This window comes from Pleuronectes platessa, chromosome 1 (assembly GCF_947347685.1).
Source record: "Pleuronectes platessa chromosome 1, fPlePla1.1, whole genome shotgun sequence".
NCBI lineage: Eukaryota > Metazoa > Chordata > Actinopteri > Pleuronectiformes > Pleuronectidae > Pleuronectes > Pleuronectes platessa.
This window is the reverse complement of record NC_070626.1, coordinates 31034718-31106806: the sequence shown is the minus strand read 5'-3', so window position 1 is coordinate 31106806 and position 72089 is coordinate 31034718. Positions and strand designations below refer to the sequence as shown.

At 41.4% G+C, this 72089-nt stretch overlaps 3 protein-coding genes across 3 annotated transcripts; 2 read left to right on the top strand and 1 right to left on the bottom strand.

Moving 5' to 3' along the window:
- The first annotated feature begins 28193 nt into the window (after positions 1–28193).
- On the top strand, positions 28194–41911 carry LOC128461327 (lymphocyte-specific protein 1). The gene is made up of 13 exons (XM_053446586.1): positions 28194–28457; positions 29041–29204; positions 29309–29576; positions 29831–29941; positions 30586–30609; positions 30772–30813; positions 31700–31731; positions 31949–32033; positions 32501–32638; positions 32745–32843; positions 33170–33253; positions 33777–33870; positions 41685–41911. The coding sequence occupies exons 1-13, from the start codon at positions 28194–28196 to the stop codon at positions 41708–41710; spliced, it is 1431 nt and encodes a 476-aa protein (XP_053302561.1). The 3' UTR covers positions 41711–41911.
- Positions 41912–51477: 9566 nt separating this feature from the next.
- LOC128460262 (troponin T, fast skeletal muscle isoforms) lies at positions 51478–60657 on the top strand. The gene is made up of 13 exons (XM_053445752.1): positions 51478–51487; positions 51787–51924; positions 55088–55105; positions 55320–55337; positions 56735–56753; positions 56858–56903; positions 57612–57728; positions 57836–57913; positions 58576–58689; positions 58803–58912; positions 59273–59363; positions 59968–60008; positions 60588–60657. The coding sequence occupies exons 1-13, from the start codon at positions 51478–51480 to the stop codon at positions 60622–60624; spliced, it is 837 nt and encodes a 278-aa protein (XP_053301727.1). The 3' UTR covers positions 60625–60657.
- Positions 60658–61971: 1314 nt separating this feature from the next.
- On the bottom strand, positions 61972–63564 carry LOC128442975 (myoblast determination protein 1 homolog). The gene is made up of 3 exons (XM_053425640.1): positions 63034–63564; positions 62432–62501; positions 61972–62165 (listed from the first exon to the last, which is right to left on the bottom strand). The coding sequence occupies exons 1-3, from the start codon at positions 63562–63564 to the stop codon at positions 61972–61974; spliced, it is 795 nt and encodes a 264-aa protein (XP_053281615.1).
- Positions 63565–72089: the final 8525 nt, after the last annotated feature.

Genomic DNA, 72089 nt, shown 5'->3' with positions numbered 1-72089 from the left:
ACGTTCCCATCTCACATTCTGGCCTCTCAGAATGTGAGATGGGAACGTGTCTGTCCGCCCATTGTTTTGCATCGGTGTGTTCTCACGTCACGTGACTCCCAAGCTCTCGTCTGCGGAGAGGAAAACATGGCGGAGATTCCTTGTTTTTTCAGATAAAAATATAATTTTGTAACTTAGTTTGGGCATAAAAATACATTCTGACACCATTTGTAGCGAGAAATGTGCTCTTTGCTTCAACAGTCTTCAGCCAGTTCGTGCTTATGAAATATATTTTAATAGTTATCACGAATGTTTTTATCGTTGCTATGAGGGTTGCTATGATGCTGCCATGCCGAAGACCAGGTCGTAACGTGCTGTTTAAATCACCGTCCCTGGTTGTGACGTTCAGTGATCGTGAATGTTAGAAACCCTAACCCTAACTTTATATAATATTAATATTTGAGGATAGATTACACCTCTAGTTCGAAGGAGAAGTCCGTGCGACTCTGTTCATAGCGAGGCGGGCCCGAGTGCGCATGCGCGAGCGGACCTGACTTGTGGCTGTCGTAAAAACAGTTTTTGTAAACATCCGGTCCATTTAACTCAGCGCTGCGTCATAAACACGGAGCGCTTGGAAGAACACGATGTTATCTTTCGCCTGTCAGCTAAGTATTTTATTGTTTTCAAAGATTGTTAGGATCTAGGTTTACAGTCCGAGTGCTGAGACAGCGGATGCGGAGTCCGTCGATACACACTATGGATGCTATTGATCAGCTAATATTCCGTTGTTTTGGTCCAGGCTGCGGCCCACGGTAGCCTGTGTTACCTGGGATGTGAATTAATGGTTGGTTAAACCAGTTCAAGACGCTTAGCTCGTCATTGAGGGATGCTACAATATAAATATAAACATGAACAGGTAATGTAATGGTATAAGGAAACTAACGGAAACCACGAATCAGCCCATAAAATAGTTTTACACGATACAGTGCAGGGTGTAGGGCCATCACTTTACATTCATTCTAAGTTTTGAGAGCTTCCCTATTTTGGTTTCTATTTAGTTTTAGTTTTTCTCAAATTAAGGATGGTTTATGATTTAACTTTGATTTATGAATGCTTTAGATTAACAAGGATTGTATTTGTCTAACATTACTCCACAATATCAGATCAATTTGGTTTAATGTATAGTATGCAATATGTCAATAATGTTTTCATGTTAGGGAGTTGCGATTCATTTTATAAAACAATTGCTATGTTCTGTTTTTTAATCAAGGAGGATCAAAGTGAAACTACAGGAGTTTCAGCAATGTCAACAACTTGGACCAAACAGTTTGTTTTGCTTGATGAGGAGCAGAAAGGGCAGACTGGAGAGAAAGAGAAGCCGAGTTGAGGCCACTCCACCATCCACATACATCGAGGAAGATGAGGGAGAGAAATTAAAGATTAAATAGGTTCTTTTAAGTTACATACCAGAAACACCATTTAAAATAATATACCAAATAGACATTTTTATTTAATCCCCAAAATACGCTGGGTGAAATACAAGTTAATATCACACTGAAAGAATTTTGATCAATCATGCTTCCCTGCTGTGATTGTTCAGCTGGGAAAACAACTTTTTCCACAGGAAGGCAAGTCAATTTGATTGGAAGGAATCATACATGCTTACATCAAATGTATGCAGTACTATCATTTAAGATTGCTTGTGCATTGAAATAATTACTTTTTGTCTTTGAATTTCAGGGTGATGCAATCATATACTTTTTCAGTGGACACTGCTGGTCTCGTTGAAAACCTTGTATGCTGTGGATTGGTTCATTAAATATGAGGATCTAAAGACGGCGGCTCTGGGAATGTCACAACAAGCTTTTGTTAGCATGCCTGAACATCGCACAAAAGTCTTAGGCCGGTGAGTATAAAATGGAAGTAATTACCCACTGCTTGCAATATGTTTCCCTATAGTGTTTGATATTTATGTCTTTTTCTAGCAGATTGTTAAGATATGCGGGGATACCATGCTAAATGCATTACTGGAATAGACCCATGCCAGATTTGAAGTTGAGGGGCTGTTTCAGGTGCAGCATTCAGTGCCCTGCGTGCAAACCCTACAAGCTGGCTTTTGCAGTGGATGGGATCTGTAAAATATATATGGCTTTAAGAGCCAACGCGCCTGTCGCCTGTCTCACGAAATACATGTGCAAAGTTTTCCTCTGTTATGTATACCGATGACCCCCATAGAACATAATGTTAGCAATATTTACACCTTTTAATTTATACTGTTTATTTCTGTCTACATGTGTGAATTTGCCTTCATTAGTGTCAGAAAAGATCTATGATGTATCGGTCAGGCAGCGGCAGCACGAGACTCCGCAAACTAGTCTGTAAGCAAAGTAGATGTGTAATGTTCTGTCATTTTAGTTTGTTGATATCAGTCTTTGTGTTTTCTGTTTCCTGTTTTATTTTGTAGTCTCTGCTCCTTTTGTGTTGTGTCTGTCTTAACTTCCTGTTGTTGATTGTCATCCCCAATCCTCATGTGTTTCACCTGTGTTTAATTGCCCCTGCCTTCCCTGTGTATTTAAGCCTCTGTGTTTCCTTTGTCCTCTGTCGGATCGTTTGTTCTTACTGGTTGTTCTTGTCGCTCCATGGTGGTGTTCTGTCCTGCGTTCCTGTCCTGATCTCCTGAGCCTTGTGTAAGCTTCCTCTGTGCTTTTGTTTAGTTAGAGTTTAGTTTAGTTTGTTCTTTTTACATTAAATACGCTTTTTGTTAAACATCTCTGCTCCTGGGTCCATCCCCTTCTCCACACCGTAACAGAACGATCCGACCAAAATATGGATTCAGCAGAGAGAAGTTTTTTATTTGGATTTTTTGGTGGAGGACCTGGGTTCACCGGGAACCCAGAACAAGGCAGAGACCTTTGAGGAGATCTCTGTTATTGAATTATGGCTAAAAGATCGCCCTTGGTTGAGTCATCTCGTCCCGTACCTCGTGGAGAGACTGAAAAAATACCTCAACCCTCCAGCCTCATCGACTAACCCGTTCGAGGGAACCCGCCTGGCCCGTGGTGGACCCCGCAGCCTACAGAGGAGGTCTGCAGTTGGTGGCCCCTCACTTCTATAGCCTGCTCACAGGCACCAGCCTTCAGCCCCATCTGCTGACCTGTACCTGGGGGGCTGTTGGGCTTGGGGAGGTCCCTGCAGTCTCCAAAAGGGTTCTGGTATGGGGGGATGGACGTTGGAGAGGGGGCATCCACAGCGGGAGCCTCGCTCTTCAAAAGCGTGCTCGGAAGCACCAGCCCCGACTGGGCCCCAGCCAGACCCAGTCCCTGCTCTGCGCCGGAGGTTCCCGCCTGACGTCTCTTGTTCTCCGATGTCAGTGGTCCTCACAGCAGCTTCGGCTCCAGTCCCTGCTCCGCGCCGGAGGTCCCCAGCTGACGTCTCATCCTCTGACGTCAGAGGTCCTCACAGCGGCGTCGGCTCCAGTCCCTGCTCCGTGCCGGAGGTCCCCAGCTGACGTCTCTCATCCTCCGACGTCAGAGGTCCTCACAGCGGCGTCGGCTCCAGTCCCTGCGCCGAGCCGGAGGTTCCCGTCTGACGTCTCTCGTTCTCCGACGTCAGTGGTCCTCACAGCAGCTTCGGCTCCAGTCCCTGCTCCGCGCCGGAGGTTCCAACCTGACGTCCCCTGTTTTTCCGCGTCAGAGGTACCCGCGGCACCTGCTCAGGTCCCTGCCCCGCGCCAGAGGCTTCCGGCTGGCGTCTCGCCTCTTCAGGCTTCGGAGGTCCTTGCTGCATCTGCTCCTGTCCCTGCCCCGCACTGGAGGCTCCTGGCTGACATCTCCTGTGTTCCGGCGTCGGAGGTCCTTGCGGTGCCAGCTCCTGTCCCACGCCGGAGGGTCCCGGCAGACGCCACTTTGGTTCCGGCGTCGGAGGTCCTCGCTGATCCAGCTCCAGTCCCTGCGCTGTCCTCCCGTGCCTCAGAACTCTGTCCCTGAGCGGCCACGGAGGGGGGAACCGGAGGAGGGCCTCCGGGACATGCCCTGGAGCTCCGGTGGACGACTCCGTGGCCGCTCAGGTGGCAGTGCATGTTTTGGGCCGTCTGGCATCCGGCCCTTGAAAGTGGGGTACTGTAATGTTCTGTCATTTTAGTTTGTTATTCAGTCTGTGTTTTCTGTTTCCTGTTTTATTTTGTGGTCTCTGCTCCTTTTGTGTTGTGTCTGTCTTAACTTCCTGTTGATTGTCATCCCCAATCCTCATGTGTTTCACCTGTGTTTAAATGCCCCTGCCTTCCCTGTGTATTTAAGCCTCTGTGTTTCCTTTGTCCTCTGTCGGATCGTTTGTTCTTACTGGTTGTTCTTGTCGCTCCATGGTGGTGTTCTGTCCTGCGTTCCTGTCCTGATCTCCTGAGCCTCGTGTAAACTTCCTCTGTGCTCTTGTTTAGTTTGTTCTTTTTACATTAAATACGCTTTTTGTTAAACATCTCTGCTCCTGGGTCCATCCCCTTATCCACACCGTAACAAGATGAAGGCGCCTGCCATAATTGTTAATTTTGTTTTGACAGACTGTGCAAAGGACCTTGAACATCATCACTCTACAGGAAGACACAGTCCAGTAAAGGGTGTCAGAAGTTCAGTAGTGGACGACAGGTACTGTGGAAAAAATGTGTGTCATTGCTGCACAATGTCCTTTGACTCTGTTTACACAAGATCAACACAAAAAGGTTTGCTTGTAAACTGATATTTGTATGAATAATGTTATTCTCCTCTTCACAAGGAACAAACAATCAAAATTACCTGCAGAAAGCCCTTGATGGACGCTTCCGCTGTATCGTCAGACTGGTGAGACGGCAAGATGCCAACTTTAATGCCAATTTCTTTGTGTAACATTCTGTGACCAAATGTATTGATAACTTTTTGTAGATTGTAAAAATAGATAACCCATTTCTTAAAATAAAACTAGAATAACCCCACTGCGTTGTATGACTCCGCTAACCAGTGCAGTGTCTGTCTACATATTTCTACATATTTTCTCTCATATAAATGTCACTGTAACCTCTTGACAACTGAAACCATAAGATGAGGTCAATGTGGCCTTGACCATTTGACTTTAAGACAAATAGACGGACAACCCGAAAACATACAGTAATGCCTCCGGCGACTCGCTATTGCAGAGGCATTAAAACGTTACTTTGGTAGACTGGATTTTTATTGGTGTTACATTGGACATCTTGTATGGGTACACCAAAAATATATATTTGATTTCACAGTCTAGAGCAGAGGTCTTCTAGCCTGGATGCCAGACGAACTTAGCCCCGCCCACAACATTTTTGGTTGGGCAGTTCGGTCTGGAGTCGCTCCATTGGGAAAAAATTATGGCTCGACCGGGCCAATCAGATTGTCAGGGCGGGCTTTATACGATGATTGACAGATGATCAACGGTAACGTACTCAACCACGTCACGTTAGCTTCAGCATATTTAGTTTTTAGCGGCCTGTCTGACGTTTATGTTTTTTTTTTAAATCAGAGGGAACCATCTTCATAATTTAACCCTATGGTTTGTTTGTGTCCTTCAATTCTTCTCAAGTGAAGCTGTTCCACTCTGCTCCAGCTCCACACTCCCGCCTGCAGTGCCCGCTCCTGGTGCTAACCTCCTGTCTCCATCACACCAAGCAGCAAACCTGAACTTTCTACAGATCTGCCCCCTTCCTCTGAAACCCCCCTCTCCAAAACACTATTTGTGTAGTTTTTGAAGGCTGGTCGCCCGTTTGTTTAAACTTTATTAATATTGGATCAAGTTTCCAAATGGCAACAAATTCAGTCCTGCACTTCTTCTGGCCACGAACAAAACGCACGACAATTGTTAAACCAACAAGATGATATTCGAGGCACATACCGAGATTTCTGGAACTAAACAGATGTTCTCTGCTGGAGAAATAAAACAATTCAGCATTTTCAACCTGAATTTCTTGTCAATTATCGGATGAGATATAAACGTGTATGAGTATCTGTGCAATACGGACATTAACAGTGACTAGTTACATTATAAACTTAACTTTCGTTATTAAAAATTCTGTCTGTACAGAGTTTTCTTAGAAAAACTAAATGTAGACTCAGTAAATTCAGTTTCTTTTCTTGGAACAGTCTCCTGAACTCACCCCCCTTTAAAAAGTCAGCAGGTTTCATTTGCTTGCGACTCACAGCTCGTGTCGTAATGTTTTTACTGTGTCAGGTCTGTAGGTAAATCTCTGTCTCATTTGCAAAGAGTCAAATGGTTTGTGCAGCAGATAGTTGACCTGTGAGTGTCTGCTAGTCAAATGAATGTCCTGATACAGAGCAGTGAACTGTACAGCTTGAAGCTGGAGGCCGATCGAGCAGCAGCAGATCATCGCTGGAGACGTCTCGCATCAGGTAGCGACGCCTCTCTGTCAGTTATTGACTGTTTTTAGCAGATTAAGACATTTTATTGATCCTCTGCTGGAGAAAATCACTTGTTACAGCAGCAGAGTCAAAATGAGAAACGTTTCATATAGAGTAGTGAAACGTGAAGTGTCATACAGGAGTAGACAATATATCCCGACCAAAAGATGAATCCAGGCGTGAATTCTTAACCTTAAATACCAGGACATGATTGGCCGTGGGCTTCCTCCGGTGATCCTGGGGTCCACGACTGACCATGTGTCCTAAACGTTTAACAAAGATCCGCTACTGTCTGAAGACTGTGACCGTAGGAGTTTGTTTCGTTCACGTAGTTTTATTCATTTCTTGACTTGTCATGCGTTGTTTTATTTTCTGATTTCTCTGAAGGGACAGAGTCAAGTCAGAGGAAGATTTTAGAAATTAACCACATTTGTGTTTCATTCGAGTCAAATGATTCAAGGTTGAGATAGGAGGTTGAATCTAGATGTATTTGTGAGGAGATGCTCTGACAATGAGGATCGATGACACCATTAGGTTTGATACGTTTGTCTGACAGTGTAGCTGCATTATTACGTTTCCAAGTTCCTTTGTGCAGATCAACTTTCTGTAGCTTTGCTTCAAAGAGCAACGGTTGATTGAGGATGTAAAGGATGTGTGTTTGTTAACCTCACTACACACAGAAGCATGGTTTAATAACACAATGATGCTCTCTGTCCCGCAGTGTTATCGTGATGATGAAGAGCGGCCTCTCTGGACCCTTCCTCCTCCTCCTCCTCTGCACTCCTGCAGAGTCTGGACTGGGAGAAGTGCTGAGGAAACGATATGATTATTACAAAGACAATCACCGCAACTGGCAGGAAGCGCAAAGCCACTGCAGAGGGTGAGCTTCTCTTTAAGTCACATGATTGTCCAAAGCAATCAAATGCTTTTATTCATCTATGGCTACCTACTGGTTTATGTTTCTTTGTTACATGTTTGTGTCATGTTGTTTTTAAACGTAACCTGTGATGTCCATGTTCGCTGTAACGAGTAGCAACAAATAAATCAGAATTATTCAAAGTGAAGCTAGAGAGTAAAATTAAGAGTGTTAAAAAGGACAACATCAAAGAAAATTGTAAAAACAAATCGCATCCATTTAAAATAATCTAAAATCATGTTTTTAAAGTATGTCTTGTAAATAATATGTTTTAAACACTACATTTAGAACAGTGAAAATGTCTACTGTCCTCAGGGCCCTGGTCACCCTTATTTCCCAGCCTCGTTTTAGGACGATTTACCATCATATTTTGGAGAATTCGGCATGAATGACTCCGATGTTTAACCGAGGGCCAGACCGTGCTGAGCTTTAAAAGTTTTTAAAAGAATCTAAAAATCGATCTTAAATTTAACTGGCAGCCTTTGACGGGAGGTGAAGACTGAGACATATGGAGCCTAAGCTTGGTGTAGTTTAAAATGGATGCAGATTGACTGACTGACTGGTTCATGTAAATAAATCACTGAATCGTCCAGGATGTAGAAAAACAGGAGAAAGGAAAATGAAAAATAATGAGTAAAACCTCACGTCTGAAAACATCCTCTGCTGTTGGTGTCACTTCGTTTTTTGTGTATTCTGACTCGTCACTGTGCGAATACCAACTTTGATTCTTCTTCTCCAAACAGCCAATACAACCGCGACCTAGCCATCATGTATTCACAGGCGGATACAGAGGGTCTGAACATTAATGAATATTTCTCGTGGATCGGCCTGTTCAGACAATCTCAGAATAACTGGCAATGGGCGAACAGAGCTGGATTCCCCTCCAGGCCTTGGGCACAGGATGAACCTGACGAATATGATCGCTGTGGCTTTGTTACTACTGCCGACACCTCACGGTATGGTTTTGTTTTCTAACTGCTGAACAGTTTCTATGCGGGAGGTGTTTGACATGTGATCTGTCTGGTGCATCTAATTCTATTCAGTATGATAAAAACCGTCAGTCCTGGATTCAGAATTAACCGCGAAACTTCGGCGCAGATTTTCTCGTTGCTGTAATGCCTGACATCTAGCCTGGATGCCAAACTAACTTAGCCCTGCCCACAACATTTGAGGTCGGGAAGTTCGGTCTGGAGTCGCTCCGTTGGGGAGAAATTATGCCCGGTACGAAATCGACCGGGCCAATCATATTGTCAGGGCGGGCTTTATACGATGATGGACAGATGATCAACGGTAACGTTATCAACCACGTCATCAAAGTGCGCCTAGGTTGAATGCCTGTCGCTGGAGAGCTGAGATGTGTAGATGCTGCATTTGAGTCTGTTTTAGAAGACATCGAGAGCGCATTCATTTTGAAAGAGGAACAGAGAACGTGGGGGCGACGCCAAAGCACCGTGCTAATCCCTATCGCGCCGGTGCTTGGCTGTTCACACCGGACACTGAAGCGACGCTGAACCGCCGGGCAGCGCTAATAATATCACCCGTTGATCCAGTAGTATAAAAGCATATACTTACTTGTTGCTCCAACATTAAGCAACAGCATCCCAACATGTGTCTTTCTTGGTGTTGTCTTTATACAACACCTCATTCCGAGGATCATACAACTCACTGCACTTCTCCACTTCAATTATTAATTTAATGTCATCCATGTTGAAGAACTTCTTCGCTGTTTGCTCCGTTAAGTGTCGAGGATAATTACGTATTCTCCACTCAAGCCTATGTGGAGAATACGAAGCCCCCCCCCCCCTCTCTCTTTTTATCTTTATCACTGCTTGTGTGGCTGTAGTGGATGGGCAGAGGGGGACATTTAATAATGTCATTGGTAAAATTAACAGACAACAGAAGGGGAATTCAAAGTATGGGATGCATATTTGATCATTTATATCATATAAAATATGTCATCAATATCGTTTAAAATAATTTTTCAGTGTGTTTCCTGTCGCGATACGCTCGCGTCAAGCGCAAAAAAAAGACTCGACGCCAAAACCATCGCTGCACGGTGCGAGGCAGCCTCGGTGCAGCACGGTGCTTCAGTGTCCGGTGTGACCAGCACAAAGGTTTAACATGGGAGTGGATGGGAGCCAGCTGTTATTAAAGGCTTGGCGCTGCGCTTCAGCGTCCGGTGTGAACCCGGCGTTAGTAAATAATTCACAATGAGTCGCTTAACATACGTCACATACTACGTTGCTCTGATTGGTTGTAGGTCTATCTAATTGAGACAAGAGGTTGTTTTTTTTCTGGTTCGGTTGAAACACGCCCCATAATCACAGCCCAATGGAGCGGTATCAGACTCACAATCTGACTAGAATTGTGAGTATGACAACGTCAGGCTACCTGATATCCATCTGAATAACAGAACTTTTATTTTGATAAGTTGTGAACTTGAATGAAAAAAATAACAGCAGTTCAGTTAATCATTGAAATTTGTATATAAACCACAAAAGGGAACCGTAATAATTCTTTGTGGTTTGATGAAAAACTTTGACTATAAAACCTTCGGTGCAGATAACTTTGACAGCCAAATGTTATCCAACCACACCCCCACACACTCCTCCTGAGACACACTGGCTCAGGTTTGACGTTTTTAACGTTTGGATTTACGCGAATTGGAACACATTTTATTCATGGTCTGCACCTTCTCTTTCACAGTGATTATTTCTTTATGCAACCGTTGTTTATTTTTGTGGTGGCCTTAAGAAAGACCACGGTCAGTGAGAAAGGAGTTGTATCGAGTCAGGCTGTGTTCTGATGAAACTGTTGTTTGCAACATGAAACCAGATCGAAGTTGAAATCCAGAGAGATAAAATAATGTAAAAAAAAAATAACATGATTGGATGCATCACATTTCTCCACTGTAATTCTGTTTGTTTTTTTCTCTTCAAAGTTTTCACGCAACCGCCTGTGGCCTTTATTATTTCTTCATCTGTCATGTAGCTCACACCGGACATTACCATTATAAGTTTGAACTTAAGTCGAAGACGTGGCAGGAGGCCCAGACGTACTGCAGGGACGTTTACAGCGATACGTCAAATTTACAAAAGGCCTCCGACCTGGACGATGTTGAACTTCCAGAGGACTTTCCTGTCTGGACGGGACTGCACAGAGACGGTAAAACACAAACCAGCCATGTTTTCATGAACTCTAATGGGCTCAGTGGACAAACTGGAACTCATCCACTGCTGCGTTGATCATGTGTGAAAGAGAAACTCTGGAGGAAGTCTGAAGACATCTTAGTATACTTGTAGGATGCAGGAAAACAAAAATAAAAAAGCTCGTCCCATCTTTTAGTATCAAGTATGATTTTCCGATAGCTGGCTTGTATTTCTTGTAAAAGACTTGTGCTACAAACTTAGTCCTCCAACTATTATTTAATTATTTCTTTATTTTACATAAGCTCATGGAGCAGCTGCATTTAGGATGAGTCACAAAAAAACAAAACATCACTGGCATGTTTCAGAAGTGCTTCACTAAACTAATCAAAGGTGTGTTCCATAAGCACAACACTTAATAGACCAATTACAGTGTCATCTCTCATTCTATATAATTGCAGTTGATATTTTAACAGCTCCATTTGATAATTGCTCAATAATTACTGTCGCTGTCTGTTACAGACTGTTCACATTCTGACACATTATGAAGTTCGTCTTTGGAAACACGGCACTTATGACTTCAGACAACATTTTATTGGTCAGTCGTACGTTCACTTCCCGTCGCCCTAAGATAGCCATGTGTCTACGCGCCTGAAGACGCCCATATGTGCTCAGAAGAAAGCACGGCCATTTCTTATTCAGACATTAATCGATAATGACATAAAGCTAGCAAAGACACTGGACGCCTCTTGGTGTAAGAAAAGAGCCCAGCACCTTCAAGTCGGCTACTTTTACTTCCTTCTTAATGAAAAGCTTTGATTTAAGCTTTGATTTAACATAAAACACCTTATAATTAGTTTCCCGATCAGAAAGCTGTTGTGTCCACGTAATCGTTTCCAACCGTCTCCGTTTTAGCAGCTCTAAAAGTCTTCAGTTAATGTGGAAACCAGGCAAATCTAGAGCAGTAGGAACATGAAGTGATTTGGATGAAGCTGTTCATTGCCGTTCAATTAATCAATTTTCTTACCTAAAATAAACAGTTCACCTAATCTGCCTAGCTAAACCTCCCCCCTCTCTCCAGCAGAGGGAGCATGGAAGTGGACCAGAGGCTTGTCGGAGTACAGAGGTTGGTCAGACGCTGAGCCGGGAAACAACAACGACTGTGCCTCCATCTCTTCTCTGAGTAAAAAGATGTCCGCCACAGACTGCAACCTCCGCTACCCCGTCCTCTGCTACTGGGACAACCTGGTCCTGGTGAACGAGAGCAAGACGTGGGAGGAGGCGCTGGAACACTGCAGTGCGCTCGGGAACCACGACCTGGTCAGCGTGCAGCCTGGATCGGAGCATAGCTACATGATGAAGAGGGTCATAGAGGCCCACACTGACGAGGTGGGTTTCAGCAACATGCTTCTGTTAGCTGGAATTAACAGTACGAAACAGGACATTTATAAATATCAATCCTAGAAGTTGGGGTTACTGCTCCTTCAGAAGCTCCACCCCTACATCCATGCACGCTCATTGATGTGGGGGTGGAGCTCGTGCTTGAATAAAGATCTCAACACGCCCGAATTGGCCGCCACTAAAAATAGCATGTCGACAAAATACAAACTTCGTTTTCAACAACAGGAATCAGCTGCCACACCTGCCCATGAAAAAGCACATAGATCAACACCGAGCGTTACCGCTGCAGAACAAGTGTTCGTGACTGGCTGCTGCCGGTTTGGAGGATATTTGGTACTTTTGTGTGGTCACCCGGCCCGTAGCGCCATCTGGAGTCAACTCCTGATGGTTTCTCCATTGTTGAAAATGCTCACAGACTTAAACGCCATTTTTTGCCCTTCTGTGACTTCAAATTTTCACTTGTGCGCTATTGCGAGAATATTTGTTGGTATAATGTTCTGTGAGATAGCGGCGTTAGCATTTCCGGTGTTAGCATAGGAATGATGATAGTAACTCTTATGAGATGTAACAGGTGATCCACGTTTTAATCGCTCCAAGAAAGATGAGCACACTGTTGATGACCGTTCATGGGGTAATCGCTGTTTCGGATTCAGAGATCTCTGTCTCACAGTAGCATGAAGACCCTTGTTGCTGATTTGCTGGAACAGTGTTGTGATGTTCGGATCATTCAGCTCTCTTTCTTTTATTTGTTTGATACGTTTCTAGTTCCTGTATGCTCACAGAACGTACAGTCATCGGACCAAGGGCGAGATATTATTATAACCCTTTTTTAATAGTTTGAAAATCAATAGTATAAAGCGCAATACTCGACTTTGCTTTATAGCTTTTACAACTGAGTGCAGTTGGGACAAGGTTTTGCAGCATGTGTCATCCATGGAGCTTTATCGGTTGTTTGTTGTCTTCAGGTGTGGACGGGCCTTCGATTCCTGGCCGGTGAATGGTTGTGGGTGAACGGGGCAGATTTGCAGTACACTGACCTGCCCGCCTGCCCCCTGGAGCAGCAGCACTGTGGAACCTTGTCCAAGCAAGGCGAAGTCAAGATCAGAAACTGTTCAGAGACAAGGAACTTCCTTTGTTACTTCTAGTAATGACCATCAACGCCACCAGAATGTTCTGCTTCTCCCGCCTCTCTCTAATGACTCAGTTTGAGTTTTGGGTCTTTAGATGCTCGATGTTAATCTACTTATCCACTCATCTTATCTAATCTGCTTATCTACTGAAACGTCTTCTAGAATTTGATCTGCAACGCTAACTCAATCTGATCTTCCATCTCAGCTTTGTAATTAACGATTGATTCTCTCATAGATCATGTTCTGCTTATTAAAACCAACATATAAGCTGTGATTTAAACTGTTTGTGTATCATTACATTAGAAAAACTTAAAATAAAATAAAATTGAGATCTGCTGTATAAAGCCTCCAGTTTGACATCTCTTGTCCAGCACCGTCTTGGTTTTCTTGAAACCAGAAGTAACCATATTAGGACAAGCAAGGGGTGGAGCCTGACTGGGGGCTCGAGCTCACGACACGCCCACCTACACCTGCGACCCGCACCCATTGTATGGTAAGAGCTGTCCATCAAACTGTATCCATGATGCCCCAGTGGAAACAGGGCTAAATGGTCTATTTAATTCAACATACGACAGATTGAGACAATAAACTGTGTTGGGCCAGAGACTGACCACCAGACACTGGAGCCGAGAGGAACAAAGGGTTGTTAAACTTTCGGCGGGAAAACATCCTCCTGCAGGCTCAAGAATCTCCCCCTGGTGGTGGAAAATGTTCTGGGAATGCCTTGGAACCCACGCTGAGTTCCAAGCCCCGCCCACTCAGATCCATTCCTGACAAATCAATTGGCCGATGTCCTATGACCAACTCCTCAAGGAGGAGGACCTCTCAGGTAATTTAAAAGCCCTGGCACCCCAAAAATCGCTGCCATTTACCCTGCACTGAAGACGTCACTAGGACCCCTCCGGGTCTTCCAGATGATTTGGTTGCTAAAGGGGGCAACATCCACAAACGTTTGTTTTATTTTTCATTTTTATTTCCATTTTCTTTTATTTCTTTATTCAGTCGACGCTTTATTTTGATAGGACTTTTTGTTATTTTAACTTGAAAGAGATCGCCACAGGAAGTCCACTCGCCGGCCGAGATCACAGACTTTCTTTTTCACGATCCCCACAACAGCGCCGCAGCTGTTAATCCCTGCAGGACAAAGCATCATTCTGTCGCAGAAGAGACGAGGCCGAATTCCGTTCCAAGAGCAAGAGAAGTTCGCTCTATTCGGCCCAGCGCTAACCTCTGTTGTAAACACGAGACCCACCGGAGCCCGCTTAAGAGGCCAGGACTTCACTCATTTGTTTCCAGGAAAATTCGCCGTTCGTGCAGGCATCCTGAGGTTAACAACGAGATTCACTGGACTTCTGGAAAATCCGCGCTCCACGCGCAAGCAACACCGCGAAGGTCACAGTAAGAGGCTTTATTGTCTGGGCAGAGACTAGTTTAAATACTTGGCGTGTCATTTATTTGATTGTATGTTTGTTTTAAGATCGCTTATCTGTTTTAAGCCGTGTAACACGAGGAAACGATGCGTCACTTCCGGTTTCTTGTTTACATTGTCGAATGTTTTAAAGTGCCTCGCGCCGTGACAGAGAGCCTCCGGCAGCACTGTTTTCGTCCGACTAAATTTGCAGAGACTTAACCTGTTAAAAGATCGGCGCACAACTCTAATTTGTGTACCGAGTGGTGAAGTCACTGTATCTGGTCTCAGACGATGTTTTTTTTATGTCTCTCTCTCTTTTTCTCTCTCTCTCTTTTCTCCTAAACCTGTTTTTACACACGTACCGACCTACACTTACATATTTCATGTGGCATAGAAAATTCTAGATTTAAGGAGCCTTAATACATCTCGACGCCATTCGGCGCCAGAACCAGGAGATAAGAAATCTCTTTGTCTAAAGTTCCTTTGTGTAACAGGCGACCGACCGCCATCTTGTCTTCGACCTCATGTCGTCACCGGGGTCATAAACCTCCATCTTGAAAGTACGTAAACGTATCATCTTGATCCTGGCCAGACTACGTCACTACGCCATAGCCACTCCCCTTTCTCTTTAGACACACACACACCCACACACACATAGAGACAAAGACAGGCAGACACACGACCACACACACACCAGTAGATACTCAGTATTACATGTGTAACCATTGTGATAAGTGCTGCTGCTGCTGTTGCCATCTTTGAAATATTGGAGTTTGTTAAATGAAGAATCATGGAATAACATTAACTTTATTTCCCTTTAATAAATACTTTTGTAATTAAAGTATTTGTATTTCTGTGATTATTTGTACATGTGTATGTGAATACAGCTGGATTACTATAGCCTGTGCTCGAACTTAAAACCCTTCATTGTTTATTATATAATCATTAATATTAAATACTGAGATTATTAATTTAACTTATATCACTTGAGACTGATATTTAAAGATTGACTTGTTGGTCCCTGTAACCAGGGTGGTGCCCCGCAACGATAAGCAATAATTACAGATTGTTTCATTCTTAATTGATAATTGTATTGTTTTTCATTAATTATTTAACCATTATTAACTGATAACCGTATCATTTCTAATTAATTATTTTACTATTCTTAATAGCTTTATAATTTTTAATTATTTTTAATAAATAATTTCTATTTTAATAATCATTTCTCATGATTATTAATAATTAGCCAACGTCAAATCTACTACTACTATTGCACAACAACTGTTTAATGTTTACGTTAGAATCTGCGTTATAATCGGCTTTTAAATGTATCTGCATTCTTTGGCAGGCGGGTTGGTAAACGAGATTAGTTCAACTAAACATTTGTGTGATAAAAGAAATGTGTGCGGCCGTAAACAGTGTGCGTCTAACAGAAGATGGAGGCTTGGCCTAGATATCATCTGTCTACACCTGAAGCCTCACGATGTTGTCGTAACTGCTGAGCTCCGAGATCCCTGACGATATAAATCGAGTGAGAAGAAGTTAGTTTCCTTAAAACTTTTAGTAGTTTCAGCTGAAGACAGTTGGTCGGTCTGAAACTGAGCTGTTCATTGGAGCAAAGTAGAGATGGAGGCAGGGATCAGCTCCCATCGTGCTGTAATGGAAACACTGGAGATGAACCTGTTGCCTGTCAGTAATCGTTCACTGCAGCCACACACACACACATACACACACACACGAAGACACAAACACATTCAAATCACACACATGCACACAGGCGTTGGCATTACACTGCTGCTATCTTCGGAGTGAAATGTCTGTGACGAAAGAGAAGATCTCACTTCGTTCCGTATAAAACTGGATGAAGGACGAAGGAAGGAGTCAGTGGAGAACCTCATCCATGATTGTGTTTAATGAAGCTGGTGGCTGATGAGTGTTTTACAGATGTGTTTGTGTGTGTGTGAAGTTATGGCTGAATGACATCATTTCAGTGTGTTTATGTTAAGTCGTAGATCTGTGTTATTTCAGTGCAGTCAGCAGGTTTAGGAAAAACAGGATTTCATAAAACAAATTGCAGAAATACAGATGGAACACGACTGTAACTGCAACTGTACATAAATGAAGCTGAAACATCTCCGATCTGAACGTTGCCATCTTGCGCTCTAGACGTCACTTTGAGTCTGTGAAGTGGCATTCTGGACTTTTGGTAAAAATACAAACTCAACACAAAAAATTGAGGTTTTAAACATGCGCCTTTATCAATAAACTCTAAAAATATATTTGTATTCAGTTATGTATTTTTTCAGGTTTTATATGTGACCTGTGTTGGACCTGTGACTTGTGTACCGGACCTCCTATCCCAGTAACAACAGCATGTTTTTTTTTAATATGAATATTTGAAATTAACAAAACCAACAGCTGCTTATTAGGAAAATACATTTACTTTATGCCTTTTTAAAAAGGCAAAACATGTCATGTACAGTATATATTGTCATTTATCATTACTGAACACCACATGAATGTTCTGTCACACACACCTTATGTTTTGTCTGTTTTTTTTTGTTTTGTTCTATTGATGACATGTCTATATATATATATATATATATATAATTTGTCTTTTCCGTTTGTCCCCTGGGTTGGGGGGGGGGGGGGGGGGGATTTGTTCATATACGTCTGTATGTATGAGATTTCATGTTCAATTGTGAAAACCAATAAATAAAGTGAAAAAAAGGCAAAAGATGACGGTATAAACTATTTCCAAGTTTATGTCATCAATTGTGTCTTAACTTTGACTTTCAGATGAACAAACTTTATTAATTTTGGTCCGATCCAAGTGAATAATGATACGAATTCGGGAGAAATGAACTCACTGAGTTTCTCTGGTTTTTAACAGGCAGTACTGGTATATGTTCACCAGGTGGCAGACTTTGTCACACACAGGCCTTCTGCTGACACGCACACACACACACACACACACACACACACTGAACCGTATCAGCCATCACAGAGGAGGATGTTTCCCATGATGCTTTGCTTTGTGTTGAATTCATGACCTTCATCCTCAGACTTTTCCGTTGAGCTAAAACTTGATTGATCTGACGAACCCTAAAATCTGAACTCTGACCCCCCAGCTGCCTTAGAGACGTTTACAACCTACTGTGGTGCTACTGGTTCTTATTTAATCACTGTTTGTTGATCCAAGTTATTTTGTAGAGGGAAAGAAAACAGCCAACAGCCAAAGTGGAAATCAGAGTCTGGTTCTCTTTCACCTTCACCTCTGGAAAAGTTGACGTCAGAGTTGAGTTTATGTTGTGGATGTGATCACTTGATTCTGTGTGGATCAGCTGGAGCTGTTCGCCCTCTGAGGCTCTATAAACCTGACGCTCAGACTTCATATCCTGCTCCCGAGCTGCGCAGTTGCTCAGGTATTTTATTTTAATGAATCACTGGGGAAACAGTGAACACATGATCTCACCAGGTCGCCTTTTTTATCTCCACATCTGACAAGAAAATACTGTCAGGACGAGAGAGTGAGAAAAAACAAAGAACTGCATTGGCAGAGAAGGACGGTGATTAAAGTCAATATTTAAGTGAGTCTGTATTTTCCACACTCAAAAAAAAAGTGTCATACTGAAACAAAGAAAGTTTTCCTGAGACATTCTTTCGCCTCCAGCAAACCACCAGCTTCAGCCTCCTCGTGTTCCTGCCTGACGTCACTCACCTTGAATCCATTCCCTCATCCGTCTGGACTGGGTCTCCTGCGCCTGGTGCCGTCTTTATGGGACAGCTGGCAGTGTTTACTGCAGTGAGAGACTGAGGGGGCGGAGCCGAGACTGGATCTGCAACCTTCAGGACCAGACTCAGGTCATCAGATTGTCTGGTAAACGTGTTAACCAGTGACATGGCTGTGGACCTCACTGAGGAAAGAAGGAACCAAGCAGCGAAGCACAGGAGAGAATCCAGAGGAGGACGTTTGGACTTTGAAATGTTTCTGAAAGCAATTTGTATGATACAAGAAATAATAAAACAGTTGGCTGAATCTCTACTGACGACCTGCGCCGGCCGAAGTCCGTAAAATCTCTGACATTCTCCGGAGGGTCTGTTTGTGAGAACACAAACTACAGAGTCAGACTCCTGAAAATCTCCAGAGTTTCCTGCCAGCCCCGGAGTAAAAACTCCTGTCCGAATGAGCCCATGTAAGAAAACAGCAGGAGATTATCTTGAGGATTCACCACGAGGGAGATGTCGGTTGATGATGTTTTCTAACACGCTAATGTGAAATATCTCAGGTTGAAGAAGAGGAGCTGTACACGTAGAAGACAAAGACGGAAACTTGGAAAGACGAGGAGATCTACCCAGGCTCCACCCGCAAGTCTGAAAGTTACCCACATTTTCCTGTTGTTGAGAACAAGTCTGACCCGGAACAAAGTCCAGACCACATTGTTTCTCCAGAGTTCATGTCTGTAATCCTGTAGTCAGGAACTGTGTTGACAGGGACTCCTCCCCCCAGTCCTGACATTATGATATTTAACATCTCTCCATCTCCTCCCTTCACTCCTTCACAGAAAACATGAATAATCCACTGATGGAAAAAGAAGTTAGTCGAAATGTTTGTAATCACATGAAGCAATAAATCAAATTGTGAAAACAGTTTAACTTCAGCATTGTTTTCCTGTGAATCCTTCGTATGTGAGAATATGACAACTTGAATTTATCGTGAAACATTAGACTCTGTCACCAACAACGAAAACAACCTCACAGAGAAATAATCACTGAGCTTTAAATCAGCAAATTACTCAAACATGTTGAATAATTGAAAGATTTTAACAATTATTAACTTTTTTATCTTGCTTCATCGTTTTCGTCTCTGCTATTGAGATTTATTGTATTTTTTTGGTAAACGTTGGAATATTTGAATCCACAACAATAAATGTTTTTTGGAAACACTGAGAAAGTGTTGAATGTTCGACGGTCGGGGGGGGGGGGGGGGGGGGGGGGGCGTTGCCATCGGCCTCAGACCGAGCTGTGTTAAGTGCTGTGGGAGTGTTACCACGGCAACCGATTTGTGGAGTGTTTGTGAGTGTTTCAATCTCCCGTGGGTTTTGTGTGTGTGTGTGTGTCTGTGTGTATGCATGTGTGTGTGTTAGTAAATCAGTGTTGGCTGGAAATGCCTGTGTGACCTAATGCACAGCTGTGTGTTTTGGATGAAGAGAACTCTTTTCAAAAGGAAAAGTTCCAGTTGTGTCTCTGTGTTCAGGAGCTGAGTCTCTAATCTGAGTGTCTGAACACAAACACACACACACATACACACACACACACACACACACACACACACACACACACACACACACACACACACACACACACAGGGTGGTGTTGGGGCACAGGGCGGTGACGGTCAGCTGTGAGCCTCGGTGTGGACGCAGCAGATCGACTCGGCGCCTCCAGCAGCTGCTCCTGTTCCGAGCTGACATATCTTATTCATGAGCTGCTGAACAGAAACCAGATCCAGAGCATTATTGCTTCAGCCTCGTCGTCAGGCTGCTGCTCAGATCTGAACTTCACACAGTCACAGCAAAGACCACGGCTTCTCCTCAGCTCGAGTCCTTTCACCTCAGATTTCCATCCAGAGTTATTGACCCCAGGACGCGAGGGGGCCCTGTGGTTATAAATGTAGGTTGTAAATTAACCATATTTACAATGGGCCACCACCAGTAGCTGTGACACGAGGGCAGTGGCTGCTCTGTAAGTAGACCGATTCCAAAGGGATTTTTAAGTACCATTGATTTACACACACACATTTAATAATACACCGTTGGACCAGAAATCTCTTTTTAAAATTCCCTTGAAGACAAAAGCTCGGCCTGGACTCATTTGGTCCTGTGATCTCATTTATTAGTCCTTCAATCACTTAAATAATAGCATGAATGTTCAGTGCTGTGCGTCACATGTTTGTTATCCATCATCCAGAGACATCACTTATTGATGCTGCAGCAGAACGTGGAGCCCAAACACAAAGTCATAAAGATCCGTCTCCAGAGACAACACGGACAAACAGATGATCTGGTTTCTCACACGGACCTGATCTCATGGATCCAGTCTGATTTCTGTCTGTGCTCTTTTTACAATATGTCAAACCCGAGTTTTGAATTTAACACATCTTGTCATGAAGGAAAATATGTCTTCCTTTGTTTTCTAAAGATAAGATTTAATTTACCTTCATTGAACGTCCTCGGGGGAACTTTGATTTCGACACAGCAGCTTAAAATAGTACAAATGTAGAAATAAAACAATAATTGAATCTGATTTCAAAACTATAAAAAAGATAAAAAATTGAAACACCATAGTTATACAGACTGTTTACATGCATGTGCAAGGCAGTATGTCAATCCTATGTGTTAAAGTGTGTGTTTGTGTGTGTGTTCCGAATAAATTTACTTGAATGGTAAAACTGTACATGCGTACAATATTGTGACTGATCCACTGTTATGATATCATCTTACTTTCCCCTTGGGAGAGTCACATGATCCCAGTTAGGGTGGGGGGGGGGGGGGGGTGGAGGGTGTCAAAATGCTTCAATGAAAACCACATGGAGGGTGGAGAGAGAGAGAGAGAGGGAGACGGAGAGAGAGAGAGAGAGGGAGAGAGGCTGACATGAGAAGAAGAAGAGAGCAGCTGTAAGAAAAGTCTCCAGAACCAAGAACAGATCCAGAGCCCTAGGACCACAGACCAGGACCTGAACCTGAACCCAGGACCACAGACCAGGACCTGAACCTGAACCCAGGACCACAGACCAGGACCTGAACCCAGGACCACAGACCAGGACCTGAACCCCAGGTGCAGCTCAGTCCACCATGTCCTCCAACAGAAGAAGGAACTCCAGCAAACAGCTCCTGCAGAACCTCATCAGGTGAGAGAACAACATCTATTTTTTCTTATTGGTACCTGCATTGATAAAAATGTCCATAATGTGGAATTTCATAGTCATGGTGCAAACATACTATATTTGAGTAATTCTACAAAATGTGTATTTTTTTTATTGTTCCCAATCTTTTTTGTAATCCGAAGTGGAAAGTAGTTCTAAAGGAATTTACTCAACTACTCCGTTGATGTATATTCTTGAAACACTTGTGATGAACTTGAGTATTTCCATTTTCTTCTACGGAGAACTCTTACTCAGAATTATGAATTGTATTTATCAAGTTACTTTAAAGATTAAAATATCACACATGAAGACATGATCAGTTTATTACTTCGATGAAAATAACAGTAAATGTACAACATAAATGTTCCACTTACCTATTAATGCATGTATATTACATTATGTCATTGCCATAGTACACAGACAGATCATACTTTTACTTTGACAGTTAAAGTACATAATTCTAGACATACTTTTACTCAAGTACAATTTTAAATGCAGGACATTTACTTGTATTAAAATATTTTCAAGCTAGATATATTTATTGTAGCTGTGGTGGTGCTGATAATTCATCGTTTCTGGACTGAAGTACAAAGAATTGTTGTTTTTCCTTTTACGTCATTTACGTCATTAGTCGTCCACAAATCTGCAGCCACGTTAAACACAGAACACAAACAGACATTAGAATATATACATGTATATATATATATATATCATATGAAATACAAAGTCTGAAACCATCTGGAACATTACATTAAATTGTAAATCGTTAAATGATTGATGTGCATTGGTGACACAAAAACAGTCGTAATGCAACCTAATCACCAGTGGTTAAAACAAGATCACATCATTTAACCAAAATTACATGGACGACTGATCATCAGCTGACTCATCCTGAGCTCTTTATAGTCTAATGGAAAAAAACTGTATATATAATAATCCCGGTGGTTTCCGTGCCGTCGACCATTTTCACCACTTCTTACAATCAAGAGCCATGAAATCCACATACAGGAAGAGAGCTGAGGTTTGATTGAGGTTTAGGTTTAATTAACAAGATGGATCTCAGCCGGTCAACATCTCTGACAGCGAAACTATTTAAATCATCTTCATCGTGTCGCACGTGAGAGAACAAGTGAAGTGTCTGAGCTTCTGAGAGCTGAAGCAGAAACGACTGAATCTGTGTGTCCTGGATGAAATGAGGGGTTTTCCCATCGATTGAAAACAGAGTGTGTTCGGTTTCAATAGGGCGTGAAAATACAATGCTCAAATACTTCTGTTATAAAGCATGAATCAGCCGAAGTGCCTGATGTTTAATACTCTTTTTAAGGAAATACTGATTTTCAATAATGTAAATGATGTTGATAAATCTAGTTTTCTGTGTCTTTACAGAAAGACTTCAGGTCTAGAAGGTGAAGCCAATGTGTGACTGCTTGAAACGTGTTTTCTCCTGAATCCTCAGCAGGAGGCGACTCTACTTCTCACTTTGTAACGTCAGCAAACAAGTCTCAAAAAAACCCAGATGGATAAAAGATTTTCTATTTTCCAATGCAAACGTGGCAGCGTCACAAAAGTTTGCTCTGGTGCAGAAATAATTTAAAATATAAACTTTAAGTGATCCTGGCTTCAGTGTTATTGCTCAGTCGCTACTTCGTAAGAGTTTCCTGTGAGATCTGCGCAGCGGTCACAAAAATAAAACTATAAGAAACCTGGAATCGAACCCTGCGGAACACCACACAGATGAAGCAGCACGCCAGCCTGTGGTCATCAACACGGTTCAGATGCCTTCAAACCCGTCGTCTGAGACCAGGAGGCGACTGAATGCAGCTCGGAGTTTAGGCAACTGCTGTAAATAAAAACAACTGTAAATTAATGCAGATGTAATAGTGACGTCGACTGTTGCACATTTTCATGCTCTGGGCTGGAGGCTCACAGCAGAGATCTGAGAACAGCAGCAGAGTTTGGGCTCTTCCCTCAGTCGGCTCTGAGTCCTCTTCTCCAACGGGCTCAGGAGTTCAGATTTCTTTTCTCATTTTTCACCCTTCACCACTTCTCCTCATTGTCAGAGAGCTCCTTGTTTCCTCGGTGGAACTTTTCCATGTGACGTAACAGAAAAATGACACTTTGATTCAATGGCTTCCTTTATAGCTGCAAACTCCTTAATGGCCATGACATCATCTGGCTGAGTCCTGGACGCCCTCCTGCCCCGGCACACACGCACACACACACACACACACACACACACACACACACAAAGAGAATGCCGTTCCCCAGGCCTCCATTGCCTCATTGTGTAAATGGTGGAAAAAGTGATGTGTGTCGGAGAGATTTCCTCCATAATCTGCTTGTTTCACGTTCGTGCTTCACAGCGTCCTGTTAAATGTCCCATCAGACCCTGGAGGTGGCGTGAACTCCACAATGTGCTGCACACACAGGACACTGCAGAGAAGACATGTCTCATCTGCAGCTGCTTCAGTCTCAGGCTTTTGAAAGACAAGGACAGTGAGGTCGCCTCCTTAACGCTGTCGACCAGAATCTACGTTTCTACACAAATAATCTGCAGCAGCTACTTTGTCTTGTGGAAAACATAATCGCTGGCCTACATGTGTCTGATCGAATGATATCACAGGATTTTAAATGAGGTGTTACATTTATTGAAGGAGAAGTTTGATGCTTTTATTAGTTTTTCTTTCCTTTGGCGTTTTTGAAGAGTGAGACAGAGGCTGAAAAGAGGAGCTGCAGCAATAGAAAGTAGTAACCCATATTCAAATTAGGAGCCTGAATATGAATGGGTGGCATAGTGGTGCAGCGGTCTGTCCTGTTGCCTCAGCGGGGTGTTTTTGTGTGGAGTTGGCATGGTCACCATTTGTCTGTTGTGGGTTTTCTGATGGTGACTCAAGCTTCCTCCCACAGTCCAGCGACATGCAGGCCGGGGTTGGGTTAATGGGAGACTCTGAGTTGTTTATAGGTGTGAATGTGAGTGTGAAGTTGTGTAGCTGTACGTCAGCCTTGCGATACCCTGGTGACCCCCCCTCTCGCCAAATATCAGCCGGGATTGGGTCCAGCTCCCCACACAACATCCAAATCTCAGTGCAGATGATGGATGGATGGATCAGTGTATCTCTCAGTGGAGAGGATGTGCTGGAGTGTCAGAGGAGAGTTTTCACCTAACCATTTCCTTTAAAAACACACAGTCCTGAGTGAGAAGCTGAAACAGTCACACATCAAGTAAAGACTGAGTCCTGCCACGTTGATCCCACCACGTCTCCACTGGGAACCATCTGATGTAGGTCACGTTCCCACATGATAAAGACCGCTTCAGAACCGGTTCAAGGCCAATGGCTCCACCAGCAGCTTCAACCACTGACATTTTAATCAGGCTTTTATCGTTGGCTCTCTGCACATTGCAGATGTTTGGTGATGATCTCATGGAGACGAGTGGAGCCGACATGTTTGGACTGTTAATCATATTTCTTTTTGCATTTAACCGAGCCACAGTTGGTCAATATGGTTTGGATGTTTCGTGTTGAATGAAAAACCAACAGGCCCCGAGGCTGTGGCGTGTTTTTGTGATGCTGCGATGGGATCACAAACTGATTTTACCAGACACTATGTGTGGTGGGGGAGAAGAAACACAACAGGAACACGCTTGTATAAAAATCGCAATATGGTGCAACAGTCAAAAAAATCCACAGGGCAAATTAAACGTCAAGGGGCTTTACCAGGGATTTCAAACGGAGAGAGACCTCTCAACAAAGATGGTTACCTTTGATAGATAAAAGGGATCAGTAAGTGCAGAAGATATTTCAACCTTATTTTAGAGGTTTTTAAAAACCAGTAAACATAAAGTGCATCACAAGGATTTTATGTATTCATCTTTTTTCTGCTTGTCTCTCTGTTAGTCAGCAAGATTGTGCAAAACACTTCTGGACAGATTCTAACTTCTTGAGTTTCTTTTCAGTGACGTTGCTGTTTTCCCAGCTTTCAGTTATTAATTAAGAAATACCATCATGGCTTTTAAAAAAGGAATCCAAGTTGTGAAAAACTGGAATTTTCCTCGTAAAACGATGACATCACTGTGGAAAACCTGTTTGTTCCCAATCAACAGTTTCTGTGCTCAGAGTTCAACCTTTTCAAGCCGTCAGCCAATCAGACGGCTCAATGTTTCCAAAGATCTCGTTTCCTGACGTAATTTTCTGCAGATGAAAGTCGGCAGGATTAAAGTCTTCCTCCTCTCTCTGTCCTCCTCCTCCTCCTCCTCCTCCTCTTCCTCCGCCTCCGTCTCTTCACCTTCACCTCCTCCTCCGGCGCTCTTTGTTTCCCTCCAGATGTTTGGATTAAGTGAAACAGCACAGCAGCTGGATCGAGCTCTTCCAGATGTGCATGGGCAATAAAAGGAGTTATTGTTATCAGGTCCCGCCCACTGCAAACTAAAACTCATCAGACAGAAGAAGGGAATTAACTCTCATGAGGGAGAAATCTTATTATTTTGTATTTCAAATCCACTGACCTGAGAAAATCATCTTTCTCAAACTGTTGAATCAGACAAATTACAAACATTGATCAGGTTTGAATTTTAATTTCTTTAAAGAGACTGAAAGGGAAGAAACAGCAGCTTCCTCCCTCTTCACTCTCAGAGGAGAGAGAGAAAGGGTTCTGCTCTTTGAGATGTTTACTGACTCCTTCCAGGCTGATGTTTACGAGTGTGTGTTTGTGTCCACGCTGCCTTCAGGGTGACGGCCCAGCGGAGCCAGGAGGACGCTGAGGAGGTGGAGCGGGAGCAGAGGAGGAGAACCAGGGAGTTCCAGAGAGGAGAGGGCGAGCCCAGCCATAACCATGAAGACACACACAGGCCGGAGTGAGTGCAATGCTGATGCTTTTAATACTGAACAGCAAACTTCATATAAATATATATACTCACTTTCTTTAACATTGTGTTTTTAATTAAATGTTCATCTTTTTCTCAGGGAAAGATTCATGTTTGTTTGATGAATGGAATAAATCTGACTGATATTTATGAGTTTGGTGGAACTTCAAATAAAAATCTGGATCTGACTGATTCGAATGTTGTTTCATCAGCGCTGCTGCACGTTAATAAACAACTACATAAAAACCTGTGAGTGTCACCAATGCGTAGCGGAGTTAATATGTATCTACAGTTTGAAGTATCTTCAATATTTAATGAACTGTAGAACCAATGATCTTAACAGAATTCAAAGGGACTTTTGGACCGCGGCCGAGGGAGGAGTTCAAAACAAAGACGTCTGCACAAGTTGCTGTTCGTGCATTAACACAAATCTCTTCATGAGTTATCACTAATAACTTAGAAAATATAAATAAATCTTTTAGGATGTAATATAAAGTTTCCCTGGTTGGTGCTCATCCTCCTGCACAGAGGGATTTCTGCAGATCTTTGCTGGTGACACGATGCATTTGTTTGTGTTGGATCAGACTGGATGTGACCGTGCTGCTTGTTAAAGTCGATTCACGCTCAGCTGCTGAGTTCAGAGGAAACGTTGTGTCCAGTGAAGCTGCAGCTGAACGAGCTGAGAAAATCACTTTCTGCAGTTTGTTGTTCGACCCGACGTCGGGGGAGGAACTCCCGAGGGAAACATCCTCATCCCCCGAGAATGAAAACTGCTGAATGTGTTTAAATGTGCTTCACTCATCCGACTCTGCCTCGGTCATCAGCTTCAATGTTCCGCCCGACATGAGAACATGATTATTAATCTGACCACTGGTTCGGCAACATGTTAAGTTTGGTTCCTTAAAAACAGTCGTAAAACTTCAGAACATGTGTTTCATTCTGTCTTCAGCCTTTTGCAATAAACTATAGGAAACAGGAGCGGCATATAAAAATAACAGCTTAACACTTCAAGCGTTTTATTTACAAGAAGATTAATCAGAGAAATCCAGAGTTTGCATCATCATCTTCTTTGTTTCAGATTTCAAAAGTTGTTTGCAAAAAAGACAAGATAAGAAAATATAAGAAACAGGATAATACATCATCAGCATTTATCTGTGTTAGCGTTGATCGGAGTCGTGTCCATCACTGTGCTGCTTTGTTTGATGTTTCCATGGTGACCGTCTCTGTTGCCATGGAGACTGACCCTCCCTTGTCTGCCACCTGTCGCCTCTCTAAGCTCCGCCCCTTTTCCAGACCTGTGGATCTCATTAAAGATGCACCTGGATACAAAGACTCACCGACTCTTTTACTTCACAAACGGAGCAAAGATCAGTTTAATTATACTGTTTGACACAACTTCAGACAACAAATACATAACAAGGGCCTTTCATAAAGTTGTTATTAGTTTCTGCACAAAACTCCCTCTGAACCACGTAACACAGGTTCGTCTCCCACTTTGAAAACCTCCAGCGCTGCTCAGAGGTTGAAATACAACCTCTTGTTAATGCAACAGCATTTTTACAAACTTAGAATAACAAACCAGTACCTGGAAATAAGGACATAGTAGTAAAATATCAAATAAAAGTACAGAATTGTATTTGATGATTACCTTGTTCCCTTGTTAACAGCTTCATGTTAATCTCATGTTGATTATGAGGCAAAAACATCTGTATTAAACCTTTAAAAGTAGAGGTTTTCAAAGTGGGAGACAAACCTGTGACACAGGATTGTTCAGAGATACAGCAGTTTTACTTTTTGATATACTTTATAAACGGCCCTCATTCTGAATTTGTTGTTTTCTGAAGTTATGCCAAACAGTATTATTATACCATCTCTAGTTGTAAAGTAAAATAAGCGTGAGTTTCGTATCCTCAGGTGTGTGTCACAGTGCTGCACGTTGTGTGTTTTATCTGTCTACTGGGATTCAGTTCATCCTGGATCATCTCATCTGTCCTTTGAGTTCTCCTCTGTTCTCCACATGCTCCTCAGGTTGGACGGGGAGCTGAAGCCCCGGTGCCGCTTGGTCCTGGAGGAGGACGAGGGCTTCAGCGACTGGAGTCACAGGTTGGAGAATCGTAACGAGCAGGAGGCGCAGGGCGTCTGTCGAGTGAGGGAGCGGACACCCAGCACCGCGCCACGCTGGAAACCAGGACCTGAAGAGGAGAAACAGGATGAAGAGGAGGGACGAGGGCTGGAAGGAAGCAGTCGGCCCCAGGAAACTTCAACAAGACCTGCAGAGAAGGTGCGAGAGGCTTTGAGCTCGAGCCAAAACATGTTTTTAAAAGACAAAAATATCAACAGATTTTGAATATTTTTTCATGAAATCTGCTACAGAAAATCAGGATCATCTCTTGAGGTGCAATAACCTTGATCATCTCACACATGCGATGTTGTTTTTGAGGCTTTTTTGTGAATGTAAAAGTTCTGCAAAGGTAAAAAGAGCAGTTTGTGGAAAGTGAAGTGAAACATCTCGTCAGTTGTCCGACAGCAGTTATCATGACTAACATCGTATTTATCTGCATGAAACCTTTTTATCACCTGCTTTTTTTTAACACTCGGAAAGAACTCATTAAAGAACCAGGGGCCTGGTTTACGAGCGGGCTGCTACAAGTGAGCTAATCAAGCTCTTGATGAGAAACTCTGTGAAACTACTGAGGCAAAAACAACATAAAGCTCCAAACTGTGCAGTAAAAGTCTCCAGAAGACAAAGCAGGAGATCTGAAAACAGTCTTTTAAGACTGTTTTCAGATCTCCTGATCCGCTTGATGAGGATCTCCTGATCCTCATCAAGCGCGTTAACCTGCGATGATTTTATTTTATTTTAGATTCCATGCAGCAAAAAGGAAGTCAGGACTTCGTACAGCTCGTCAGTGTTTCTGCCGCAGGACGCCCGGCTGCAGCACGCCACCGGACATCCGGCCGACAGGGCCTCCTACCTGGCTGCAGGGACCATGAGGCCCCGGTGGGTTCTCCACTCACTGTCTCACATGTTTTTTCTAATCCCAACTCACTCCCTCTGTCCAGCATCTGTTGTGTGTTTGCATCCTCGGATCTGACCATGCCTGGACTTTGTTAACCACTTCTCCTCTACAGCGGAGCGGCCTGCAGGGTGGATGGGGAGGTGGAGCAGGAGGAGCTTAGGGAGGAAGAGGAGGAGGAGGAAGATGTGAAGCCCGCTCTGCAGAAGGAGCGGAGGTCGGCAGACACCAGACAGAGCTACAGAGATGAAGAAGATCAGGAGGAAGAAGAGCTGAGCTTCACACATAGAGAGAACGACGACCTTCACCTCAGGAGGGAGCAGAGAAACAGAGAGGAAGAGGAGGAGGAGGAAGAGGAGGAAGAGCACAAGACCCCAAACAAGGTTGGCTTTCTAATGCAGCTGTTACAACTACAGCAGGACTCAGTAGTACGTTTTATTTATATTATTGTTTCATTAGTCACAGGTTCTGCATTCACTCCAAATATATTTGTATAGCCACTATACACACTATATTGTTATTATTAATATTTTCACTGATGTTTTTTAGACTTTATACTCTTGGGATTAATGGGGACTAATGGGGATTAATAAAGGTTTATCTTATCTTATTTTATGTGACATTGTTGTTGTCGTAGGGTTCAGTGGAGAACACGAGGAGCGAGGAGGTGAACAGAAGATCTGTGAGTTCTCTCTGCAGCGAAGGCGAGGAGCCGTTAAACTACGGCCCCATGAGCCCGACTTTCAAGGTATTAAATGAAGCCAAACAAGTTCCATACAATAAATGATTTCTGACTCAATTTCAACACGTTAGATATAAAATATGCAGCAGCAGGTGAAGGGATTTAATGTCTTTTCTTAAAGACAATGAAACAAGTATTCAGAATCAGAATCAGAAAGTATTTATTGCCAAGTAGGTTTACACCTACCAGGAATTTGCTCTGGTAATTGGTGCATACAATGAACATAGAAACATAAAAACACAATAAATACAACACACATAAGAAAAGGTATAAAAAAAAAAAACAGAATATATTTACTCACTATTTTACTTCTTATTTACTTACTTTTTCCAATATTTATACAAAGTAACAATTATTTAGACATAAACATATCTAAATAAAAAGATAAAAGATAAAAGATATAAAAGATAAAAGATATAAAAATGTAACTTTATACTTTAGCTATTAGGTAAATAGTGAAGTAAAGTAATATGTAATATTGTTAAAGATAATGCAGATATCATCTGGTATTATATCTTCTTCATAAGAAACCAGCACAGTGCACAGTTTAAACTAAAGAATCTGAAGGAGTAAAACTACATTTCCCATGAGCCTGAGGTGATGCACTCATTATACATGTTGTCTTTTCATTCTTTCTGCGGCGGCACCAGAAACTCCTCATACAGTTTTACCCAGTGAGTACAACACCTGCACACAAACACACACACACACACACACAAACACACACGCACACACACACAAGCTGTTTGACCGACTGTTTATTTGTGAGACAGAACAGACGAGGGATTTCCAACATGTCAGAGCTGCAGGTCACTCAGCACGTTGTGTCTTTACAGGATGAAATCAACAGCAGAGTCTCTACTGATGGGAAATGCACAGTGAGTACCATGGTCAGGGTCAAAAGTCAGCAGATGCTTAAAGATTACAGAGGTTTCAGGCATGGATCGATTAATCCTGAACACTGGGCCTGGGTTCGAAAGTCAAAGTTAAAAAGACACAAAAAGACTTTAAGAGACGCAAAAACCTCCTGAAGAAAGACACAACTATTTCAAATGCACACATGGACTAAGAAAAGACAAAAAAGACAACACATAGATTCAAATCAACTGAAAAGAGACGCAAATCAACTACTAGGACTCGAAAAGACACCAGAAGGACTCACAACAAACACATAGTGAGATTAGAGACTAATTAAAACTACAAATAGACACAAAACAACCAGGAAAAGACACAAAACTACTACAGAGCTCCTCAAAATAATATGAAAGAGACACCAACAACCATCAAGAGGAGGAAAAAGAGTCAATTGATTTAAAATAATGACGAAGAGACTCTAACCCTTATCTCCATAAACAACCTCAGAGATACGGGGGGATAGAGAAAACAAAAACAAATAATCACACTGACACTCATAAGAAATAAAAAAAGTGACTCAAATACTACAAAAAGAAAAAAAAGAACTATACAAATATGCAAAATAACTGCAAAGAGAAAAGCCAGAAGACAATCAAGTGGTAGTTTGTCTGTTTAGAGGTTTTTCATATGTCTGTGATTGTGTTCATGGTCCTCATCTTATCCCACTCTGCCTCTGTTACGGTCATTTTTCTTTGTTTACGTCACTGAAAACACATTCAAATAAAAACAGCTCACTCTGATTCAGTCCACGTTGCAGATTTCTTTCAAACTCTTCCCTCAAAAAACAGATCTAATAAATACACATCAGGTTTTTATTTGGCCCAAATAAAAACTTTGTGTCTTTTCTAGATCATCGAGAGAACTGAGTCTCTGAGGAGGAGGTGAGTGTGTGTTTGTGAGATTCAACAGCTCGGCAGTGTAATAAAACAGAACTAGATAAAAAAAAATCTTTATACTAAACAAAAGTGTAGTTTAGAAAGTTGCATGTCGTGCTCAGTTATTTTCAAACTTTACCTGTGTTGCATTTAATCTCATGTGCAGATATAAAACATGATGAAAACCCTTTAATGTTTCTGATCGTCTACGTTTCTTCTGAAGCACCGGCAGCATAAAGAAGACGTCGCCCCCTGTGGCTGTTTCCAAGATCGACAAGAAACGGGAGCTGTACACACAAGCTCTGGAGGTAAAACACAAGTTATTTCTTGCATCATTAAATATGTGTTTTGTTGGAGGATCTAAAATACCAAACACAAAACTTTAACGGTTAAGATCACATGAGAAAAAACTCTCACATGCATGTTTGTTCTCCAGGGGTTTCTTTTACAAATCAATTTTAGTTAGTACACATAATTTAAATTCATGTCTGGTAAAAGTCCAACGTCCAGAAGTTCAACGCACAAAACAACACAAAGCAGAGAAAGTGCAGTGTCAGCATCTAAAGGAAATTAATACTTTCACCCGCTTGTGGTGAATCCGTCACTTCTGATCCGAGCCCGAGTTCCTCCTGCAGAGTCATTTGTGTTTTTCTGTTGTTCCTGTGATTTCAGACACAACCCAGATTGTTGTGTGTCTAGATTCAGGCTGAGTCGTCAGTTCTAAGACATTGACTGTTGTCGTCATGTTGGATTGAACCTCCCTGTGTTTCCACAGCTCTCCTCGAAGGAAGGACGATTCGGAGCTCAGCTTCTCACCGACCTGACGAGTCCGACCGAACCCGTCGCTGCCAAGAAGAACCTGTTTGAAGCCGGAGACGCCTGGAACCAGAACACCTCCGTCCCAGCCTCCAAGGTCAAGAGACGATTAACAAACACAATGTGTGATCACCTTTATTTACACAACACCTTTCACTCTTAGTGAATGAGAATATAGTTTGAAAGTTTGTTTTCCTCAGCAGGATGCGGATGGTTTAAAAGTGGGCGTGGCTGATCTCATCAACCAGTGGGTGAGAGGAGGTGAAGATGGGAGCAGGTGCAGCTCACCCTCCAAACCTGCAGTAAGTACTTCCATGAAATACTCTCACGGTACTTGAATACTCTGATTGTTTGAGATGTGTTGATTGGCTGCTGCAGGTTCGACAGGATGCACAGAACACTTCACCTCCGGATCAATCTTTGTTCTCTTGTCTCTTTATTCTCTCTCAGTTTTTCTTTCTACGACAACACGTCATTATTGTCTGTTCCTTCATGCACCCCCTCCCCAGCTTCTTTCATGATCTGTGAATGAGTTGACGCACGTCGCCCCCGTGTGGCAGCAGCAGCGTCCTACAGCTCATTGAACAGAGGTGACGGTTTTGCACGTTGTTGTTGTTGTTTTTTGCAGGAAATAAAACCTGGAGGAATTTCAAACAAGAAGAATCTGTGGGAGAGCTTCGGTGACACATTATCTCCAGGACGGGACGGGAAGGTACGAACTCACATCCAAATCTGTCGACGGCTGAATCACACTTTATTACCTTTGATTTCTAAATATATTGCCTTCTGTGCTTTAATATTTATTCAAACTTAAATTATTTTAAATTTATTTTTATTTATTTTTCTATTTAATGTTATTTTAGTTCAGTTTTCTTCCTAGTTTTAATTACAAAATATATTATACTATATTTTATGTAAAGCACTTTGAGCTGCAAATCTTTTATGAAAGGTGTTTTACAAATATGTGTTATTATTAGTATTATTATCATTATTATTATATTTGTATATAAGAAATACATCTTTTATTTTATTTATTACGTTAAGGGTTTTGTTTGAGAATTGCACATGAAACTCACAACTTCACACCTTGTCTCATACACACTGCGACCAGAGGACAACGTCACTTATTAAACTTGTATACTGAAGTCAAAACTTGAAATACCATTGAATAATGAGGAAGTTCAGTTTGTCAGCCTATCTACTGATAACGTTGTTTTTTCTGAACTGAATTTCAGGAGATCTCATCTGGTAAAAAATACAAATTTGTGGTGACGAGTCACGGGAAGTACGAGAAGGTTTCTGTTGACGAAGATGAGAACTGTCTGTCAGGTGAGAAAACCCCTCAATCCAGATTCTGTAGGAAAACAGCGGTAAATGTTAATCGTGTTATTACTGTTTTGTTAATATGCTATATAAACATATTTGACTGTATTTAATACATTTATGTTAATCTTGACCTATTGAATTAATTACTCACTGACCTTAAAAAAGTAGATTGATGAATACTAAGTTACCTTGAATTAATAAATGTGTTGAGAAGTTTAAATTAGTCTAGAGAAGTTGCCTGATATGTTTCAAGCTGATTTCCAGATGTCTTAAACAGTTTTACTCTTATCGCACATAGTAGTTAAGTATATTGCTTACTCAACACTTTAGATTTTGATGACAATAAAAAGTAGAACAACGCCAGACAGATCAGATCTGCGTCACCTTTTAAACCAGGTGTGACTCGTGTTAAACCTTAATTGTTAAAGTTAATTTGTCTAAAGCAGCCTTGGGATAATAAAAAGGAGAAAAAAAACACAAGAATTTCCCATTCGGTTTTATGCATTTTTTAAATCACACAGTAAACAAATACATAGATGAAGCTTCAATGTAATAAATGGGGCCAATGTTAGCTTATAAAGTCCCCTCTTATAAAATAAATTCCACATCATGATTGTCATCTCATGGAAAACAACACAACAACTTCTATAGCAACATGCTAACACCTGCTAAAGCCTCAAAAGCCATGAAATGTCACTTTCACATAGATCTTTCTGCAGCTGTCACGGCCTTTTCTGGTTTGTGGAACCTCGCTGCTTCGTCCCAAAATGCACCAGCCTCAGTTTTTTCTGCTCGGACAAGTCACATCACATATCCATCCACACCCGACTTTCAGGAACCTTAATCTGTTCTGACCAGACGTCAAACCTTCATTCTTTCTTCATCCTCTAAACCCATCTGCCCTGTTGTTCCAGGAATGTAAAAGCCCTATTTGTTACAGAGGTAAAACACTGCCTACCAGCGGAGTGAACGCTAACAGCCCAACTTCGTTTAGAAAAAATAGAAAAAGGTGGAGCATGACAAATGCAACGGTCTTTAATCTATCAGAGTATCTACAGATCGTGCATTCAACACCACATCCAACCTACGCCATCGTCAAATGAAGCAAGACAAATCCAAAAAGTAGAGTTTCAGAGTTCTTTGCTGTCTTTGTCTTTTTTTCATATTCCTTATTTCACAACATTAAAAGTGCAAAGACGCCCTGGATCACCTCTTGACGTTTTCACGGGTAACGCATACTGAGAATATGCAAGAATCCATTTTACAAAGACATTTTTATTTTAAATTACCAATGGAAATACTCTTGCTCAAGCAATTAAAAAACAGTAGATGTTGGTTAAGCAGGAATCAATAATTGATTCATAAAATTAACTATTGCAGAAATTGTTTCTCGTCTGTTTTCTTTCAGATTTTCGCGATGTGTTTCTTCTCGTACGAGCTTCTCTCAGTTTGCTGAGATCATTGCACCAATCTCACGATAAATCACCGACCAGAGAAATCACTCTTCAGTGTATTTTACATTTCCACGTTTTTCGACGACCCAAATCCTCTGGCTTTTCTGTTGAAGTCCTTGTGTTCGTCCTCCTGAGACTTACGTTTTATCAGCCCCCTTTCAAACACAGCTGATATTTTAGTGAGCGGCTTCTCCGCTGCCTCTTTAAGCTTCCTGGCGTCAAATCGGGGACTGTAGAGCAAAATTGGCAGGCGACTGACAAACGAGGGGACTTCTGCCTGATTGTCTTTCGAGGCCTTTTTCTCTTCTGAGTCCTTCTTGGTGTTGTTGACCTGTTGCATTATTCGCTCTTTTGTGGAGAACATATGAAAGAGGAGAGCGTCCCACATCTTCAACGCAATGGGAGCTTCTGTGTTCTTGACCACATCCTGAATGACACACTTGTCAGGTTCCGATTTATCACTACCGCCTACATCTGGTGCCTCGTTGCTGCCACTGTCGACAACCTGAGATTTGGCCTCAATCTGTGGAAACACTGGTTCGTCTGGCTCGACAACCATGTGTTTCTTGAGCCGTGTCCATCCGCTGAGCCTACCTTTAAGGCCTTTGGGCTTCTGGACTGCTTTTGGCTGAGCCGATGGAGGGGGAGTCTCTGCTGTAACAACCTTCTTATCAGCAATTGAAGATGCAGTTGATGTCGTTGACTTCGTGGAGGGTTCGGCTGCTGGGGCCTTCGTCGGAGCAGGAGTCCTTTTGGTCATCGGAACGTCCTTGTCTTTGAGTCCAGCTTTTTGCTGAGATGACGGTGATGTTCCTCTGTTTGGTGACGGAGCTTTGACTGAGACTGAGGCCTGAGGCAGAGAGGCAGGAGTGGCAGAGTCAATCACAGCAGCTTTAACTATGGATGGTTTCATGTCAGTATCTGTTGCTGGCTTTGCAGGGGAAATGTTCTGCACTGGTAGCTTTGACGAAGACTGAACATTACTAATCTGGACCGGATCGGGGGGAGTTGACTTTACATCTTGTTTTACTACTGGGGGTTTTGATTCTACAATGGCAGAGGAGGGTTTTGACTCTATCTGCTTAGTGGGATGTTTTGGTTTTAAGGTGGGTTTACTGGTTAAAACAGGATCTGTAGAATGGAGTTCTCCCTGCTTACTAGAATATGATGCTTTGTTTGATTTCACTTGTTGTGTTGGAGAATGTGCTTTTACCTCAGGGACTGAAGTGTCCTTGGACGGTTTTATTTCTGGTTTTGAGATATGCTCTGTGAAAGACTTTGCCAAAGATGGAACAGCACTCGCACATGTATTATTTTGAAGAGCTGTAATCGGGGCAGTTTTTTGTTCTGCCATAATGACTGACAAGAGTATTGTTTCTGTTGTGTTGTTTAAAGACACTGGAGTTTGAGAGCCCTGAACTATGGTTGGAGTATATGTTCGTATAGGTGTACTCCTCACTCGTGGCTCGGGCCGCGGGGAAGCTCTTGTTTCCGTCCAAGGTTTAGTTACTGTAAGAGGGCTAACAGGGCTTCTAAAATCTCTATTGGCTTCACTAAGGATCTGAATATTAGTTGTAGCGCAGGTATTTACTGCAGTTTGTGAGAGGGTTTGACTATTTAAAGTGCAGCTGCTAGATTTCTTTGTTTCAATAACAGATTGCCGGAACTGTTTCAGTTCAGACTGAGAGCTCACTACAGCTTGAACATTCTTTTGGGACGGCATGATATGACCTGGCACTGTAATGATTTGCTGTTCTACACTGACTTTAGATATGTCTGCTGTTATACAACCAGTGGAAATGGAAGATGTTGACACAGCACTGGTTGTCACAGAGTGCTTAGTTCTTGGAGTGGAACTTGATACAGATTTACTCTCAGTAATTGGCTTGATTAAAGGTGATTGCTCTTTTATAGCAGTTTTAGTGACTTGAGGTGTGGATGGTTCTGATGATCTTTGCTCAGCGAGAAGGTTGGATATGTGTTTTCCATCAGAGTTAATGTGGACACTTGTTTGGGCAAAAGAGCCAGAAAGAGATTTTTCATCAATGGGTACTTTGGTTGCGGACTGACTACCAGGTCTCTCTGATCTCAGCTGAGGGCTCCGCGCTGCGACTCGCCTCATGGTTGGGCTCGACGGCACTCCTGGTTTACTGACCCTTCCAGTATTAAATGTTGGTTTACTGCCCTCTGCTGGATCTGTGAGGATTGGCAAAATAGTTTCTGTTGTGGGCTTTTTGGTGAGTTTGGCTTCAGTAACCCCGAGAGCATTGCTGCCCAAACTAGATCTGTTTGACTGTGCAGTTTCTGCAGCAGGTGTGAGGTGATGAACAGCCTCTAAACCTCCTGGTTGTCCAGGTGAGACTGTGTCTTTGGAAAACTTATTAACTGTTATTAATCCTTGTTGGTCTGATAACTTGGTTTCACCGCTCAATGAGGTCAGCGCTACATTTCCTGTTGAAAGGTTGCAAGCTTGTTTTAATTGACTGTCTTCTGCTTCCACTTTCGCTGTCAGTGAACTGACTTTTTCACGGTTGAGTTGTGGATACAACAAGTTGTGGAGGTCTAGTGATGAGCTGCTGACCCTGTTAGTGTTAATATTACTATTAGTTGGATGTTTGGCATCTATACTAGCTTGACTAAAGAGTATTGCATCTTTAGCAGATATTCTGAGACTTGTTTCATTGGCTTGTTTAATCTCTACCGTCGTTTTGCTTGAGTTCGTGTAGAAACTCGTTCCTTGACCAACTCTATCTTGGCCAATGGTTCTAATGCTACTCTGTGTGTTAACAAGTACACTATCATTCATTTTGATTGTCTTTTGGGGATCTCTTGTTTGCACTTTTGGTTGTTCTGTCTCACTTTTGACAGATGATTTAGTGTCTGATATAGTGGCCGATTTGCTTGCAGTGATGGACAGGCCCCGGTGTATGGGTTCTCTATTGGGTTTACTTGGTGGTGTAGTATTTACAGGATATGGGTTTACAATAGTTGGTGCTTGAGGTTGTATCAACGAGAGAACTGTTCTGGGTAAGTTCATCTTGTTTTCGACAGTTTGACTGTAAGTTTGAGTTTTGGCGCCGAGCTGCTGTATGAATTTGGTGCTTTGCTCGGCTGCAGATACGGTGCAGATATTGGACTGTGCAGAACATATATAAGCTGTAACTGGCTCATGTGGCGGCAAGGGCACTGTCTTAGCAGTATCTGGTTCTTTAGAGAATATATTCGAGAATTGGTGCTCAGTGCTTGTTTTGTCAGGTACACATTCTGTACGGGCAGCATTAGAAGGCAAATTGTTTCCCTTGTTTGTCTTGTTGTGTCCAATATCCCCCCTGTTTGCTTTGATTTGCTGGTTAACTACTTCTCTCTGTTTAGGTACGACGGTTTCAGTAGCCACTCTACTGGGCCGCGGTGTTTCTGACACCAGTTTGGTGCTTTGTTGGGTTCCTAAGATGGACGCACCATTTGTGATGACACTCCCTAAGAATTTGAGCCCTTTCTCAGTAGCAGCCTGGTTTTCATGATCAGCATCTTTCCCTTTTGCAATCAGCTGTGTATCTACATTTGGATCTACTTTGACTAAGGTTGAGTAAGAACCCAACTTTCCACTGCTGTCAGTCAGGCATGGGGTTGTAAATAGTGATTTAGCCATAGAAAATAGTGCTGCACTTTGTGCGTGTACCTCACCTGCTGTAGGTATTGGAGCCTCAGAGTATGAGGCTTGTGGTGTGGACACGTCACTTGTGGATTGCTGCATTGTTTTCTGTGACAAGCCAAGAGGAAACTCAGGTTTTACTGTGTCCACACTAGATGTTTTAAGTGATTGTATTCCAAAACTTTGAGCTCCTGAGAGACTTTCCTCAAACAGATATTTTCTACATGTGACCATCACTTCCTCCGGACGTTCTGAATCTGTTGGAGGCGACAGAGGCTGTAAACCGTGAGTAGCGGAAACCTCCACTGAAGAGAGCAGATCTTGATTTCCATTGATTTGTTTTGTTGCATCAGACTTAGAGATGTGTGATACATCCACTGCTACTTCCGACTGTGACTTGTTTAACAAGGTTTCCTTAGACCTGCGGGTAACAGGGCTGTGATGTGCTGCTACATTCCTAAATCCACCAAAGGCAGCATACTCAGAGGGAGTAAGGCCATAATAAGTCGATCGGGATTTGGGCTTGGAGGTCGCTAACGTCATTTGAGTTTCCAATAAGGATGACAAGGATTTGCGTGCCTCAAACACAGGTGGACGATTCATGGTCGACAGGGGGCTTGGACTTGTTGGTGCTTGCATTGAAATCACCAGTGTTGGTTTGAGATTGGAGGTGTTTGGAACAGACAGAAATGATGGAACCTTTGGAAAAGATGAAGCTTCCCTCTCTGCAACTTGGTCTGTTTTTAGCTGTGGTTCGACAGGTTCCATCAATGCTGGTTTGAGCACAACAGATCCATGTGTAGTGATACTTGATGCTAAATTCTCTCTGGGAAACAGTTCGGTATTGGCAACACTTAAATTCATTGTACTCCTTCGGGTGTGCTGGTTCTCTATCTCATTGTAATTGCTGCTTTGCTTGTTGGAAGTTATTTGATTAGCATCAGTTCGCTTCGGCTCTTCTGTGAAAGTAAGAGGTTTACTATGTTTAACACTAGCTTGAATTAATAATGTATTCTGTGGAGTCTCTTTAGCAATAGCAGGAGCTTGTAAATCAGGACTTGCAGCAAATAAAAGCGGGTTAGGTTTGGATATTTCAAAAGTGGGTGTGGATACTTGAGACGGTCTGCCGGAGGGAGTCTTAGGTCTTCCACTTTGGGTCCTGGTTACAGACATTTTCTGATCAGTTTTCAAGACCGGCACTTTTGTTTTGTCTCTATTTATTGATGCTCCATGGTAGGTTGGGTTTATAACTGTGAGGTCATGCATGGAGGGGGGTTTAGAGATCTCATAAAATGTTGCCTTTGAGGTATAAATCCTTGATTGTGGGGAGTCAGGTTTTGACTCTTTCACGGCCTCAACAAGCGATATTTTTGAGGCAGTTATCTCAGCGGGCATCTGGTTTGGAGCAAGGTTGCCATTACTGGTGGATCTGGCAATCCAAGACGACATCTGAGTTTGAGGGCTGTCCTTTAAAGTGGCGTTTGTCTCCCTCTGGCTCGGGACAAAAGGTGTCTGGTTGTTTGAAAGTGATAGCAGGACAGGAACAGGAGGTAGGTCTGCAACTTGAGAAGGTGCCGGGCCTGGGCCACAGTTGGGGGCAGCTGGGGATAGGGTCAGGCTGTGAGTTGATATTTTAGGGCTGGATTGCAACACAGTGGCAGAAGAGACTGTTGTGACTGACCTATGGGGACTTGGTGTCATGTTTAAATTCAAAGCAGAATGAAGAGGTAGTGCGGGCAGCTGCTCAGGTGGTGATGGGGCTGGTGAAGCTGAAGGTGGCATCATGAAAGGGGTTTCATCATCGAATAATAAAGAGGAGCACTCGTACAGTGGAGCCACCAGCTCTTCAGAAGCCCTGATCGGAGTCGTGTAAGGCTGAGGGGGGAAGCTCCCAGTTTGACCGTAGGGGCTGATCTGAGGATGAGGAAATGCAGATTGATCGAAAAGGGAACCTGAGGGGAAACCGAACAGTGATGAGTCCGCAATGACTGATTCTGGTGTCCTCGATGGGCTGGACTGGTCGCTGTGCTCGAGGTCCGTGCTCGCTTCGTTTACAGGCGACAAACAGGAGCGAAAGGGGACGGGCGTCTGAGAGAGACTGCCTTTTTTCTTGGTTCTCTTCTTCTTGAGTTTCTGAAGCCGTGCATTGTCTTTGCCTGGTTTTGGCAGCAAGGCCGGAGGATACTGCTGGGATAGGTCCGGCTCCAGCCCGTTACTGTAGCTGACTTCCATCAGCATGTCTGACTCCTGCAAGATAGATAACACTCCTCAGTTCACTTATCTTATAATTTCAAGGCAAATATTGACTTGCATACATGGAAAGAACATACAATCCAATCATACAGATTTTTTAAAGAAAAGGCTTGACACCACCTCTAACTTTGTTGCTGTTTATTCTAATTATGAAGGTTTTTCTCAGGCAGTCATAATACCTGAGGTATTTGTTTCTAATGCTTACAAACTAAATTGTTGAGACCTCAGAGCAGGAAGTCGATATGATGCTGTTTGCATCAAGTGACGTTTTCGATCTCGAAGCAGCGGGAAATGTTCTAAAACACTGTCTGGCCCAAAATGTACATTTTTCACATCACATCTCGGCAGTTGGTAAAATAATGAATGATTATTTTTAGTTATCGTTCAATATTAAGGCCATTAATTGTGTGTATATAACCATTTTAAATGCTGACATCAAGCATTTTCTTATTTTACAGCTGGAGAGTTCTATGAGGATTTGTGAAACACATGTTGGACTTTTTCTTGGAAGAAAAAAAATATCTTTTAGCGACTGTCACTTCAACGTTCTCCGTGTTTCAAGCTTCAGGTTGGAAATTCTCTTAAATCCTGTTGTGATTCCAAACCACCTTTTACACTCAAGATATCATTTTACAAGGTAGTGAAGCTAAATCTCACTATTCTCTGTTCGTACTGGACATGTTTTCTTTTAATCCTGTGAATAATCTCTTTCTCTCTTATCTTTGAATATGATGGAATAAAATCTATTAAAAAGTTTCCTGGTGTCGGAATCTTTGTGTTCTTGCTTCCATTGTGATTTACTCTCTATGTGAGCTCACTGTCTTCTGCTGTGTTCCCCCTGTAGTTTACTCAGCTGCTGACTTTGCTGATTTAAGCCGGACACGTCTGCGGCTGGCTTTAGAGAACTATGAGCTCCCATGACAACGGACTCATAAGCAGGTTTCAGATCTCTTGATTGGATCCTGAAGATGGTGCCTGGCTACAAGAAGCGTCACTATTGGAAATAGAAAGGCATGTAAAGCCGCTACTTATGGCAAGGCTACTTTGAAATGATGACAAACTACTTATGAAAATAGTTTCTCAAGGAGAACCTCAAATTTAAACCTGACCTCGGGATGAAATAAAAGTAAACCCAAAGAAAGATTAATGACTCGTAAAGGAGGGAGACGAGGGTCACGCAGCGAGAAGTCCGTGTTAGCGTTTAGCAACTTCAAACAAGAGCACGAGCAAATTCTAGATTCCTCCGCCAGTGATGTTACAAGCAAACAGTAAAAAGGAGGTCAAAGGTCATAGATGGAATCCACAGACAGCAAATCTTCTGTAACCTTCTGTCGGACATGCACCGAGGTTTGGCTATTTTCCTGAAATTTTCCGTGAGAACGTGTCGGCTGCCGCGGACATTTGCTGGAAGTTTTCCTGCAAAATATTAGAGTCGGCCCAATGTGAGAACGGGGCAGGAAAAAGTTCACGTATTTAAACACGAAACTAGAAGAATGCAGATAGTGAAGGCGTCCTGCATGTTCCACCCTTGCACCCTCCCCCCCCCCCCCCCCCCTCGCCTGATATTCTGGCCATTTTCCTGTTGTTGTCCTGATGTCTGTTGTCCCACACAAACGTTTTCCTGCTGCATTATTTATTTTCCAAAGGCAAAAGTCTGGACCTGATTTAAGGGACGTGTCATGTGTGAAAACAGCTTCTCTGAATATTTCTGTACCCAGAATTAATAAGTGGCAGACGTGTCGGAGCTGACTTTGATTCACTATTTTATATTATAAATGATTATAAGATTTTCGACATGATATTTCCTACGTTGATAACATTTTACCTTTCCTTTCGGCAACATGAGCTGAATTATTCCCTTCCTGTCTGAATATCTTTGGGTGACACTACGGGCCACTTTCTAATTTTAGACGGAGGGAAATAAGAGCAAACATCCTGACACCGAGCACCTGCTGCCTGTCGTCCTGCAGACACACAAACAGCTTCAGTCTGCTGGAAACCAATCCCAGGCCCAAATCCTCTCAGAGCTGTGAGGACTGTGACCGGGGTTATCTGGACTTTTAATTTACGTCGCCTTAACACCACTTTGGCGAGAAGACGCTGGATAATCGTGCTTGAATGTTTTTAGCAAGTTTGATAATCTCTGGCTTGAATGTTACTGAAGTACAGAACATTAAGTTTGTTTTGAAAAGTAGAAACTCTGAGATGTTTGTCTGGTTGTGGGTTTAACATGAATCCAGTTTGTCCAAGTGACTCCTGCAGCCGTTGGGACCAGAAGGCCAGCTGACACATGAGACATCCCCCTTTTAAGGCTCTGGGAGGCTTCCACTGGAGGAGCTCAAAAGAGAAACGTGTAACCTTAGCTTTGAGATCAAACTGTACCATGACCTCTATCTAGCTACGTTTAAGGAACTCAATTAAACAACTAGGAGGCCGAACTCTTTATCTGTCATCGTGCATCTACAGTGTTTATCAGATCAACACTTACCCAAAGTGGTGACAGGCTGTGTTCAGCTGGTCAGGCTGAAGACTGTTCAGTGCAAGAAAGAAATAATAGAGGGAATGAATTTACTTTATAATTTACAACAGAAAAGGGCCCAAAAACGGATTAAATGTCAAATCGATTTGCTCGTGTGCAGGTTCTGTTCATTGCTGACTCATACTTTCACTCACATGGCACAACATTGTGCAGAAACACACAACATGGTAAGCGCTGCTTTGCAAGCTCTCCCTCCTCTAATGGATTTAATCTCTGATATCCATCATGCTTATGAGATTTCAGATCGTGCACGTGCCACTACCAAATTCTAAGCATAATTTGCAGGTTAGCACCTGGCTGTCGGCTCAGCAACACGCTGCAGAACCACCAGCTTGTCAATCAACAGACACCGAGTTTGACTGGTTTACCTTCGGCAAGCGGCTGTCGGGACAAAATGCTCTCTGCTTGTTAATCCCGGCTCAGAGTGCCACAGGGCCGTCTCATCCTGGAGTGAACCAGAGCCTTAGGGAGCGAGCCACCGTGCCCGTGGCCACTCCAAAAATAAAACTGTTGCCTTCAGTGTGTGTTGCAGGGGCAGAAGGGGGTTTCCAGGCCACCTGAGATAGCTGAGGTTCAGCCCCTACAGGCCGAGCGCAGCCACCTCCACCTGAGGGGAGAGGGTCACCTGGGCAGAGCAGCCGGGGGTGACCAACAAATCAAGTGAGACTTTAACACTTGTGTATTTTTGTGTACTTTAAAATGTACAATGATGAGCACTGTGTTGTTGCAGTACAGCCTCCAGCCACCAGTGGCAGCATTGTGCAGCACTGAGCAGCAGCAGCTCTTCAGTCTTTGAGGATTTCTGCAGCTTCTTCCAAAAGCTTCTTCAGAGGGGGGTGTGGGGGGGCCTCAGCCCCCACAGAACTTCAACTGGCCACAGGTTATTCCTCTGATAACGTTTGCGATTCATGGTCATTTAACATAAGAATCTCTGACTTTAATATTTCTCTCTATAACATGAAATCTGATAATCTGCAGTTTTTCTATTTGATCAGTGACTTATTCTTGAGTGTATGGAATGTTTCTGCAACAAGTTCAGTTCAAGACTTTTTAAGACCTCAATGAATGAACTGTAACACAGATATGAAGACATATCTGAATTAACTATAACTATACTTGCCCATAAGATTAGTAGAGAATACCCCGGGACACAGGAGATTATGTCTCTACAGACGGATTAAGCATTAAATGAACATTAACATAGGTAAATCCTATGTAAGACCTTGTATGTAACATTTTAACACAACATTGGTGGCCCCAAATTCAGACTCTATTATTTAATATTTTATTTCTTGCAGAGGACTAACCAGAGCCTGGAGAAGATGGAGCAGAGGGATACAGACTATTGCTGGATCGTTTTTCAAACCAGTGCTAAAAAACAGACAAGGTGCAAAAACATGGAGGACGTAACAAGGGTCTAAATCATTCACTACTTGTTAAGTGTAACTACACAACCACACACACACACACACTAACATGCTCGAGTGATGGTATTTATTTGTTAATAGCATTTGGCAACAGACCCACACACACATCAGTTTCACAGTCTGCAGCCTGGAAGTCTTGAGACGCCTCCAGGCTGCAGCAGCTCAAGAACAAGCTGCTCTCTCTGTTCATCCAGCCAGAGTGAGTCTGACTGCTGCTGCTTGACTTGACCTCCGTTCGGTGGTGTGAGGTTCAGAAAATGACTCCAGAGGGTGAAGCAGAGGGAGGTCTCTGTCTGGTAGTTTGCAGGATTGATTCCCATGGAACCTTGTGGAAGGACGTGATGTGTGTCGGGGGAACAGAGTCATTTTCTACATTTTCACCTTTTTCTCAGAGAATAATGGATGAATGTTGATGAAAAAGAGCAGGTGTGTTCAGAGGATTGATATTTATGAGTGTGTGGAATTGAAATTGAGTGCAGATCCAAATAAAAATCCAGATCTAATGAATTGAATTGTGGTTTCATAAGGAAGCTGTTGGGCCTTGGTGGAGGTTTAGAGGCTTTTCATGATCCCTTTTCTTTTATACTTTAAATCAGAAAAGATGAAAATCATACATTCAAACAAATTCCTTCCAAACTTACTAATTAGAATTAATAATAGTGAACATTTATAATTGAGAGAAATATGAAAAAAAAATAGGAGTAATAATAACAAAAAGCTTCCTTGTATGTTTAAACCTTAAAAACTCAGACTCTGTTTCAGGTGATTCTGGTTTGATGTTGGTTTATTGAATCAGTCAATTTACAAACTGGCATGAATTTAGTTATATTTACTACTTTTATACATTCAAACCTGTTACTGTCTGTTGTTCCAGCCTCAGAAATCACAGAGAAACCGACTGGTGAGCTTTCTGTTCTTAGCCCAGTTCTATTATTACTCCATTCTTCTGTTACTCCGCAGTGTTCTGTGAATGTCTGACTGATGGAGTGTCTGGTTGATGAAGGGGCACACACACACACAGACACGCACACACATGCACACACACACACACACACACACACTTTCCCTCCATTGTCTGGATGCCAAGCTGATGTGTAACCGCGGCTCTCAGCCTTCTATCGCTGTAAATTTAGCAACAGAGGCTTCTCAGCTGCTCCTTTTCCAAAACCCGAGCCCTCCTCTTCCATCCACAGTATTTCATCCATCTCCTTCTGCAGGGTCAACCCCCCCAACCCCCAACCCCCACACCTTTTGCACACATAAACATACATATCACACGCACACACACCAACACACCTCACTGTCATCCCCAGCCAATAAGGGCCTGATGAGCTCAAGTATCACTAGAACACAAGGACTTATTCTCTGAGCGGCGGCTGCAGATTCTCACAGACCTTCATGCTCATCGCTGGAGGAGCTTCTCTTCCCCTCTGAGGTAAGATGGCTGCAGACGGCCCTGAAATCACTGATCCTCACCGAACAACACGTTTCACACTCATTCTCTTTCATTTCGAGCCAAACTTTGCAGGTTTTGTTTCAAGAGTTGAGGGTTTTTGTTTTGTGCAGCAGGAGAAAAAGAGCCTCTGCTGTTTGACAGAGAGGAAACACAGATCATCCTCAGAGCGCTGCAGCCTCAGTGTGAAACAGACGCAGACGTGTTCAGCTGCATTTCTAACATGTGTCGTTTATGTTGGAGACGGTTAACACCGACTAAAGAGCTGGAGTCCAGTTTCCTCAGCCCCGACTGAAGAACTGGGTCATTAAAATGTCATTTTATCTCATTGAATCAGAGGATTCCAATTTAAAAAAAGACTAATTGGATATCATTTTAATTCAGTTTGAAAAGAGGCAGCTTCAAACTTGAAATCTCTGCAGGGAAATTTAAAAAAGGAATTACATTTTAATAACAATACTTCCTAGCGATATATAATAACAATAAAACTTATAATGTACAATCGCATAAAACTAAATGTTCTTTGAAATTAGAAGCGTTTGCACTTCGACCATTGAAGCTGTGAACTGCAGCTACAAATTGTAATTCAGCTCTGATTTACATTTTACATTTTACATCTGTTTAATTCAGATTTATTGTGTTTTACCTTCAATTACCACATTTAGATTTGATTAATATGTGTTGCCATTGCATGTAAATTGTTCAACATCGTGGCTTTAAAAGATTCATAGATGACCAGTCAACAGAAACCCCACAGGTACAGGAAGTGCTTTGTTTTGTGACTGAAAGAAATCCTGACACATTGAAAGCAAAACGTTTCTTTTCTGATTTTGTGAAATTTATTGTTTTATTGTTACATTGGTTTCCACCACATTCTGATTCCTTCTCTGCACGATAACACGCGAGCGATTCCACACGAGACACAAGTGTGTTCACAAACTTCATCTGGGTGAAGTTGTGGATGCTGAATCGTCTCCTTCTCTTCTTGTCATTACACAAACGACCTGAACCGAAACGTTCTCCTGTGGCCTCTCGTCAGAATGTTGAACTTCAAACCCATATGGTCACCGTCCTGGTCGACTCCTCAGAGGTTGAGAGGTTTGGAGACGGTGATGATTCCTCATTCGAGGCCTGTTCCCTGTCTCACAACCTTCATCCACACGGAGCTTATGTTTCCCTCCTGTCGGCATTTCAGTCTAAACCGTCTCTGCATTGACCCCGGATCTGACTTTTCACCTGTCTGATCAGATTTATACTTTCAGAAAGACTCAGAAACACTTCTCAGCATCCAGCAAGGTCACCCCCCCCACTAAATATACAGAGTGCTGAAGTGTCGGCATGTGCTGAGTGTCTGCCGGACACACAGAGGTGAGGCCGCTGTCGGCTGAGAGTCCATCAAAGAGCTTGTTTGTCGGAGCTGGATGCTGATTGGCTGCCCGGCTGCAGTGTGTCCTCCTGCCGGACAGAGCCGGGGGATTAAAGCAGCTATTTGGACGCCGCTCCTCAGCTGATGGGTTGAAATATGATCCAGGACTAATCCTCCGAGTCCCCTGCAGCTGTGCCCACCCCCAAGTGTGAAGGACTCATCCAAAGACACTTTATATATAAATCCAATATCATTTATTTGCATATAGAATAAACAGTGAAGCCAACGGAGCTGCTCCTCATCCTCCTCACGGGTCCGTCGACGGTGGTGAGGAGGCTTCAGGGGAACATCTGCACACTTAGAGGGATGTTTGACGTCAATCAGAGCAGAGTTACATTTTTTAATGATCTGTGAAAGCTGGTGTTGAATCCTGGGAAGCAGCTGCAGCTTCAGATCAAAGATTTCACAGCTCGTCTGCAGACAAACACAGAAACTTTACTGCTGTAATTATAAGGGTCACATTCAAAGGTTAACCCAGGTGTACTAGATGTCCTTTCTAACTAACTTGTGTAATATGTTGTTTTACTCGCATCCAGGACTCGGACTCGACTCTCGATTTTTGGACATAACCACATTCAGAATCAGAAGTTACAGACGAGCACTTAAACGTATTTTTATATAGTAGACTTTAATAATTTTACAAAAGCTATCACCTGTAACGTTAGTCGGTGTTGTGCCGGATCAGAGTTCACAGGGAACTGTCCCGTGCACCATCAGTAGCAGTCGGTGATCAGAGACGCTTTGAATGGTGCGTTTTGCTTTGACGAGTCTCGGTGACTCGGACTCGGGCAACGGGGACTCGACCCCGACTCGAACTGTGAAGACAAAAGACTCGACTATAGTCATGCAACTGGTTTTGGTTTCATTTGTCCAAGTGTTGAGATCATCTGCGATTTCTGTCTCGACTCCACTAGAATGAAACTCGATTGGAAAAAGACCTTTTTAAAGAATCTCCTTATTTTCTACTTAGTGCCTAAACATTTACTTGTAGTTAACGTGGCAGTTGTAATTGAACGTGTGGATTCTGAATGTGAAATTAATACTATCCATAGTAGCATTAAAAATTAAAACAGAAACATGTCATCATCTAAACGTCGCCAGGCAACCAGCTGAAACATCGCACAACACAACCCCCCCCCCCCCTCGCCGCCTTAACCACACGTTTTCTGTACGATCATTTAAATTAGTGAAGCCTGAAGGTTAAGGAGGAGGAGTTATGGTATTTGAGCGGCAGAGCAGCGTCTCTGACTCGTTTCACATCAGCACTGTCTCATTCCTGTTCTTTGGCCTCAGGTGTGAAGTCTGCACTCACCATGTCGGACACAGAGGAAGTGTAAGTGCTTTCCAAACATGCACATCAACGCACAACACCAGGATTTAACCTTTCATTTCTAAATGTCTTGTATTTCTTTGTCTTTTCAGGGACCAGTACGAGGGTAAGTGACAATTCAGAAACATTTCAATTATTTTAATTTCTACGTGTCTTCGTCCCTGCTGTCCAGGACCCTCAGACTCATTCTCTCTCTTTGTGCGTCTCTCGTCTCCTTTGGTTCATTCTGTGTCCTTTTCAGTCTCTTTGTCGTTTTTCTGTTTATTTTTGGTTGTTTGGTCTCTTGGTATCTTTTTATATCTTTTTTTTTGGGGGGGGGGGGGGGGGTCTTCTTGTTTTAAGTCTCCTTGTACTCGTTCTATCTGTGGTTGTGTTTTTTACACAAATTCCTTGTTGTGTGTGTCTTTATGTGTCTGTCTTAATTCTGAGTCTCTTTTTTCATTTCATCTTTTTTACTTATTTTTCATCTTTTCCTCTTTTTTGTGATTTTGTGTCTAAAACCATGTTGAAAATTAAATTAATAGAATTTACAAAGCATTTGTATTTATATTTAAAGTCTTTTTAAATTTTTTAATTACAACTTACCTTGAAAGAGGCTTAGTGTGCGAAACAGACTTTAGTGATTTTAAAGTGTTTTTCTACTTTTTCCTTCATTCATTTCATTTATTTTTCTTGGGTAAATTGACCCAGATTCATGTGATGTGCTGAAATGACTCCATGTCCTGTTTGTTCTCTTCTCATCTCTTTCTTTCCCAAACCGAAGACGAGGAAGGTAAAGACGACTGATTCGATTCCACATTTCAGATCTTTTTCCATTGTACTAATGTGTCGGCTCCTGGTTTCACCTTTAATTTGAAGTGTTTGACATTGACACCTGCTAATAAGACAAAATATAGAACATTTAAGTTGAGCTTCAAAAGGATTTCCCTACAAAATAAACTCTTAAACTGCATTTGGGTTTAATTGTTGATAAAAGTGAAATACTTGAGCGTCAGGTGAGTCGGGATTGTCTCCTCAATTATCCACAGTTGCATTAGCATTAGCATTTTCACACAATATCAGTATTTTTCTTCAGATGCTATTATTGTTGACACTTTTCTCATATTTGTGCAGAAAGAAGCGCACATGTGTGTATTTGTAATGCGCTGCAGTGTAAAGCTAGCTCCAGCTGTCAGTCAAACACTTCCATGTTAAGGGTTTCTTCTTCTAAACGAGTGATGTTTCAAATCACATGGTTAAGAAAAAAATGTGGCCGAGCTTTTTTGAGCGTTACATTTATTTTCTTGTCATGTGACATGTTTACACGGCCATCTGTGGATGTCACATCAGTGCAGCGGTCGTTGACCTCGTTCACACAACGGCCATATTTCAAACAGTGGAGGTGGAAACTTTCTGGAGGACAAACGTGGAGCTGCTGATCCAAATATAGGAAAATCTTCAGAGAGAAAACTAGCTCAGAGAATTCATGTCACATTACATTTAGAACCAAGCTGTTGCTTTGCTAGTTTGTTAAGTCTTTCTGTACATTAGTTTATTCAGATTCATTTATTAATGCTTTAAAAAATATGGCAAAGCAAAAACAGTGCGATGAGGTAAAAATGAGATTAAAAAAAGAGGCACAACCGCAGAATCATGTCTGAGTCAGAATGAATTAAAAGCAAGATTAAATAAATTTAAAATTAAAAACTACATGTTCCTGTGTTTCATGTCTGCTACAGTAAAAATTAACATTTACTTTCCACTTGCTAAATTTGGAACAGGAACAAAATCTCCCACTAGGTGCAAATAACTTTTGACTTTTTGACTTTTTGATGTCTGAACTGTCAACAAAGTTTGCAAATCATTGTTAAATTTACAAATGTTAATTTTCTGAACAAGTTAGCAAATTTTGCATCTAGTTACAGAAGCTAGTGGAGCAGAGAACCAGTTTAGACTGAAGCCGTATCTATAATAGTTTTCTACCAAATCCACGACATTCAATCAATGCTAACCCAAAGCATCATATGATGGTGAATATTATCAAAGCATTTGATACATTTCCCAAAACTGATTATCTGCAAATACAGAGAGAGTAATATGACTTCAGGTATTTAAATGAGTCAGGTCCAGTTTTCCATCGGCTGTTCTTCAGGGAGTTTTCCAGCCCGACGGTTCAATATGGCTTCTGTGTGAAAGGTCCACTGACCTTCTCTCATCATCATCTGTTTCTCTCTCTCCGTTCTCCAGCAGCGCTATCCCTCGCTCAAACTTCCATCCTCTGTGTAACTAAAGTATTCTCTCACTTCTGGTTTCTAATGGCTCTGTAATGTCTGTGGTCTCCATTAACGGCCTTCTCCGACACCCTCCCTCTCCCCCGGCGATTTGGTGCATGCTGCGTGCCCGTAGCCCAGGAGGAGGTAGTAGAAGTAGAAGTAGCCCCTGAGGCGGAGGCCCAGGTAGAAGCAGAGCCAGAGGTAGAGCCTGAACCAGAACCAGAACCCGAACCAGAGCCCGAGCCACAGGAGGTGGTGCAAGAGGAGGAAGGTATGTGGCATGTTCATCCTTCTCCTGCTGGAAATCAAGCAAAACATATCCTGATCGACAAGTCACAGTCCTGAGTCTTTAGAGGAAAATTCTGTGTGATTTCACTTCTTGCTTTTACATTTTCCTGCAGTCACAGTGGAGCCTTGCAAACTGTTTCTAGTCGGTGATGTCAAAACCTTAATTTATACCCTTCAAAGCCAGTTGTCAGGATTAATAAGAGATTAGCAGTCACCTTTAACATAATTACTCAGCGCGTCATTGGTGCCAAGCAGTTTATTTTCTGCCTGTCACAATGACAGATGCTGTGGCGCCAACTGCGAGACCTCAGTGGTATGTGGAGCAGAAATGTGGCCTGACTTTAGACGTCCACTGTTTGAAAAGCACTTTGTGTTGGATGGATTTCCAAAGGTTTGAGAAATAAAAGATAAAGCAAAGTAAAAAAGGAAATCCACACACAGTTTTTAAAAGTTTACACCACAAAATGCTTCATGTTCATTTACCACATAATTCTGTGTAGTAACACAGTTTTATTAACAGCAGTCGAATAGACAGAACTATCTTGAAGCAATATTATCGAATTTGTTTCATAAAATTCTTAGCTTTAATAATGTGAACACTTTTTTTCACGTTTCCAAACAGTTTTATAATCTTAAAAAGTTAAAGCTGTTGCTCTTATTTGTTGGAGGAAATAATATTTATACTCAGAATTCCGAGTAATTTGCTGGATAAACGCTGGTTTTATGATAAATTGCAGGGGAATGTAAGAAAAGAGCAGAAACAAACCACGTCAGGAATGAATGAATGAAGTTATTTTCCTTGACACAGTGAAGAAAATCCTCCAGTTTGTGGAGATATTATTTTGAGTTATATATGATCTATTCTCTAGATCTTTCCTGGCAGATATATATATTAAAAGAGAACTTGACGACTCAAAACTCAATTGTCTTGTTGGGTTTGATATTTTTGCAGTTTCACTATAGTTTTCACTTTTCAGTTTCCTTTCAGCTCTTTCCACTGGAGTTACCTCCTCTTCATAACAGTACGGAAAAAAACTCTGCAGAGGAAATAAAGAACTTGTGAAAGTTTCAACAAGCATTTAAAATAGAATAAAATAATTAAAAAAACACTTAGACAAACTCAAAACCCACATGTTATCGCTCAGTGTAACAGCAACAAGCTAAAGCTATAACTGACCGTCTTCTCCAAGTTATGGAGTTTCAACATGTTGCATTAACCTGAACATAAACACAGACAACAGCTAAAGTCCATCGAATAATTACAGAACATTGATTTGCTGCCAGAATCTAGAAATTGATCTAGAAATTGAAATAAAGAGACAAAAGCAAATTAACAAACATTTATACATATGAACATTTTTGCACACTGTAAAATAAAATACAATTTCCCTAATGATCAAAGACTAAGTTTCTCTAAAACAGGGTTTGACCAAAGACTATTTCTCCACCATCAGGTCAACATTTAAACTCAACAGAATGTAAATGTCTATCTTTCTTGTATTTCCATGATGTATTTACTATGATAATAAATTTAAATTTGAATAACTTTATTAGTTTTACAGTTGTGGCAGCTCGTAGACAAAGTTCTACGATCACAACGTATAACACAACTACTGATAAATCAACAGTTTGTTGACCCATTGGACGCACACATCGTCAGCATCGAGATACAGCACTTTACAATCATACATTCTCATTTATCTGTGTGGCTTCACGCATCACTGTGGCACGACGTGGTCACTGTGTGTGTTGCACTCGTTCCAGATGCCTAAAGCACCTTCTGCGGTCTTCAGGCATCTCCAACAATGTCCGTGAACCCCACACTTTTCATTTCCTGTGTTATCGCTCACTGTCACATGTGTGTGCTGAATTTGAGCCGTGCATATAAATGTTGAAAGGAAGAAGAAGAAAAGCTGCGTTTGCATGAATCGACTTTCCCGTCTCCTCCGCGGCCTTCGGTCCAAACTGACGTCTCCTTTCAACGTCAGTTTCCTTCGTTTGCTTTGGGCAAACGTCGAGGCCTTAGCAGAGAGGATGATGGGTAATGTCCGCCATGCAAAGGCCATTTCTCTTCAGCTCCCTTCAGTCCATGTTTAGCATCTTTCTCTCTGTGTGTAGACGAAGAGTGAGACTGGCAAACTGCTCCTAAACATTTACGTTGGGGTGTTGTGGTGCAACGCGATGTCTCCATCCGTCCTCCACCTCTGCAAACTCTGCATTTTACTTTACGTACAGTAGAGTCGCTGCCGAGGTCCCAGGCTTTAATGTGCTCATCTGCAAAATTATAAATTATAATGAAAACTACTCAAAGACCCTGAGTCAAGCTCAAAAAGAGCCTTTGATCATTAGTTTGTATACGTTATCAAAGATTTCCATCTGTCCTCCTCTACGAAAGAAATAAAAAGGAGACAATACTCTCATGTACACATTATTATTATTATTATAATTTACAGTAAGTTGCTTTAATGGTTTAAACAATGATTGTCTTGTGCACAACAAGTAAAGGTCCTGCTGTCAGAATTTCAAAGTAATTGTTTATACAGTATTTGAGGATTAATATACTTTAATTAACAAAGTAAACAAAATATATAATCGTCAAATACTGCTGGGAACTTCTCAATACATTGACAGGTCACTTAATGTACGCAAGATAATGAATTAGTTGTATTAATAATATATAAATCTGTTTTTGCCTCCAAACTGTCAAACAGAATTAAAGTAGCTTTTAACTATTTTGCTAAAAGCGAATGCAACACTCTTTCTACCTCGTTGCTGCCAACACGCTTGAAGTGGAATCCTATATTATGAATAGCATAGAAAACAAGGGGATTCGTGCCACAGCCAACAAAGACGATTCCTCACAGTAAACGATGCGTAGTCTGAGGCACGTTATTTATAAAGTGCAGTCATTCGAGTGTCTTTATGAGTATTAAGCCAGAAACATGAAGCTATAGTTTTGTTTTCCAACATCAAACATGAGGAATAAAACCTCCTGCGGCATTGGACTCGAGCAGCGACGCCCACAAACACCCCGATCCTGTAAATGTGGCTTGATAAGCTGTGCAGCATAAAACTTGAACAAGCTGCCCTGTCCCATCACTAATGGTTTCTGTTCTGCTCTTGCTTCGGACGCTTGCTGCATGCAGAGGCCTATGAAGAGGAAGGTATGTTGATTTGAATTCTTCTCCTTTCTTCTGATTGGTCCCTTTTTAATGTTTCACACTTTGAGTTGTCTGATTTGTTGGTTTCCACCCTGAGAGGAAAATTGACCCGCTTAGTCTCAGCTGACGGAGGTGTATTCAGAAATGCTGAGTCATGGTGACGGGCCGCTCTCTCATCTCTGCTTCTTCTCTTTTTCGCATGAATGTTTCCTGCCAGAGGAGGGCGATCAAGATGGTAGTTTGTATTTCCTGCTGAGTCGCTGTCGCTTTGCCTGCGTTTTCCTCCCATGTCTGTTTCTGTTCCTGTTTTTTTTAAAGTAGTATTATTGTTATTATTGATTGAGGTCCCATAAAATATAAAAAGCTAATCACAAACCTCCCGACCCCGGTTGTTTTTACCACAATAATTAAAAAACAATTAACAGTAATCACATAAAGTCTTACGTGAAGTGAAAGTGTGCGCGTATGTTGAATTAAATAGTTTCTGTGGTGATTTATGACACACAGTGTACTGATCCTGATTAGCACTTTAAACGTCTCTGGTTATATTGGTTTGATTTACAAACTAATGCACAACAAATTAACATTGTGGAATAAATACGTTATTTTTCAGTGGCCTCATTCCTGTGTACGAACTTTCAATGGAAAGAAAATGCACAGAAATAAAGAAACGTATTGTTTTAACTAAAGATGTAGTCGACCAGAGAAATATTTGTTGACTGAAAAAGTACCCAAACAAAAACATGTGATTTCTATATTCATGCACTGTACCTGGTGTCCATATTAACTTCAATCAATTACACATAGACTTCCAAAAAAAATTGCATTTGCTGCATATCGAATAATTGAACAGTTAAAGAGCGGATTGAAAATATGCAAATATCATTATGCTAATTCTTGTTGAGCTTTAATATAAAACTGCTGTTCGCAAAGTTTATTTAATTTTATCTTATTTGTTTGACTTAATAAAATATTTCCTTGACATGGAGTCGCCGACTTCCCGGAGCTGAGATTCCAGTAAATGTTAAAGTGGAATTCCCGTATTTTTCAATCTGTAATCGATATTTATAAATGTGTGTGATTGTGTAAATCAATGGTACTTACAAAAACTTTTAGAATCCGTCCGTGACTGTTGCAGTTACCCGATAAGATTACACGGTGTCATGGCTGCGGAAAGAGGCCGTTTATTTACACACACCTACATTTACAATCATGGGGATTTCTCTCTTTTTGAAAGTAAACCCTGCGATTATCCGATATTTTGGTCGGACAAGAACACCTTAACAAACCGATGAACTTCAGTCAATGCTCGTCTTAAATCAGCCTGCAGTCGTACCCCTGTAGGAGCATTGACTTTCAACCAGTATTAATGTGTATTTAAAGAACTGGACTGAGAGGCTAACACACAGTAATCAGGCCACTGATGATGATAGAAAGTTCTGCTAAAATTAAGACTCACATTTTATTCCGACGGAGGTGTGGAAGAACATGCAGATGTAACTCAGCTTGTCCACATGGATTTCCCCTGATTAACCAGCGGCTCTTTAGACTTCACCTCTCTTCTCTTTTGAGTCTCTAACACTTTGATTTCTCTCTTGTGTCCTTAACACTGTTTGGAATCTGTAAAACCAGAGGAGAAGCCAAAGTTCAAGTGAGTTGATAGAAATTATACAGTCTCTGATCTGCGGCTGAGACATGGTTATTACTCTGGGGTGTTACTGGTTGGTACGATTTGAATATCGTGTGTTTCCACAGACCTTCTGCTCCGAAGATCCCTGATGGTGAGAAAGTGGACTTTGATGTAAGTTTTTGTTTATCCATATTTATCCAGAGGAATTTACTTAAAACTCCCGTCAAGTAAAGTTGTACGACTGTCGGAGTTGAACAATGTGATCTAACATCAGTTCCACTCATCAGAACATCACTTACTTAATGTCAGGGACAGGTGATTGTTTTGTGTGTTTTCATTCACAAAGTGCTTTATTACCTGCAGCAAGGAGGTTATGTTTTCACCTCTTTTCCACTTGGTTGGTTTGTTTGTTAGCAAGAGTGCACAAACACTTCTGGACAGATTACAGACAAACTATGTGAGAAGGCCCATACATCCACCAAGGCTTAAATTCAATAAGGATACACGCTCATAGGTTTCACTCCTCTTAACATGCCTGATTTTTGTCAGCAAGATCTAAGAGCCAGTTCCTGGTAAATTGGTGAATCCAAGTTTGAGAAAGTGATTTAAATGTTCTGGATCCATTTTTTTTAGGGCCCATGTCCCATCCTTCCACTGAGTTTTGTGGAATGCTTTTCGTGTGCGTCTGCTGACAAAACCAACAGACAGGAAATAGCAGCAGAAATAATGAATGAATGATTAAATTAATGCTGTAAACCAACAAATGAGAAACCTTCTGCTGAAAATTGCTCACGTTACAGTTAAATCATCAGCATGGGTTTGGGACCAGCAACTTTGTCCCATGTATCAGCTCATGACTCACCTGCCCATTTCCTTAAGGACATCCAGAAGAAACGCCAAAACAAGGATCTGGTCGAGCTGCAGTCACTGATCGACGCTCACTTCGAGCACAGGAAGAAAGAAGAAGAAGAACTCATTGGTCTCAAAGATCGAATTGTGAGAACTTGCCTGAAGAAAAAATTTAGAAACGACAGTCGTGTCTGTACAAAAATAAAACAACGCACAGACAGCTTTTCATTCTGCCTTTTGACTTGTGCTTTCAGGAGAAGCGTCGAGCTGAGAGAGCCGAGCAGCAGAGGATTCGTAGTGACCGAGACAAAGAGCGACAGGCCAGACGGGAGGTACGCAGCCACTTAGTGGTCAAAGCAGAGTAATTCACCACCAGGCTGAAAAGCAGTGTCACACTGACATCTACTGCATTTACATCTGCACAGTACACTGAAACACTGTGTAGGCTTCAGGACATACTTGGAGGTTCCCTCCACTGTGGGATCCCCCAGGGGTCCATTCTGGGTCCTCTTGTATTTACTACATGAATCCTCATACAATTTCCTGCAGTTTAATGAAACCAAATTATAGTAATTATACAATATTTATTTGTAAATATAACTTTCTGGTCAAATCATTAGCAGTATAATCATTTCTTTACCAGTCTAGATGCCTTTTAAACACATTTAAACAAGATCAAATCATTTCTTTCATTTGATGATTTAGAAGAGATTTAGAAAAGGTCAAGCACACTTTAATCCAAGCAACAGACGCTGCAACTTGTTATTATTTTCAAACTATTTATTCCAAATGTAAAACTCATGTACTTAAATAAATACTTACTTCAATTACTATTAGTGACTATACCCAGACAAGTTTAAAGCTGCAGCAAATATAGTATTTTCCACATTTTGTGGACATTTCTGACACAAGGAATTCATTTTGAGTAAAAATCTCGGGTGTCCCTCCGTCTGCCACGTTGTCGAATTGTGACATTTTGAAATTCATCTGACAGGCTGAGCGGCAGAGGAAGGAGGATGCCGACGCCCAGAGGAAGCTTGAGGATGACGCTAAGAAGAAGACCGCACTGAGCAACATGGGGTCGGGCTACAGCAGCCACCTGACGAAGGTGAGCCTCGTTTACTTATTTTTTTCTTTTTGTTGTTGTAATTTCAAATTCTTGCCTCAACTTCATACAAACGCTGAGGAGATGTGGAGTTTGACCTCCTTGGATTGTTCTAGATCGACCAGAAGCGAGGCAAGAAGCAGACCGAGAGAGAAAAGAAGAAGAAGATTATGGCAGAAAGATGCAAACCACTGAGCGTCGCAGACCTCAGCGAGGACAAGCTGAGGTAACGGAAGAAGACAAGTCACTGACTCAAAAACACAATCTTAACACCAAAGAGAGCACACATTGTGTTGTTCTGTAAGATCTGAACGTACAATGAGCAGATAAATCACCTATAAACATGGTCCAGCAGCATGAACGTCAATTAATCTAATATTCATCACTAACCAACCAGAGTTGGAATGTTCGGCAAAGTCACGAAATATCAAATTTGAATTAGTTTTCACCTTTGTGGTTTAATTACATAACTACGCCATCATCTATTGGATTTTTCTCAAGAACTAAAGTTTTGTAACTTTTTCGTATATTGAAATTAGACATTTTTCGAAGGTTTTTCATTGGATCTTTGGTTTGTGTTTGTCAGGGAAAAGGCGAAGGAGCTGTGGGAGTGGCTTCATAGCCTGGAGGCCATTAAGTACGACCACTGTGAGAGGCTGAAGAGACAGAGATACGAGGTCAGTAACGAACGAGGAGAGTCCGTATGTTTCCTTTGGATTTAATTGTTCCATTGTTTGTAAAATGTTTCGGCTTCGTGCATTGTATTTTCTCGTTGTGTAAATAATCTCATTCATTTTTCCGAATAGAGATTTAAAAAACAATCCATAATATTTCAACGATCCGAGGTAGACTTACTACAAGCCACGATATTGTGATTTTTATTTGCTCTGTAAAGGAGAAAGACTACACTACCCACAATCCACAGGCGTAATAGCTACTCCTGGGATTGGTGGAGCTCATTGTTACTATGGAAATGTTAACCACGAAAATCATGTCAACGCTTTTTGATGCTTCTGTATTATCTTTGTGTTCAGAATTAACCTTATCTTAGACTTTGTTGGTGAAGATAATTTCTGTTTCCCTCACAAATGAGCAAAGGAAGCAGTTCCTGCATTAATAACTTGTGTATGTCTTTGCGTAAATTAGCTACTGATCCCTCTTTTGGTAAAATCAGATATAATGAAGATGTTGGAAAAGTTGCAACATCTCCCAGGACTGTTGAGGTCCTGGATGTGAACAGCTGAGATGTAGCTGCCAGTCACAGTTCATCTTCTCTTTCAGGTCATTTCTCTCAGAAACCGTATCGACGAGCTGCAAAAACAGTGAGTGAACACACAAACACACAAACATTAACACACTACGTTAGAAAACAATCGTTTCATAAGTTCTGTCTCGTGTAAGAACAGATAATTAACAAGAATATGGTCAAATAAGGCTCTAATATAGATTATACTTATCAAACACTTTAACTAGTTCTTATAGATTATAATGTGTTATAAACCATCTATTACATTCTTATGAATCATTTATAAAGGTTAATTAAAGGGACTTAACGTTTGTTTTTAAGTGTTGATCAGTTCAAAGTTTTTTCACAACTTGAATGATTTCCTGTTTAATAAAACAGTCCAGTCTAATATCTCAGACTCAAAAAGAACAGACAAACACAAATGAAACAAGATTTTATTATAGAAGGTTTGAGAAAATTAAAGTTAAAGTTGGCAACTTTTCAATTATGGTGCTAATAATTTGCTCATTAAAAAATGATAATTTTTTGAAACCTTGAGAGGTGACACAGATCCTTCACCTCACTCTTGTTCATGGTGACGTAGACAAGTAGAGTTTCATTTTAAAGTGTCACTGTTCAGATCTGACTCTGTTTTTTTGCGTTTTGCGTCTTGCAGCAGCAAGAAGGGCGCCGCCTCGCGCCGCAGGAAGTGAGCGGCTCCTAGTGGCGGTCCGGCCGACAGGAGGGGCGTTCCCTCGGCTACAGGAGCGACTCGAACATCAGCAACATCTGCAGCGTTGAGCGGACGCCTCATCGCCTGTGTTTGTTTGAGTGTTTTCTGGATGAATTTAGCTCCAATAAAATTACATAAATATAAAAAAAGCTCTCAAAGTATTTGGAACTGTAACTGTTGAGACAATAAATTCCAGAATTGTTCGTTGTCCAGTCTGAGTGTCCAAGTTTGTGCCAATCAAAATTGACCTGATCGATCTCATCGATTAGCTTCCAGTGGATTCAATTAAAACCCCGACACAATATATATAAAGATAAGAAATAAACCTTTTATGTTTTTATGTTTTACAAACCTGAAGTGTGAAAAAAAACAGATAACGGAATTTAATTGCAACAATTGGAAGTTTATTATACTAAACATTATATTGGTAATAATATAATAATGTTTTATTAAATAGTAGTTATTATTCTAACTTATTATTGTAACTTCCTGACAAAACTTTTACTTTAGTGGGGGTAAATAATAACTTTTACAGAAATGTTAATTGACAATTTATTTAAGTGAATAACTTCCTTTAAATCTTTTACCTAAAGCTGCTCTTAAATGATTCCTGTTCCACAATGTGCAACCAGGTAACATTTCAAAGATGCCTTACATGATGACTGATATAATTGAATACCATGAAAGTCAAACGTTTTGGTAGTGTCGTGAAAGATCTGATGTTTTTCAACCAATCAGAGCCGATAGATTGTGCTTAAAGTTTGTTTTTACTGCCACCCAGTTGCGAATAATATTTTTGCAAGGACAGAAGAAGATGTCAATGATGCCATAATGCTTCAAGAAATAATTTCAGTTTACATAATACAGACTAATGCTGAAGAGGAGATAAATAAATATTGCTTTATTCAAATTGTATACACTCATAAATAATATGTAGAAACATATGACACAACAATCTCAGCATCCTTTGTGTGTGTGTGTGTGTGTACTACAAACAAGTAACTCTTATTTACAGATGTACAAAATGGTCCTCGGTTATTATGTAAGAAGCAGAAATCAATAAAAGCCATATAGAGATTTTTACACACATATATGTGTGTGTATAAATACATTTCTGCTGAGATTTTTGGATCCTTCAGTTCATTCGGACTGAAAGCTGAAGGAAGTGTACTGAGACGTTCTCACCCAAACAAAAAGAGAGAATCCCTTTAGAGTGTTGGTATAAAAATATCTCTGCTCCAACTGCAGAGGGAATCTTTGCAGAGTTTTGAAAATAGGGGGAATAAGTTTGTTTCTCTGTGGAATTTGAGTCCGGGACTCGTCAGCTTCAGAGCGGCTCATACATGCTGCTGGGTTCGGCCGAGGGCCTGGACCCAGCAGGGCTGTTCACAGGTGATCCAGGACCCCGGGGGACCACGCTGTCTCCCGGGAGGGCCACAGCTGGGTCTGTGCTGATCCGCTCTACGATGCTGGACAGACAGTCCAAACTAGAGATGTAAGACGGTTTAGAGCTGCTGGAATCTGTAAGAAATGAAGCAGGAAATATTAGTTTTTGTCTTACAACGAAACAGACAGGTAATGGAGGCCATGTGGAAAGAGGCAGTGTGCACAGACACGTTATTTCAAAGGAGAAATTGTAAAAGTGGTTAAATCACGGTTATAATAAATGACAGAATGTTCATGTCGTCGCATGGGGCTAGGTCAGGGATTGTGTTTCATTAAAGAAGAAAGCCAATGAACACATTTTATAAAAATGACATGACAGGAGAGACAGGACAGGAACTGACCGTCTGTCTGGCTGCAGTAGGAACCGTCACTGTTTTCACTTCTGGTTGAACACGGAGACATGAAATCCACCTGCAAGCATAAATCAACCAATCAGTCAATTAACCAAATATTATCGATCGACTAGCCGACACCAGGAGCTGATGCAGTGTTTACCTCAATCAAAAGTGAACAATTGTTCTGTAGATTTATAATTTGTATGGTTTTAACATCTTGTTCTTTTAGTCTGTAAAACGATTTACTGTGAATCTTTAATACACATACATACAACTCTTAATTATACATTTTAGAATGTCATTAGCAAAGATACATCAAACATGTTTACAGCCACACGGATCAAACCTGCTGCTCACTTGATAATACAAATATTTTAAGATCAACAACTGAAACAATCTTCTGCTGGAAGTGTCCGAATCTGCTTTTATTATTAAACCATATTATTTCTAGTCTAAATCTTATTTTAAGCCTATAACGCTTCAAATGTACATCTTGAAAATCCCATTCATCGAAATTAGCCACCGCAGCCAGAAATAAAAACTCTGCAGACACATTCTTTACATTTCGCGAGGCAGCACATGAACTCTTCAGCTGTTCGTGGGCTCACCGTGCCATCGGAGCAGTTGGAGCGGGGGCTCGAGGCCTCCGAGTCGGCGCTGTAGTGTTCCAGTGGCGGGTAGAAGCTGTCGTCCCGGCCCGTCCTCAGCAGCGCCTGCAGCGACTCGATGTAGCTGATGGCGTTGCGCAGGATCTCCACTTTGGGCAGCCGCTGGTTGGGATTGGGGGCAGTGCAGCGTTTCAGGTTCTCAAAGGCCGTGTTTACTTTGCCGAGCCGACGTCTTTCTCTCACGGTCGCTGCTTTTCTTCTGTCTTCGTGAGTGGTCTTCGTCTTGCAGGCCTTGCAGGCCCACAGCAGACAGTGTCCCGCCTGGTGTGGGCCCCCCGGGGCCCTCACATGCTCATCCTTAGGCACGTGGTGGTGTTGATGGTGGTCCCCTGGCTTCACCAGCCCGGCGTGCAAGAGCCTGGTGTCCAGGTCATCAAAAAAGTTCAAGTCACTGGTGCTGAAGCAGGGGTCATCGTAAAGGTCATTGGTTGGGGAGAGAGGGAAGGGAAGGTCGGACAAATCCATCGTCATCTGCAGAGAGGAGAAGAAAACCCCCCTGACAACAAAACTAAAAAAAGTCTCCCAAAAAAATGTAGACTTGTGAACTAGAAATAGTGTAAAACCATAAAAATTAAAGAAGCTCAACAGTCAGCTGACCTGGTGAGAAAGTGTTTAAAAGTAGAAATAGTCGAGAGAGAAGTGAGAGATTTTAAAGGACCCGTGTTTGTAACTTCACCTCCTTCAGTTCGTCTTTATAAAGGAGTCAGACTGGAGGCGGGGCTGTGGTGTAAGTGACCAACAGGGGGGGGGGGGGGGGGGGGGGGGGAGTGTGTGTGTGTGTGTGTGGGTGTGGGAGTGTTGGGGTCACTGAGGTGAAACTCAGCGACAGAAATGAAGCCATAAAAAGAAGCTGATCAAGTCTTTACCAATCGTTCAGTCTGAAGTTGAGTTGATATTCGACAGTTTAACATATGAATAAATATTCTTTATGTAGTATTATAAATATATATATATATATATTATATAAACATCACACAGTTTATTATTTAATATTTTTTCCTAAACAAAGATCTAAAACCAGAGATTTTTTAACTTTAGGTTGTTTAGTAGTAATGAAAATGTGAAAAAAGACTAAATGACACATAAATCATTTTACATTAAATGTTCAAATTGTAGTTTAATGATAATTTCATTACCTAACCAGTTGATTTTCAGGTAGTTTCAACTGCTAATTTCATACGATGAAGTACAGATATTTCATAGTTATATTTCATAGTGAAAATCGGAGCTGAAACAAGTTGTTATAGACAAAATTCTGTAAATGAGCCGGAGTTAGTTGTGTGAGCTGAAATTCAGTTGTTGTCTCCATAGCCAGTTTATACAACCTGACCTTATATAAATATCTAAGGATAGTTAATGTGCATTGTAAATACATATAACATCCACACTAACTTTACCATAAAACATAAGGCAGATAATAAATTAAATCATTATCATAATTATCATTCGTACTTTCTAACAAGATAAAAACGGTGCAAAAATAAAACGACATTATGTGTTTAAAATTGAAGTGAAGTAAGATGTATAAATCCATGGTATTTAATTACTCATTTAATGAATATAACTCATAGTAATGAACTTATAATTGTATTACATATTATCACATTATATCACATCATACAGATATTCAACAGTTTAACAATTTGTATCTCCTGGTCTCAATTCGCTTTAATGTCTTTATCTGATTTTAAAATCCATTCATCAAACCATCAGTGTTTAAATTAACCTACGTTTAACAATTTGAAATCCCTCCGACTGCTGAGAGCTGGCGTCCTGCTGAGGAGGTCAAAGTGTCGCCGAGTCATCAGAGCACCGATCTGAGGCCGACGGGGTTTTAGGGTTTTAGGGTTTTAGGGTTTTAGGGTCGTCGCTGGACAACAGTTTAAAACAATATGTCCAAACAGGTGAAATGATTCCGACTCACAGGCTCAATGATTCTCATCACTCTTAAAGTTTGTTTGAAGTTGTCATCTGTTTTTCTTTCCTGTTGTAGATGTCGTCTGAGTTTCAGATGAAGCACTGAAATCAATATATATATTTTTTTTTATTTGAGTCATTAGGTAAATTACATATTTTGGTGAAAAGTCAACTGTAAAGATTCTTTCCTCTTGATTTGAGACAATCTCACTGAACTTGTGATTTAAATTGAACTAAAATAACTTGACATAACCAGTTTGTATCTTCTCTCAACAAAAGACTGAGAGAGAATCTAAGCCCACATACGCTGGTAATTGTTTTGTCATTTTATAAATATTTCAATACTTTTGTTGATGATTGTTAACAATAAAAACACAACCATTGTTTTCCTTATGTGATCTAACAATAACACGTTTTCTTGTTTTGTTTGATATTAAAAGTTGGGTTTGAATTCTTCCTTAATAGTGTTAGATTGTATGTAACACACATGTTAATGTTAAGTCAGGGTTAACTTGTTGGAGGGACAGTGGCTTCAGACATGTTCTGTGTGTTGTCTTGTGTTTGTGACTCTTCACAGCTTCAGGTTATAAAGAGCTGGACGGCTCAGCTCAGATCGCAGACTCCTCCCAGCTCCATGAAGGCACCGTGTTAAATTTAGCAGCTCATGAAATCCAAGACAAGTTCCTTTCTTATTTTGGCTGAGCCCCCCCCCCCCCCCCCCCCCCCCCCAACTCTCACAACCCCCACCTCCGTTCTGCCGAGCTCATTCAAAGAATCTAATACAACTTATAGAACACATATGAGGACATCATAGTTTTTGAAGCGTTCTAAGTTAGTTAAATCTGTCCCACTCCTTTTTATTACAGTATCTTACTGAACACTTCATCACTCACAACTTTACAACCCTAACCCCTACTTCATTTCTGTGTTTGTCGGCTGCTTCTTTTGTTGTTTTGTTGTTTTGTTTTTGCATTATAGACTTGTTTATAAAGATGGCCGACATGACAGCTCCCAAAACTGAAATCGCCAAATCATCTGCATTGCCCCCTGGTGGCCGGCTGCAGTATAGGCCATAAACCTTGTCTCATCGAAAGGTTACCATTCTTGCATATTACTATTTTATGGTATTTTAATTAGTCTCGTCTGTTCTATATAAATTCATTGTTTATTAATTTAAGGAGCACTTGTAATTTCTGTATTTACTGACATCAGTCCTTAATCACTTCATATGAGATTATCTTTAATAATTGCATGGTCCTGTATTGCTGTTATCTCCTATCTTCAAAATAATCTTTGATTGTGTCATTTTTTTTTGTATATTATTATGTATTATTATATTATAGAATAATATTATCAATCCATTTATTGATTTTTGGCTCAGTGCTGTTTGACATATACGTTGTTTTTAATATAGCATATTATAATTTCACCACAGCAAATATTTAAATTGTTCAAACAACTATTTCATGGTATTCCAAATGCATTTTGAGGTCTGGATATCATTGCTTAAGAGAAACTACATATTTTTTTCATTGCAAAGCAGAGAGAGCGAAACATCAACAACAACAAAGATTCAAGACAAACAAACAGTAGTTAAATGACAAATAATAAGAAAAAAGGTATTATTATTATGTATGTTTCTTTATTTCCTTTCCTTTTGAGGATTCTTAAATTGAGGTATTTTAAATAAATAAATAATAATAATAATTCTCAAACACAGGCACAAGGTGAAGTTATAAGAAATCACAGGGAGGAACATAATCTGTAGCGTAGCTCCTTTAATATGATTCTCATGTCAGTGGCGAAAAGTATAAACATGTACTATTGTATCACGAGAGGAGTTATAGTTGTGTGGTGCTGCTGGAGCCATCACAGTGATTTCCCAGCTGGTCGTGTTATCGTCTGTCCTCATCTCAGATTTTCTTTTCTTTTTGAGTTTAGCTGAAGCTTTTAATCTCGTTTCCGTCTTCTGTGTTACAGTGAGCGGATCCTGTTTCATAAGGATCCCACCAGCGACTGATGCCAGACCAGTTTACAGGGTCAGGTACCAGGAGAAGATATTTTTTTATTAGGCTGTTGAAGTCTGTGTGTGGGGGGGAGGCGTCCTCTGCTGTTGAAGTTGGTTTAGTATTTGTATGTGTATATTAAAATGGGTGGATTTCTTAGATTTCCCATCATTTACATTATAATTATTCAAATGAAAAGTATAATTTATTATTCATATCATAATGAAACGGCTGAAACTAGTGATTATGTTTCCTATTGATGTTCTGTCAATAATTTTCTTGATGGATCCATTAATCATTTATTTTATAACCTTTTGCTCATTGAGGTTCTCGAGGTTCTTTCCTTCAGAGGCGCAACATCTTAAACTAAAATATTCTCAAGGTGCGTTTTGTTACTAATAATTCAATGATTTGATGGATTTGTTTTTTCCAGATCACTTTCTGTACCTTTCACCCAATTACCTGAATTTACTGCGGCTCATGTTTTGTTAGAGTCAGTCTGTTAATGGCTGCTGTTGTCCGTCCATCAAGTGAAAACAAACACACTGTAAATCTTTCAGTGGCGTCACCTGTCGTCAGCGTCACCATCAAAGCTCAAACGAGGAGACCATGAAGCCCCGGTCTGATCCGACCTCACCGGGTGTGGACACGTCAGGACAAGTTGGGAAACATTTGAACACATTTGGACATGTTGGGAAAAACTGTGACACATTTGGACATGTTGGGACACAGTGTGACATGTTGGAAAACACTGGGGCACATTGGGACACGTTTGGATATGATGGGATACACAAGGACACACTGGACGGGAGGACGGCCTGATGGACCTGGATGTGGTTTCCAGATGGACCGGAGCTCAGAGGGAGTCTCCCAACACAAACACACAAACACTAACAACAACAACTCTGTTTAACAAGTCTTTTCTTGTGTTGTTAACGCGTCGGAGACACTTTCTTAAAGTTCAGCATCACTTTAAGATTAGATTTGAAATGTTTTACTATCTAATACCTATATTTATTTTTTTATATATGTCGATTCATTTATAAACAGCTTCGTGTCGTAATTTCTTCATATCCATTGTGTCACAGTAAATAGTACCGAGGACATTTTTGCCTTTTATCCTAAATAAGTAATTATTAAGTTATTAAAGTGCAACAGCAGTGACGAGTGATATTTTTTTTTGTTTCAACCTGCACTGGTCGCTGCAAACGAAGATGGACGCGAGACGGTTCACCAAAAATTACTACATATATAATATTTATTAACATTATCGTTATGTGCAGCTAATTTTCCAGCTTCATTACCAAAACAAAATAAAACAATTTCAGCGGACAAAAGAAAACAACTTTGTCGTTACAACCCATAACACGTGGAGCATTTGAACTGAAAGCCGTTGAAATGAACTTTACAGCTGTGGTGTGGTGGAGCTCGACAGGTGAACATCTTCTCTCGGCCACTGTCGGACTCTGACTTACTACTTCCTGTTGCGTGGCGAGGTGGTTGACCTCTGAACTCTGTGATGGGCACGACTAACGGCTCTAATAGGATGCAAATATCCTGCTGGGACACACAAACACACACACACACACACACACACACACACACACACACACACACACACACAGCAGATTGGTTAACCATGCCGTGTCTCTGCCCTTCACTCTCTGTCGTGTTTGATTTGAAATGCATTTGTCATATAACAGTTTATATAAAGATATATAAGTACATAGAGATAATATCCAGTGACTGACGGTTACAGAACCTCAGGACCTGGAAGAAAACTCCTGGTTCGATAATCAGAACAAGGAGATGAAACGGTGAAAATGTGGATCTCTGGTCAATAATCGAATAATCCAGCTTGTGTTTGTGAAAGAGGAAAGAGAAACTGCCTCTAAACACAAGCAAGAATCTATAGACAGTAAAAAATATAATGTTAATAAGAATTATAATAAAAGTATTAAACTTTATTGACACTTTCCAGAAAGCTGATGATGCAATTTGCAACTCTACACCAATTTCCTCTCAGATTTTCGAAAAGTGCTCTATAAGTAAAGTTATTATTATAATCAACATGTTGAACCTGCAGAAACTCTGCAAACAAACCACGAAGAAGGTTTATAAGAATTAATTTAGCTTTTAGCGGAACTAAATTACAGAGTGTAGTTGTGTAGTAACTATACACAGTCAGTACTGCAAAGTGAGTAGGAGTGCAGCTGTGTAGTAACTGTACACAGTCAGTACTGCACAGTGAGTAGGAGTGCAGCTGTGTAGTAACTGTACACAGTCAGTACTGCACAGTGAGTAGGAGTGCAGCTGTGTAGTAACTATACACAGTCAGTACTGCACAGTGAGTAGGAGTGCAGCTGTGTAGTAACTATACACAGTCAGTACTGTACAGTGAGTGTAGCTGTGTAGTAATCAGCTGGTGTGGATCTGAACTCTGATGACTCGTCTCATTGTTCCTGAAAACGCTCCTGTTCTCTCCTTTGTTGTGAAACATCACTGAAACTGTGATTTACCAGAAACGGTGAGAAACCACAGAAATGTCAGATAGATGATAACAATGAGAGTTAAATTCAATCAAACAGAAAAATCCAAGTTCATTCATCACAGAAAGTAAAGTCAGAATATCAGAGGCTGAACTATAAGTATCAAATTATCACAGACAAAATAATTCACCACAACTACACTATCATGATGTGGTGAGTACAGAAAGTATGAGAGTAATGATAGTTTAGTGTGTGTTTTATTTCATCTATGGAGAATATCTAATGGTTAAGAAAATACAAAAAAAACTACACAAAACTACAAGATACTGCTCAATTAAATAAAATACTGAAAAATAACTACTAGGATCGTGCAGATTGATGAAGATCTCATTGGTGATCAGTGCGATCATAGATGAAATTATTATTATTGTGATTATATTATATATTATATTCAATATTTAAAGCATTATGTAAATCACGTCAAGCACTGACACTTGTTCTGCTTCATTTCAGTGAAGAATACTTTACATTTTATTACATTTCAAATAAGACCAGTAATCAAATGTAAAGACAGAGGCTGAAGGTTTAAGTTTTATTTTGTGCACCTTATTCCCAGTGAGTCTGTTAAAGGGTTAATGACCTATCTCCTCTCTGTATCCCTACCGCCCTCCACTGTGATTCTGTCTTGAGAACAGATCTTCTCCTCTCAGGGGTCAAAGGTTAAATCAATTCAACCTGCTCTCTCTATCTGCCATCAGGTCACTTCCTGTAGAGGGGACAAATGTGCAGCTCTGCTTCTGTCCCTGGACGTCAGGTCTGTTGTTTCACTCCTCCTCCTCGGGGATGTAAATCAGAGTGAGACTTCTGTCCTGTTCAAAGAGTCGCTGACAAAAGGTTCCAGTGATTGAAGTGGTGACGGTGCTGATGTGTTTTATGAGCTTCTGACCTGAACAGGAAGGAACAGATTCAGCAGCGTGTCACTGACAAACCTCCTGGTCCAGAGTTTCGTCCGCAGCAAGAAAGACGTGAGACGAGAAGACGAGCAGAAAACGAGAAGAAGACGAGAAGAAGACGAGAAGAAGACTAAGTAGACGAAGAAGATGAAGAAGACGAAGAAGAAGAAGACGTTCTGTGGTAAATGGATGGGTCCAGGGGGAGATCTGTGTTTGAATCATGTTGGTTACAGAACAGAGGAAGGAGCTTGTTCATCCTTTGTTTGTTTCTTCTAATACTTATGTTGCTGACTGGTAAAATATTTAAACACGATTTGACTAACAATGATTCTGGTTACTTGTGGCCATGTTTAACAGGATATTGTTTACTGTGATATAAGCACAAGATGTTGGTTATTTTTTCACAGGTTTTTCTTTATTTACATTCTGGCATTTTTGGGATAAAATAATTGACAATGAAACATGATGAAATATGAATTGACGTCTCCATAGTCACGTATTTAGTTTTTATTTTAGGTTTTACTCACTTAAGTTCAGTATTATTATTTGTTGACCATCTGCACATCTTTTTACTTTACCTCTAATTATATCTATATATCTATTTATACGAGAACAGCAACGTTCACATTAAAGATCTTTGAGTGGTCATCAAGACTAGAAGAGAACTATATAGATACAGAGCATTTACCGTTTACATGAGTAACAGTAAATTAATAATTTAGCACTTTTATATACTTAGTAAATAAACAAGTTGGTTTCCAGGTTGTGGAGAATTGTTCCTCTCTAATGTTGGACCGGCTTCTTGACAAGTGGGGGGGTCGGGTTGTGGGGGGGTGCAGCTGTTGTAGAAGGATTAGCAGAGCAAGTCGATCCCTTACAGCCCCCCCCCCCCCCCCCCCACTACACACACACACAAACACACACACACACACACACACACACATCTCAACACTGACCCTCTAAAAGCCTCCATGCAGAAATAGAAGTTTGAAATGTTGCGTTCATGAGCACACTACTCTTACTTTTTTGTTTTGCACTCTGCACTTCCTACAGCCCCCCCCCCCCAACTCCCTCAGGGTATAAACAGTAAAGATAACGGATGGATGGATTTCCTGAGTTCTACGTTTTATTTGGTGGGTTAAAGTTTAAAGTTTAACAGGAGATCAGATGAGCTTCTCAATGTGGCGTCATGGACAGATTATCATTAGACATTTAAACCACCACAGTACTCAACGTCTCTGTGAATATTTTGTTACCCTTTGTTGTAATTTTGTGTTTAGTCTCATTTTACATATAAACTTTGCTGTTTTTGTCTCTTTGTCGTCATTTTTACTTAGAATTATATCCTGTCCATTTGTACTTGTGTTTCGTCTATTTGCTGCTGTGCGTCAAAGTGTGGTCATTCCATGCCGAGTCAAACACACAAGTCTCTTTTGAGTCACTTTCTGTTTGTATGTTGTCTTTTTGTGTCTTTTCAGGTCACTGTTCTATGTGGAGGTTTTTCATTCAGTCACACTCATTGTGCGTCTCCCTGTAACAGTGTAGAATTTCTTTAGGGATTTTTTTGTCAACACTTCTATTTTGGATGTCTTTGTTCTGCTGTGATTGTTTTGCATTAACTTTCTGTTTCC

What these genes read in the sequence shown, in the direction of transcription:
- LOC128461327 (XM_053446586.1), top strand. Translation starts at nt 28,194, where the DNA reads ATGCTCCTCAGGTTGGACGGGGAGCTGAAGCCCCGGTGCCGCTTGGTC. An exon ending in CAACAAGACCTGCAGAGAAG is followed by an intron (nt 28,458 to 29,040) that starts GTGCGAGAGGCT and finishes ATTTTATTTTAG; the next exon opens with ATTCCATGCAGCAAAAAGGA. An exon ending in ACTGAGTCTCTGAGGAGGAG is followed by an intron (nt 31,732 to 31,948) that starts GTGAGTGTGTGT and finishes TTTCTTCTGAAG; the next exon opens with CACCGGCAGCATAAAGAAGA.
- LOC128460262 (XM_053445752.1), top strand. An exon ending in AGCGACAGGCCAGACGGGAG is followed by an intron (nt 57,914 to 58,575) that starts GTACGCAGCCAC and finishes TTCATCTGACAG; the next exon opens with GCTGAGCGGCAGAGGAAGGA. An exon ending in ATCGACGAGCTGCAAAAACA is followed by an intron (nt 60,009 to 60,587) that starts GTGAGTGAACAC and finishes TGCGTCTTGCAG; the next exon opens with CAGCAAGAAGGGCGCCGCCT.
- LOC128442975 (XM_053425640.1), bottom strand. Translation starts at nt 63,564, where the DNA reads ATGACGATGGATTTGTCCGACCTTCCCTTCCCTCTCTCCCCAACCAAT. An exon ending in CCAACTGCTCCGATGGCACG is followed by an intron (nt 62,502 to 63,033) that starts GTGAGCCCACGA and finishes TTATGCTTGCAG; the next exon opens with GTGGATTTCATGTCTCCGTG. An exon ending in CTACTGCAGCCAGACAGACG is followed by an intron (nt 62,166 to 62,431) that starts GTCAGTTCCTGT and finishes CATTTCTTACAG; the next exon opens with ATTCCAGCAGCTCTAAACCG.